General features: G+C 42.1%; 1 protein-coding gene across 1 annotated transcript; it reads right to left on the minus strand.

Annotated features, from left to right (window-relative positions):
* Positions 1–1,410: 1,410 nt before the first annotated feature.
* Positions 1,411–25,084, minus strand: NEIL3 (nei like DNA glycosylase 3). Its single transcript, XM_033160596.1, has 10 exons — positions 24,893–25,084; positions 19,374–19,492; positions 18,303–18,437; positions 17,072–17,285; positions 15,876–15,950; positions 14,577–14,743; positions 10,484–10,653; positions 6,055–6,433; positions 3,638–3,812; positions 1,411–2,145 (listed from the first exon to the last, which is right to left on the minus strand). The coding sequence occupies exons 1-10, from the start codon at positions 25,064–25,066 to the stop codon at positions 1,963–1,965; spliced, it is 1,791 nt and encodes a 596-aa protein (XP_033016487.1). The 5' UTR covers positions 25,067–25,084; the 3' UTR covers positions 1,411–1,962.
* Positions 25,085–72,089: the final 47,005 nt, after the last annotated feature.

Below are 72,089 nucleotides of genomic sequence, written 5' to 3' on the forward strand. Positions count from 1 at the left end.
AAATTCCTTCCAGTAGCACCTTAGAGACCAACTAAGTTTGTTCTTGGTATGAGCTTTCGTGTGCATGCACACTTCTTTGAATGCACATGAAAGCTCATACCAAGAACAAACTTAGTTGGTCTCTAAGGTGCTACTGGAAGGAATTTTTTATTTTATTTTGTTTTGACTATGGCAGACCAACACAGCTACCTACCTGTAACTACAATTAAGATCTGTCGCTGGCCCAGGACGGTCTTCGTAGGCGAGCTGAACAAACGAAGGTGAGGTACAATTCAATTGCCATGGGAGGTGCTCATTCTAAGAGACTTCCAAGAAAAACTGTATGCCAGGGGAGCACATCAAAGAAGCAGAAAAAGTCTGGGATAGCAGCAGCAGCAGCCATGGGGAGAGCATTTCATCTTTGAAAAATCTGTGCCAATCCACCGACAGAATCTACCACAATGGTATTTCAGCAGGGCCCCCACCGGATAAACATGCAGTATATTTTCTTCTGCTCTGCTACACCTGTTGCTCTCCTTGCTGAATACCCCCACCCATTATATTTTAGTGGACAGTACCATTTTTGAAGGGTTCAATCTGTGATGGCCACCCATCACCTTAATTTGCCCCAAATGCAATGGTCCACCATGGACCTCTATTCCTAACAAGCCTATAGATTTTGTAGATCTATAGGTTAGGGCATTGCATTTGGGTAAATTTAAAATGATAGGTGGACACTGCAGGTGGGAGCAGAGATTTGCCCCCCTCCAAAAAACAACAACAATCACCCAGGGACTTGTCAGGGAGGGCAGGGTCAGGCCAGTAAGAGGTGTTTCTGAGCTCATGGGGCTCTTGGCCAGTGCCTAACCTAGCTAATGGCTGGAGCCAGGGCTGTCTTTAAGAATTATGCCAAGAGCCCAGCCCTATGCATGTCTATTCAAACTAAATCATCCTAATTTCAATGGGACTTACTCCCAAATAGGCATGTGTCCAATCCATTTGCACAGGTCACCAATAAATGAGGACAGAGTGGCCTACTCTGCCATACTTGTTAGCCAAAGTCCATGGATCTAAAAGGACGGGTAAGCTGCTGTCCAAATTTCCACCAAATTTAAGTGTGAGTAGCCTATGCAGACTTAAGGGCACCAAACCACCCCAAATGCAACAGGCTTGCATGTGCCTGATTCTGCATAGGGGATTGGGCTGATTGCATAAACCAAGCTAAACTGACCACCTACTCAGTTCCAAAGGAGCAACATTTTTTTCTTAGGACAGGTTCTGATATGGAGAAATATAAGGTGAAGGGAAAACCATTGCAAGGTCACCTACAGACCTGCAACAAACAATAAAGCATGTTAGTTAAATGCATCCCTTCTACTTTGGCAAGAAGCTCATTCAGAGCAATCCTTAAGAACAAACAGAGGCTCGTCATTGCTAGAAACAAGTTTATTGAATATATTAATCTTTCATAACTGATTACAAAGTGTATTAAAATCTATTCATCTTAAATGCATTGAAATATAAATGTTTATGGAAGCACAGCTTAAGAATTGGGAGTGGGGGAAGCGCTGAAGGACAAACAACATGTACAAACTCCGACTAAAAATGTATGTTTTGTTGAGGGATTGTAGCACATTGTGAGAGACAACTAAATCCAGATAATTCCTGAAGATTGTATTTAAACAATTTTTTATTTTATTTTTTGGCCAGGAAACAAGACAACAAAAGAGATGACTGGGTATTGTTCAGATATGTTAACCCTTCCATATGAGAGATTCTAGTGTTAGATAGCTAAAACACATCACAGAGGCAGTTAGAAGGAGGGAACAAAAGAAAGCATGTCCAAATGTATAATCTAGATGGATTTGCAATCGCAAGATACCACTTGATCATGACCCTCCTAAAGTATCTCCCAGAGAAGAGCAGCGTTGTACACACAGTTTGAGAAGATTAACGTCAGATGGTGTATTGGAGATGAATTGCTCAGCATCCTGGGATAATCTTCATTCCTGGACCATTTTCTGCCCACTGGAAGAAGTCACACTGCTTCTCCTTCCCAAGAGGGCACACAAAGAAATTCTTTCCATTATTAGGGCCAATCTTCAACACCGTCCTCATAATGCTGCGCTTCCCGTGATTGCAGACGGGAAAATGCAGGTCTGCCCACTGTAGAGAAAAATCATTTCTCCTTTTAACATCAGATGCCTCTTTTAGACCGGTGGCAAGAAACTCGACTTTAATTCTGCCAGGTAGGTGGCAGCTGCTAATAATTAGGGTAAATGGCTCTCTTTCAAATACGCTATATGTTTCACTGCCTGAGCTCCACTGGTTTGACTTTGTGAGAGGACAGTTTTCAAGAGTCTTATCTGACTCTGGAGGCAACATGGGTTCAGTTTATCCAAGTAAAGTTCTGGTACCTCATAGCTGAATAGCAATAGATCTCACTTCCCCACACTTCCAACATGCTTCTCTCCCTTTTTCAGAATCTGAAGGTCAAAATGACATTACTGCACTCCTTTCTGCATAGCAGAGGCCAGTGTAATTGCTGTGTTAACAGAGAACAGAACCCATGTGAAAATAATCTATTGTCTATTGCATTTAGCCCATCCTTGGGAAGTTAGTTGAGAGGGCCTTTTACTCCCCTTTCAGAACTTCCCTCCATGTGTATATTAAACATGTGCAGACAGGAGGAGTGTATACACTGGCCCCACTCCCAACATATCTGTCCTCTGCTGGTCCCAGCCCCATGAGGTAGAAGGTCTGAAAAGGATGCTAAGGTCTATACAATGAGACTCTTATTTTGCAGCGACTACCGCTAATTTGCATAGGGAGCCCTTTTCAGACCTTTCAACAAGCTGCAATGACATCAGGGGTAGGTCTGAGAGAAGAAAGTTCTGCTCCTTACTCCATAAATTTACTCTGTATATGGAAGGAACAAATCTGTCTCCATCTGAGCAAGCAGGAGGTAAAACCACACATTCCACAATGAGGCAAAAACATCCCAGGAGGATGTGAAGCAGGTCTGTGGACTGGAGAGAGCGCTGAAGACCTGACCAAGAGGCCCAAGGTGAACCTCATCACTGAGGTTCCCCATCTCTGCCATAGATGGCAATTGGTTGAAGAGGCAGAGAAGTAGGGGAAGAACCCTCTCCCAAATTCCCCATTCTTCAGCTTGTCAAGGACAGCAGTGGCTACTTGAATGAAGAATAATCTCTACTTCCATCTCTGCATCAATTCGACTCTTCAAATAAATTCCCTCCTGTGCCCTCCCCACAAGAAGTCAGTTAACCCCCCCCCCTCGTGACTGACAGGAGCATCCCCCCCCCTGCTTCTGCTTTCAGAACTGGGGAAGGGATATCAGTAAGCCATAGCTTTCTATGTGTCTATTAACTCTGCCAATAAATGAAAACCTTTTAGTGTAAAATCTGAATTCAAAGTCCACTACTCAATCTACTCCACGCAGAAAACCATTCTGCGGTGGCCAAGATGTGTCTGCAAGTTATCTAGGCAAAGCTAACTTCACCAGTGACATTGTAATTCTCCTTCCAGTACACTAATCCCGAAAGTACGAACGAAACCCATGAGTAATCATAATGGGTTGGAAGAAAAGAGTTGTACCCTTCAAGGGTGCTCGGCAAGGCTACGCAATCTCACATACTTCAAAATAGTCGCACCGGGCTTCTCTGGGTAAAGGACAAGCATAAAATTGCCTGCCCTTGTTTTCGCCGTCCTTCCTCACCACGCGAAGAACGCAGAAGCGGCTGTGTTTACTGCAGCGAGGGCTGCCAGCATTTAATGTGTAAGAACCATCTGTCATATTAACTGGAGGTGCTCTGCAATGACAGGTTGCAAAATAATAATAAAAACTGCATGAAGTTAAAAGGGATTAGTTACAGCAACAGCAGCAGCAACACTCTTCCTCCCTTCCACCAAACACTGTCCAAACTCTTGCCTTTCGTACACAGCTGCCAATAATGCATTGTTATACACGTATAGTGATCAAAATAGAGAAACCGGATATTTTACCTGCCCTACTTGATTTCTCTTTAAATAAAATTGAAAGAATCTGCACTGAGCATCCAGGCAATCGAAATGAAGGACAAGTGGCAAATTTAAAGTCCCAAAATTGCATGGCCTCTTATTTTATCTCTCTCTTTTTTATAGCTATAAAACAGGACTATTCCGGTGTCGCTGGCATAATTTTTGTCCTTTCATGTTGTTTAAAAGGCATTCCGAATTGGCAGCGGCAAGACGTACTCGAGGTCCAATTCCTTCCAATTACAGTCTCCCCCTCTGGAAAGCTATTAAGAGTGTCTTAGACCAGGCCATGGGGATCTCTACCTACTTGTCCGCTTCGGAGACAATTTTCCATGCTCTTTGATCAAAGCTACTTTAATGATCCCAATCATGTTCCACAGAGGAGGAAGTCTGACTGTCGGAGCAGAAAAGTGTATTTTATGAAGGTGGCAGGGAAGCTTTACTCTCCTCTAACATTAGCGTCACCAGAAGAGTTGGAGAGCATCTTCGCTTACAAGGCACAAGGGCATCTTCCTTGATGCTTAATGTTTAAACAGGGTTAGTTCACTCCCTGTTACTTTGATTTAGCAGCAGCCAACCTTTTTTTTTTGGCTATAATTCTACAAGTCAAGGCCAAATTCCAACCAGCGGTGCTATTTTCGCACTCCTGTATACACCGTAAAGTGCTACCTGGGAACTCTGACATCCTCCTCCAACCCCCTCTCAGTCTTCACCACCTCCCCAAAGATCCAACTTTGGGTTACAGGGGGGTTTACTTGACTCCTTACTCAAATGGGTTATATACACCCCATACCTTTACAGTGGAACCTTGGTTCTCAAACTTAATACATTCTGGGAGTCCGTTTGACTCCCAAAACCATTCGAAATCCAAGGCACAGCTTCCGATTGGCTGCAGGATGTTCCTACACTCAAGCAGAAGCCACGTCGGACGTTTGGCTTCTGAAAAACGTTCGAAAACTGGAACACTTACTTCCAGGTTTTTGGCGTTCAGGAGCCAAAATGTACAAGTACCAAGGCGTTCGAGAACCAAGGTACGACTATATTCATTTATTGCCTTTACACTTTATACCCAGTCTTTTTCTCCAAGGGGCTCAAAGTGGCATACCTAAGATAAGATAAGATAAGATAAGATTTATTTATTGTCATTGTCCGTATATACACAGTATACACAACAACGAAAATCAAACACCCAAAGACCGGATTTACCATACACATTTGCACATATCTCCAACACTCTCATCCTTATTAAAACATAATCTATTAAAACATAACATAATCCAGAGTATAACATAACCTATTAAAAGCATAGCATAACCTAAGAGCCTGTCTCTCTCCATCCTCAATTTTATGTTGTGAACCGCCCTGATATCTATGGATATAGGGCAGTATAAAATTTTAATTAATAATAATAATAATTCACCCCTACAACAACCCTGTGAGGTACGCTAGACTAGCCAAAGTGCACCCAGTGGGCTTCATGGCCTAGTAAGGATTTGAACCCTGGTCTCCTAGGTCCATGGCTAACACTCTCAACTACTATGCTACACCACAATGCAGTTTTGTTTCTGGGCTACCAAGTAGGGAAGCAGGCAGCAAAGAATACATTGCTCTGGTGTGCTACAGAGAAGCCCACTGGCCCCCTTGCACCTACAAACAAATTCTGCAAAGTTCCAGGGCTTCAGCCCTGCTTCATTTCTAAGACACTCGGCAGCTAATCTCTTGGCACTGCAGCTAGCCGCTTGAGCTCGGCAAATTGCCCTTTCTCCTGATCTAACAAGTTGCCCGAGTCACAAGCGATTCTGTGACAAATAAGGGACACACAGCAGCAAGCAAACTCTGTTTCATGAGTTACCCATTATCCTTATTGGACGGAATGTATATTTATATCAAACCACTTCAAAAGCAAAACATGCAATAAACCCCAAACCAATGTTTCCCTATAAACATTGCCTTGCACCCATCAATTTCTACCTTTCAAGTCCACATTCGATGAAATATACTTTAGAGGAATCTTGTTTAGATCTGGAATTAACAAACCTGATTGCTAAATTCTCATTGATCGTCCCAACAGATGAAGATGAGGAATCAATCTTCTGTTTCTTCTGTGCCGGCTTTAAAGAATTATATTGATGGGAGAATGATACGGGTGTATTTACAGCATGGTGGTTGGCGCTGTTATAATCATTTCGTGAAGAATCACACAGAGAGTTTCCATCTGGAGTTAGACTTCTGCTTCCATTATGCTTCGGCAGAGGCAATTTGCTAGCAAAATCTGACAGCACCAATGTTGTTGTCCCAAACACAGTTTTCCTGTTGATCTTAATTTCTCCCCTTGGTTTTCCAAAGTTATTACATGGATACTTGATTAAGCTGCTGTTAAAGGCTGCCAAAGCTTCATTCTTCTGTATTTCTTGAACTTAAAATAGATATTAAGAAAAGGAAGACATCCCAGTTAGCATCCTCTTTGAACCACTTATTCCCCCCTGGAATTCCCCCCCATGCTCTTGAACTACATCTATACTGCTCTACACACTACTAATCATAGAATCATAGCATGGTAGATTTGGAAGGTATTCCAAGGGTCATCTAGTCTAACGCCCTGCAATGCAGGAATCTCAACTAGATCATACACGACACATGGCCATCCAACCTCTGCTTAAAAACCTTCAGTGAAGGAGAGTTCACAACCTCCCAAGAGCGTCTGTCCCACTGTCAAACAATTCTTACTGTCAGAATGTTCTTTAGTCGGAATTTCCTTTCTTGCAACTTGAATCCATTGGTTCAAGTCCTATCCTCCAGAGCAGGAGAAAACAAGCATGCTCCCTCCTCCATGTGACAGCCCTTAAGATATCTGAAGATGGCTATCATATCTGCCTCCTCTTTTCCAGGCTAAACATACCCAGTTCTCTCAACAGACCCTCTTAAGGCTTGGTTTCCAGACCCTTGATCATGTTGGTTGCCCTCTGCACATGTTCCAGCTTGTCAATATCCCTCCTAAATTGCAGTGCCCAGAACTGGACACAGTTTTCCAGGTGTGGTCTGACCAAGGCAGAATAGAAGGGGACTATTACTTCCCTTGACAGGGACACTATACTTCTGTTGATGCAGCCTGGAACAGTATCAGCTCTTTTTGCTGCTGCATCACACCGTTGACTCATGTTAAGCTTGTGGTCCACCAAGACCCCTAGATCCTTTTAATAGTTGTGAACATAGGAAGCTGCCCTACACCAAGTCAGACCACTAGTCCGGTCAGCTCAGCATTGTCTATCCTGAATGGAAGCAACTTTCCAGGGTTTCAGACAGGGAGACATTCCCAGCTCTCCCCGGAGACGCCAGAGATTGAATATTGGACCTTCTGCATGCAAAGCACTGAGCTACAGTTCTTCCTTAAGAAATAATTATCCATAATGACTACTAGCCTTGGATGCTGATGCACATCCCCATTTACATCAATGGGACTCAAGTCAGTTCAGGTTAGCATTGTAGAAAGACAGCAATAGTCTTATGAATGCACACTAGCAACATATGCAAGGATGGGGAATGTAGAATAACTTAAGTTTTTGAAAGGGTCTTTTCAGAAACAGTAAAATTTCATACATTCAATTAATTAAGGGAATTTTACATACATTAATTAAGTGGAGGGGGAAAAAACTGCAAGCACATTTGCAAAGCTAAGCAGGATCCAGTATGGTTTCAAATTGGGTGGGAGACCGTCCGTGCATTGAGATTCCTGCACTGCAGGCGCTTGGACTAAATGACTTTTTGGGTGCCTTCTGACTCTACAATTCTGATTCTAGGACAATAGTATTAATTATAAGCATTGAGAAAATCATTTTACTTACATCATTTTTTTATTTTAAAAAAACTCTCTAGATTTTATTTTAATGTAGATTTTTGAGATAAAGTTGCTTTATTTAAACATATGTTAAAGAAGTCTTTAGATGCCAGCATTGGACTTTGATAACAGCTCAAAGGCTTCACAACTGGAATGAAAGATGCCGAGAGAGAAAAAAAGAGCATTATCGTGATTTTCTTCTAAAGCCCTAAGCCAAGCTGCCTTTGTTGTATTGGGTCTGCTTCAGCTTCTAGGGAACCAGCTGGGTGCATAAATTCCAGGAGAGAAGTTAATTGGCAAATCTGACTTTCTGAACAGACTAAATCTTTAGGTTCCTGCGGCTGACATTTTAGTGGAAGACAATCAGCCAAGAGCAACTTTGGCAGGCAACAAAAATCCTTCCCGGCTGCAGATACAGTTGCTCGCTAACCAACCTTGCCCAGCACTCTGCTGGCTCCAGAAGGCCTACAGCAGGTCAGCACATCTTTTCTCAACCTTCCCTTACAGTCAGTCGCGGTCCGGAGTGTGAAAGGCTTCTGGGAGCTTCGACTGGAAGATCCTACCAGATGCTTGTAGCATCAGTGCTCCACTGACAGCCAAGCCCACTCCCGGCATATTTCACTAGTCTATGTCATCCTTATGGGTAAAGTCACCTTCTCAGGGACTGCAATTGGCAGACCAAGTGCAAAACAAATAGACCCGAAAGAGGAAGAGTGACAAGAATGGACAGCAGTCCGAGGGCCATGCAACCTTCTGGGACCACATGCCCACTGCTGGGCAAAGAAGAGGCAAAAGTGGGTGTTTCCCCACCCCTGATAAGGATAGCCAGCAAGGGATCGAAGTGAGACTGGACATGCAGGAAAGATTATATTAACCCAAACTTGGGGAGCCTCTTAAAAGAAACTGGCTTGTCCATTAGAGGAGGGAGCCTGATAAATTAGAGCAGTGCAGCAGAAAGCACAAAGGCAGGAGGAAGGAGAGGAAAGAGACAGCAAGGAGGAGAGAATCATGCAAGAGAAGGGAGGAAATACAATCAGGGCAGGGCAGGGCAGAGAAGTAAAGTGCCTCAGAGATTAGAACCTCAACAGTGCAGCAGAGGACAGCTCTTCCTTGTGGGAGAAATGAAAGGCATCATTGCTGAGTAACTGGGGTTTGCTCCGACTGTAAAAGGTGTCAAAAAAATACCCACGTAAAGTTTCAACACTTAGTTTTAAAATCACAATTTTTATTACAGGTTTTAAACACTTTTCATACGTGCGCGTGCGCGCACACACACACTTCTATTGTTTTTGAAATACAAACAGGGTGGAGGACAAATTTTGTCCCTTCCAGCTATAAAAGATTTTTTTTTCTCTCCTTACAAATGCATTCCCTTTCAATTTATGGAACATTTGGTCTGACAATTCAGGGAAGTTGCTGAAATCTGCAAAAAGTACCAAAGGTTTAACTGAATAATTCATGCAGCATGGGATGGGATAACAGCTGTGAAAGTATATATTTGAGTTACAAAAGGAACATGCTATTATTGCACAAACAGTTGTTCCTTGAGACAAGTTTCTGGGTTTATAATGCAGATTCTAAGAACACGGACATCTGCTCAGGGCTGTTTCATATAACCTTTCTCTATCTTAATTTTCTTGAGAGAGGATTTCCTCTGAATTCTTTCCTGGTCTGTGGAATGAAGGGCTGTCTATTCTTCCCACCCCATATAGCTATCTCATGAAAACTGCTAGGACACCTAATGGCCTTCTTATTTTTTAGTTTTTTTATTGGGACTTTGGGGTGGCTTGTATATATTGGGCCCTGTCCAACCCTCCACACCACACATTCACAACACAGCCTCATCTATGCACACATGCAAAAGGCACACCAGCAGACTGCCCCCCATCCCATTCCATAGCTGATTCATACAGATTAGATGAATAATGGTTGGCTATCGTTCTCCCCCCCCCCCTCATTATTCATTGTGTAATGACTGGGGAAGGGAATATCTGTATCCGTGTCAGGAATTTGGGCCCTGCCAACCCCAGTGCTGTGTCCTACTATTTTTTCCTTGTTGTTGTTGATGCTGTCATGAAAACTGGACAGGTCTTGGGGTCCCAGAAGAATTTGCCTGGGGAACCAGAGCAGGCCCTCAAACTAGGCTAGCCACCCCTACAGTTCATACATCAAAGTGGTCAAGTCCACAAAGAAAAGACAACAAATAAGCAGTAAACATGTGTCAGGAAGCCACATCCAATAGCGGCTTCCCAATTCCAACCACATGTTTGTCACATGTCTCTAAATGTTTGGGGACATGTCTAGCTAAATGGGAGTGGGATTTTCTGCAGAGAGAAAAAGAGAGTGAGGGGGGAGAGAGGGGGGAACAGTGCATGCACCATACCACAAAGTATAAAGCAACTCTGAAATAAAATAATATCAATGATATCCTTTGTCTTCCTCCTCATACAATATTTCAGATTTGAAGCATTAGGAGAAGTAATAGGCATTTGGGACCAGATTATTAATGAACATATTACCTGTATGTTGTGAACAGGAGTAAAAACAACACAAAGCAAAGCAAAACGGTCCCATGTTACTTGCTCTGCTGTAATACATTACAATGCCAGACAGACAACCATACAGACTTACGCTCAGGCCTGGGAGTCAGGCATGCATCACAGAGTTTGACAGACGGCTTGTTTATCAGAGTGCAGAGTGCACAGGCCCACTCCCCTTCCGATTCCTGAGCAACTTGTTCCTTACAAGACGACCCCCTGCTGTACGCCCAGCCAATTAAACCATTTCTTCCTGGCAGTTTGCTGCACAATGAAAGAAAGGGGAAAATTGATGTTAACATGTTGAGAGGTTTGTTCTGAGCGTTGTGTTCCATCAGGGGTTACGGTATATGGGATCTTCAACACTGGATTCTGATAGCTTGGCCACCAGCGAGGGGGAAAGTTGGGTTGCTGCGTCTGCTAGCTTGAAGGCTCCAGTTTCTCCTTGAGGATTTATCCACCTCAACTCTGTGAACTTGGCTATCGAGACATGGAATGGGAAGGGCACTATTCCCGCTCCTCAAAAGTGTATTTCCCAAAAACAACAATAAGAGTTTACTTATTTCAAAGTACTGGGTGATACAGCACAGTGGCATATCAACCATCTATATCAGGGATGGCTACTGTTTGGTGTAGCCATCCCCGGTATACAGTGTGGTGTAGAGGTTAAGAGCAGTAGACTCGTAATCTGGTGAAACGGGTTCGTGTTCTCCGCTCCTCCACATGCAGCTGCTGGGTGACCTTGGGCTAGTCACACTTCTTTGAAGTCTCTCAGCCCCACTCACCTCACAGAGTGTTTGTTGTGGGAGAGGAAGGGAAAGGAGAATGTTAGCCGCTTTGAGACTCCTTCAGGTAGTGATAAAGCAAGATATCAAATCCAAACTCCTCCTCCTCTTCTTCTTCTCTGGAAGCTCTTCGGTCATTACTCCAACCATTCCTGGTGTTTGGCCCTGCTGGCTTGGACTGATGAAGTCCAACAATGTCTGAAAGGTCACAGGCTGCCCATCCCTGATCTATGCAATCCAGCCCTTCTAGACTTTCCAAATAGATTCAATACACATGCTAGGCCAGGAAGTGATGGAGATTAGGTTCCTCCCTTGCCCTGTACAGTCATAACAGCTGCCACACATAGAGGGCTCTATACACATGTTCCAATGGACACATGTAGATCAGAAGAGAAGTCTGCCCGCTCTGTCCCCCGCTTGTGATTGGAACTGTTGTTTCATGCTTCTGTGTATCCTGCACCGAGATTGTTAGATATAGATGAGTTATTTTTGAGGGGGGGGGAGAGATAAAAGGGAACTTTGTGTTCCAGCCTAATTCTCAAGTTCTTCCCTGCTTTAAAACTGGATTTCAACAAAATAACCCTGATTGTTGAAACAAAATAGGAAATTCTTTCCAGTAGCACCTTAGAGACCAACTGAGTTTGTTCTTGGTATGAGCTTTCGTGTGCATGCACACTTCTTCAGATACCACTTCCATTTCATGCGGCTCAATGTGGTGCCTTCCATAGTTCCAGTTACAGGTGGGTAGCCGTGTTGGTCTGCCATAGTATCTGAAGAAGTGTGCATGCACACGAAAGCTCATACCAAGAACAAACTCAGTTGGTCTCTAAGGTGCTACTGGAAAGAATTTCCTATTTTGTTTCGACTATGGCAGACCAACACGGCTACCCACCTGTACCTGATTGTTGAATACATGAGGAACGATGCCCAATCAATCATATGAGGAGGACAGAGTGGACTTATGCTTGCTAGCTCCAACCCCACACCCTTCAACATCCATTCATTGCGGGGGCAGCCTGTAAATGGGACAGGATGCTAATGTGCAGGCTCCCCCCATGTGATTCGGAAACCAGGGAATGGAATGAATGATGGAAGCCACAATCACATGTTTCTTCTTGCTTTCCCATCTCAGCGGTTTGTTATCCTGACCAAACCATAGTTTAACGTGGCATGCTATCACTGCAGTCTTAAATGTACCTACCCAAAGAGTAAACCAAAGAGTTTTTTTTTGGGGGGGGGGAGGAGAGAAGAGGACAAACACATAATTTTCATTCTAAGAAAAAGGCAGGTGTTGCATCAGGCCAGAGAACTGCCCTCACAGCAACCGTTTGTATTCATGGATACCTCATCCAGTTAGAGAAACATGCACATATGGAACTTATCAAGGTTGTGCCTGCTCATCTTGCAACTCAACCCATATCCATCACATTACATGTCATCCTGCATTGAGTGTGAAGAGCATGGGATGAGATTAAAGCTGGGTACTCCATGTGCCAAACTCCATATAGCTCCACTCAGCCCACATTCCCAGTGTGCCAATTTTGTCATATAAACGACAGTTCTGTCCTGGTTTACAGGCAGGCAGTATCTCTCTGAACACCAAGTTACTGGGGGACATCCGTGAAAGGAGGCTGCTGCCCTCCTTCTGGGTTTTCCAGAGGTATCTCGTGGACCAAGGTGAGAAACAGGATGCTGAACTAGGCAAGTCTAGTCTTAACTAGCAGAATTCTTCTTATGTTCTTAAAACGATCCTCCCTGAAAATCTCTTCCAATTTAGCTAGAAGGTAGCAGATTTTTTCTTTTCTCCCCTTTCCTGAATCGTGGAGAAAATATTCTCAATAAAAGCTTGCCCCCCTGGTGCTCTCAGTAGACATCCTCCATCTGCAGCTTAACAAGCTGAAACCCTGCTGCCTGCATTATTTTGCATGAGAGAAACAAGGGGATGAAAATGAGATATCTGTGTGACTCCAGCAGTGAATGCGCTCCTTAACCCTACTGTTTTAGAATCAGGGAATGCGGCCCTAAAAATAACCACCTTGTCTAAGGGAGAGAAGAGGTGGGATGAATGTTTAAAGGAAGACAAAGAAAAAGTAGGTGGGCTACTTACAGCACAATTCTATGCATGCCTTCCTTGAAATAAGCCCCGCCGTGTTCAATGGGACTTGCTTACCAGGATTTAGGATTGCAGCCTTGCTGTACCCCACTTTCTGTGGAAAGTGCCTTTAGGATTGCAGCCTTGCTCACTGATTGCAGGAAATGTTCATTATATCACTAAGTTCCGTTGATGTACTGCAGGGAGACCAGCTCCCAAGAGACTGTGATAAAACTCACACTATAAAAAACTGGCAGTGATCTAACCACAATCACATGTTTCTTCTTGCTTTCCCATCTCAGCGGTTTGTTATCCTGACCAAACCATAGTTTAACGTGGCATGCTATCACTGCAGTCTTAAATGTACCTACCCAAAGAGTAAACCCGATTTTTTGGGGGGGGGGAGAGAAGAGGACAATGTTGTTAAGCTTTTGTTTTGGTTTTGGGGTTTTTTGGGGGGGTGGATCAGTCAGGATCACGCGAAAGACATGGATCAACCAGGATGGCCCTGCAATCGACCGATAGATCGCAATCTATAATAATAATAAACTTTATTACGGTCATAGACCAGCACAAATAGATCGCGATCAACCGGTTGGACATCCCTGCTATATAGCAATAATTTGGGTGGGTAGGGAGGGAGGGAGGGGAAGAAATCTGTTGCCTGATTAATCAGGACATTTTAAAAAATAAGGTGATTCAACCCTGCAGCCCTAGTACAAACATGCATTTATTTATGAGCAAAGATGGCAAGGAAGCAACTATTCTCCTGTAAATGTGGAGTACAAATATGTGATCTTACACATATTCTTATATTGCTTTGCAATGTAGTGTTAAACATGTTATACCCTGATATTTTGTGAGAGAGCAGTATATTCTTTCGGATTAACAACTTATTCATTTATTTCCAGTGTATTCAGGCATTTTGTAAACATAGATTGATAGCAATCGACCGGCTGGACATCCTTAATGTACTGCAAGGGTATACATTCAATTCTTTTCCTGTGGTAGCCTATCCATATCTACACTTGGTCCCAATAAGTTCAATAGGACTTGCTCTAAGGTTTAGTGTACAGAATTGCTGGCGTAATTCAGGTGGTTGGGCAATGGGCAGGGGTAGCCCAGAGAGAGGAGGAAGGAGTGACAGAAAAATACAGAATGTCATTTAAAACAAACAAACGCCAAAGGTTGGATTTTGACACTGGACAAGCTGGAGAGCTATTGAGCAAAAGGTTATCGTTTCTAAAACCAGCTCTTCTCAGAATGCTGAGATAATTTGGGGAAATGTTTGATAAAGGTGAACAACCTACCCAGGATCCACAAGCTGAGGCTTGTCCTTTTGGCACAGAGGACAGAAGTATGTCATTCTGTTATTCTCTCCCAAGCGGCACACAATGATCTTTGCTCTGCATTGACTACAGTTAGGGCGCTTGTACACCCTGTAATGCTTATACAATGCTGATCCCGTCTTGCGACACTAGAACAGAGAACTGAATTATTATTCATGTGATTTAGAAAGCCAGAGCTCCAGCCCATTGTCAAATCATTTTATCCTCGACTAGAAAAAAAATAATAATCCAAAAAGAGAGATTTAAATACATTCACGCTTTGGGCAGTTAAAAAAAGTTCCATGAATTTGAGAAATTCCTGTTTTTCTGTCCTGGAAATTAGCTTCCCCTTTATAGAATGATCTCCCCAGAGAGGAATAACCATGCATCAGCCTTGTTTTGGCACTGGGCAAAGAGGTTTGTTTTCCTCGGGCAGCACAAATGATACTATATTGTTAAATCTGCTTTTAACATGTTCTTATAAACTTTATCATTGCTGTTTTTAAATTGTTTGTCAATCACTGCAGGGCTATTGTTGTTGTCAGAAAAAGACGGTGCACATTTTTTGTGAACCAATAAGATCTTTAATTTTTTTTATAAAAAGATATATGTATATATTTATGTTACAAACTCATATTTCTTATTTTCAAAATAAGCAAAAGGTTATCAGCAAAAAGAGAAAAGAAACCATCAACATTTCCCCTAGCTTTCTGACTTATAGGTAAGCAAGATGTTAAGCAATGCAATTCATCTTTTAAGCACGGTGCAAAGGATGATGGGTTAGTTACCAGTTCTCTGGCAGTTGCCATCAACCAACTGGACAGAAAAAGCTGATAGTGGAGCACTCCAGGAGTGTTCACATTACATTTTTCTTATTAAAAAAATAATCAAACAGAAACCTAGCATGCTGAAGACCAAAACCACTTCCCCTGGTTGTGCTACCTTTCTACATCCAGATAATTTCTGATGGCTTGGGAACATTAAATCATGTAATTCTCTGCTGGGCTCTCTGGTGGAGTGGATCAGCTCTTTCCTACTTTTTCTAAATACATCAGTTGGCCCCAAGTCCTATGAAAATTAAAAGACTCAAGTGCTTTTCCCTTTGGATTCCACAGGCAATTTTCAATCAGCCAAGGAGAAAAAGCCTCTTCAATCAATTGGCTGGGTGAAGCAATTTTATACTAATGGTGTTAAAAACATTTTTACTATCAAGACACATGTTCAGCATTTACATTTTAATGCAGTTTTCGAAGATCTCTTGAGAAAGGGCTTTCTCCCTACCTTATAAAAGAGTAGCGTGAAATCCCGAGTCATTTTCACCAAGTGATGTACTTGCACATCCGTTAGCTGACAGGCCTGGAATTTGGAGCAGAGGTTTAAAAATGACAGCCAAGGACTCTCCAAACCACAGTGGGTCACTGCTTAAAACAAGGAAAGGCTGAGGGTGTGGAACCCCTCTCTTAAGAAGCCACATCACTGGTAACGGGACAACTAGTATCATTTTAAGGTTAGTATCCTATGGATATGTATCTGGGAATATGCCACATTGAACTCTGTGGACTTTCTTCTGAGAAGACATGTATAAAATTCTACCACAAACATGAACACCAGGTAGTGCCATTAACTTTTGTCTTGACAATCACTTAAAGGGGATCAGTGCTGGAATTTTAATCAGCTTGGTTACAACTGAACTATGGCTGTTTCCAGGTCCCCTTTCCCACCGGCCTCTCCAGATCAAATTTAGGGAGTTGATATACAGTGGACCCACCAGTTACACAAAGATTCGGTTCAGAGGGGGCACACATAAAGTCAGGAGCCCCCAAGGAGATAAATATCATCATAGTACTTTTCAGGCACCAGAAAATCATCACCAGGGACCAATTTTATCATCATATGGCTTTTTAAAAAGATACAGCAGTACCTCGGTTTACAAACTTAATCCGTTCTTGAAGTCTGTTCTTAAACCAAATCTGTTCTTAAACTGAGGCGCACTTTCCCTAATGAGGCCTCCCACCGCTGGTGCCCTTCCACCGTTCAGCTTCTGTTTGTAGACTGAGGTAAAGTTTGCAAACCAGAAGACTAATTTCAGTTTTGCGGAGTTCGTAAACCAAATAGTTTGTTAACAGGGCTGTTCGTAAACCAAGGTACCACTGTACTTGAATACTTTGTGAGTTTTTACTACTTTTTAAACTGTTCATTTTAGCCCACCTGCCCATTGTGGAAATATCAACCTGAATTATTTTCTTCTCAAGACCAGTTATTTAATTTTTAAGGAAAACCAATCTTGGTCACTTCCTTGCCACATCCCTATAGTGAGAAGATTCTTTTGAGGATCTGCTCTTTGAAACTGCCACGGCCAGGTGTCTAATACTCTGTTACCATTATGAAAATGGTACAGATTTGCATACATTTTCCTAAACTCTAGTTCTCACAATTCAAACCTGCAAGTAGGAGGAAGCCAGGAACATTTCACATACTTTAACAACTGGATGGAGACCACTGTCAAAAAGTGCTTCGTTCTTTATTATGTTTCCCACACCAGGTAGGATTGCCTGGTCGAGCAACACATCACATAACATACGTCCCTTTTGCTTCTTAATTTCACCTTCTGCTCTTAAAAAACTAAATTTTGGAGAGCATACATCCAAATTTTCAAGCATTCTGACTTTCTGTTCACATTCAGCAGCATTCCTACAAGGTTAAAAGAGGGAAAAATCTGTTGTAAGCGGACAGTAGATGAGCAATGCATTGTGCAATTAAAATATTTAAGTAATAGTTTTATCAGTAGGTAGTATCAGAGAGAAAAAACAAAACTGCCCAAAGCCAGGCTGGATTTAGCAGGAAGCAATCCATAGTTCTAAACCAGGAACGTTTTTGGACGCTCCATTCTGATTTACCACAGTTTAACATTATGCCAGAACCCTAAACTGTGGTTAACTGTAACTATGGGTTATTGAACAAAACTTCATAAGCAAAAGTTTGAAATTAGCTTGTCTAGGCAAATCAGGAGTGTGAAACCTTTTCCAGTGGATGGAACAAAATCCCATCCCATATCTCATTGGCAGGTGGGCGAGGCTACCAACCTGTCAATCACCTGATATTTGTATGCCAACATCTGGAAGACTACAGAACCCCCATTAATATATAGCAACACTTTGGGTGGGTAGTAGGGAGGGGAAGAAATCTGTTGCCTGATTAATAAGGACACATTTTTGTCAACTTTACAAAAAACCAAATGAATAAGTTGATTCAACCCTGCAGCCCTATAACAAACATGCATTTAATTATGAGCAAAGATTGCAAGGAAGCAACTATTCTCCATTAAATGTGGAGTACAAATATGTGATCTTACACACCACACACACACACAAACAGTGAGTGTGTGTGTGTGTGTGTGTGTGTTCTTATATTGCTGTCCAATATAAGTTATACCCTGATATTTTGTGAGAGGGCAGTATATTCTTTTGTCAGTTTTATGGATAACAATTTATTCATTTATTTTCAGTGTGTATCCAGGCATTTTGCAAACATCTATTCTTGTACCACCACCACCCCACTTATAAAGCAAATAAAATGAACTACTTGAATTTAAGCATACTTTTCGCTTGATTTAAGCCATCTTGCAACATTTCCAACTTGGAGCCACGGTATTTCCCCCTTCAGGAACGCTTGTAAAAACATATCACAGGAAAACATGCATGGCTTTACCTAAGCTCAACAGTTGCATCATAGAAACAAACCAAATCATTAGTAAGTTGTATTTCCAGAACTGCCAATTCTCCACTTCTGTTCTGGCTTGCATCTGCATTTATACGCAAAGAACCATTCATGCCAAAGTGGATCCTAGAAAAGAAATACATTTCTGAATATCCCTCAGTTCAGAACATTAACTATGTCCAGCTTATCCCCTATTCTGGCATAACTCCAACTACAATGGCTATGGCTGCTGAACAGATTGATGAACTGGGGTATTGTTTGGGGCTTTAGTTGGGGTTCTTCATTTGTTGTAATTGGTATTATTTTTTGTATCTTAATCTCCCCCTTCTATGATCATCAGCGGTTTAGCTATATACTGTATATATTTGTCTCAACACATTCATCTCCATGTCAGCACCAATCTGCTAATGAAGGACTTTGTCACACTGTGTGAACAAACAGCTTTTTGCTAGACTGTGCATCTCTTATAAACAGACTCTTGTCTTCCAGCTTCCTCTCTTTTCTGCAGGGCTAGACCATCACTACAACCAAATGCAGCGCTCTTCTTATATTCTTATGTCAACGGTCAAAAGGTTTGCAGTCGGTATGAGAATGTGTCCAGTGGCCTAGTAGTTCATATGCCGCACTAAGCCAAACCACGATTTATCACAAAAGCGTGTGGGTACCCAGAGAAGTAATTTCAGTCACTTTGATTCTTCCTGGTCATTGTCATGCTTTCACTTAGCTATGTCATGGCTTGGTGTGTGATTTGAACCCAGGCTCATAGTTTAGCTATCTCCAGACTCACCATGAGTTTTAACCAAAGTTTGTCCTGAACCATGGGCTTAGCTAGCTCGGCAATGGAACCACCAAGGAGGAGCAAAGCAACCATGAGCTCCTCTCTGGGAGCTGCAAACTTGAGTGTGCATGCTAAACCATGGTTTGGATTAGTGTGAGATGCAAACCATGTCAGCGTGCAGAGATGGAGAGAGCAAGCAATACCTTTTTTTAAAGCCCAGTTTTTTCAACAAAGCTTAATAAAGTTGGGCAATATTTCCTCCAAAATATGTACACTTTACTTACCTCAAGGCTTTCTGTCCAAAATACATGAACAGCTCCTTCCCCAGAGTTTCCACACTACTGTAAACACATCCATTAAGTACACTCAAGAAGTCTTGACTGGATAATTTATTCCCAATCATCTGAGTGGTGTGAAAACAATAACAACAATAAAATAAAAATAAGCAAAGGGAATTTTGTGCCAAATATAAATCTAAGAACGCATGATGCATGATGGAACTCATTCTAGCTTTTAAAAGCACCGAAGCCAAATAGGTGCACCAAAAAGAATCTGAGATCAAAATGTTGCTTTTACAAACACAAATGGCCACTTGGACAAATCTTCCAATGCTTGTACAAAAGAAAACTAATTACATTCGTGCTAAGCTCCACTTTGGCCCTTGCCAGTTTGCCCTGAGTTCTCCAGCTGAAAGACTGGTGAAACCAAATGCCCAAATATTTGTATGAAGCCAACTTGTGCAAGTCTATGGTTATCCACTAGGACCCTTCTGTCAGTACAACAGAATGTAAGAAATGATTCAAGCAAAAACTCTTGGAATACTACACGCTAAATGCTGAACACTATGCATTGACACTTAGCTATTTATTTGCCAAACTACTATAATATGCTGACACTGTTTATGAAGTATCTTCCTTGCTACTCACACAATATTAAATAATTTAAAGGCCCAAGATTGCTGTTTTCTCAATTGCCAATTTGTTTTTTGAATTTCTAGATGTCTTTGTGAAATAGAACATGTTGTAAACTGAAGGTCATGGTGTAATTTATGATTATTTCAGACAGGATAACAACTTGCTGTTGGATGCATAAAATCTGAGGGTGAATGGGAGCGAACTTAGGCTTCTTTAGAAGTGGTTTTCCATCAACCTGACCAAAGCCAGCATCGGTTTTGAATAGTTTTGTGCATTTCAATAACATGTGTCAGGGCCAATTTACTTTTGAGTGTATCCAGCAAGGCATACAGTTGATAATGACCTCGTTTTCAAGATGTTTTTTCTACACCATCCCTGCATAACTGGTTCGCTTTCAAGCCAAACTCAGCCCACTGGCCATACATCGTGGCCTGACAAATGCTTGACAACCACTTCATTTTTGCTCTCCCAGTCACACCACAAAAGCAGGAAATTCATCCAGCTTTGTGACTGTGATTCAAGTAAAAATAGGCTCACGAGGAAGGGTGGACTGAAGCTTATTCTGTTCAACATGTTACGAAAGAGTTCCCTAGTTTACAGTGTGCTATGCTGGCTGTAGGCTTGCACATACTATACCCTGCCATTGTTATGCCATGAATGTTGTTTTTTTTCCTCAAGCTAAGCAAGGCTAGGCCTATCACGGCTAAAAATTGGCTGCTGTTTCTTTAATGCTAAAAGAACTAAGTCAGCAGCCTACAATGACTCATGCAACCTTTCACCTAATTGTACCTGTATATATAGAGTGGTCAATGTTAGTATTGTGGGTGGGTTGGTTGGAGAAAGCTGGTAGTGTTGATGTGTGTACAGTTGGTCGGTCGTTTTGCAGATAACAACTTTTAAGAATAAAAGCAGAAAACACTCCACAAGGGCACTCTTCTCGTGGACTCTTTTGTGCTGACTAGGGTCCAAGGACCAGGCAAAGGAGGTCAGAACCTTTGTTTTTTTCAAACACTGACAAGGCCATCACTGGCAATCATCTGGAAGCAAATCCACCCACGGCATGGTGCCTTAATCTGTTGTTGTTGTTCAGTCGTTCAGTCATGTCCGACTCTTCGTGGCCCCATGGGCCAGAGCACGCCAGGCACGCCTATCTTTCACTGCCTCCCGCAGTTTGGCCAAACTCATGCTAGTCACTTCGAGAACACTTTCCAACCATCTCATCCTCTGTCGTCTCCTTCTCCTACCACCTCCTAAATAGCAGAGACCATGTACAACAAGCAGATGATGCCTTTTCCAAGTTGACTATGCACAAGCTGTTTGAAAACAGCTTTCAGGAAATGACTTTTCTTTTCAAAGTATATTCTCTGGAGAAAGGAGCTAGAGTCCAGTAAGCATACAGGGGAAAAGGAACTGTACTAGCACAGCCAAATGCATTGGTTCTTACCGGTAGTAGTCTATAATCACCCTGCCTCCCAGGCCAGTGGCCACCTCAGCTGGGAAGAAATCATACAACTGAACTTGACCCTGCAGGGATTTTTTTTCTATTCAGACACCTACCAGAGGAACACAAGAAGATACCACAGGGCTTCCATGTCACTAGCATTTAACATGAATGGGGACCAAGTCTCCACAAACCTTTATCACAGGATAAAAGTGTTCTTAGACACCTCAAAACGGAGGAAAGGGGATAACATGGTTTTGTGAAAGACAAGCCTCACTGAATGAAAACAACTAGAGAGAAAGATTATAACCTCGAATTCCTCCAAACACACTAGTTTTCTGTGTGTGCAAGTTTGGGAGGTGCAGTTAGTCATGTGATTCCCCTTGCCTGCCATGGAGGTGTGAAGAAATTCAAGTAAGTAAGATTGACTATTTTTCATTGCTGTGTTTAGTGGGTTTTTTTATGATACTGTGAGCTACTTTGGGTAAGGTATGCCCCCAAAGGCAGAATACAGTATAAATAATTTTATAAAACAATCTAATCCAGAATGTTTTACCACATGATCTGCTGTTTGTGCAGATCAGACAGAAGGATTGTTGCATAGGAAGCTGCCTTCCATCAAGTCACACCATAGAATTCAGGAAATCATGGAATCCTAGACTGGTCCATCTAGCTCAATACTGTCTCCCCTGACCAGCAGTGGCCTTCCAAGGTTTCAGGGAGGGTGCTCTCCCATCCCCACCTGGAGATGCCAGGGAACGAACATGGGACCTTCTGCATGCAAATCAGATGCTCTACCGCTGAGCTATGGGCATGGCCTGTTCCCAAAGGGTTGCATTAAGCGGGAACACAGGCAGCAGCCTTATATGGAATCAGACCAGTGGTCCATCTTTAGTTCAATGGCTAGACTGGCAGTGACTCTCCAAAGTTTCAGGCAGGGAGCCTTCTCAGCCCCACCTGCAGATGTCAAGAAACTGGATGTGGGGCCTTCCGTGGGAAACGCACCAGGCTCAGTGCCTAGTGCTGAGTTGTTTGGCTTTGTGTATAGCTACATAGTGCCCAGATTCTACTGAATTAAAAAAGCTACAGTATCCTAGGGAAAAGCAACACAAGTTATCCTTACAAAGGCAAAATATAAGTTACCACTTGTTATACACACACACACACACACACACACACAAAATTCTGTCAGGATTTACTATTTATGCCAAACATGTCTTTACAAACAACCTAAACAGAGACCGCTTTGTGTATTTTCAAGTTGGAATATTTACTATATATTTCCAACGAAAGACCACATAACCAGAGTACCTTTGAGGATTGTGTTGCCTCTAATAAAATTTCGTTGCTTGCACTTGAACAAAGACAGGGTGGGTGGGTGGGGAGTCTCCTCCATACCCACACCCCACCAATCAGGAATACAGCCTTGGATGTTCACAGCTCATTAACCCAAGCTGCTCATTTATATTCCAACATCTTTTCCTCTATAAAGTTCCACAAGCCCCAACAGAGTAATTTTATGCTGGCAACACAAGTGATCAAAACTTGTGGAGAAATTGCATGCTGTGTACATGGGGAAAGCAAGTGGGGAAGCGGAGGAGGAGAACCCTATCCCCTTCTCCTGTGCATTCACACCAACAGCAGGCCTCATTAGTACATTTTTAAGTAAACAAACAACTCCATCCACCTGCTTTGCTTTTTTTCCCCTGTGAGCCAATTTCAGTATGTGATCTTTCCCTGTACGTTTCTTAAAAAACAACTCAATGACAATGACTCTATAGCAGATATTGTATAACAGGCTTCCTTAAATAAATAAAAATAAAAATTTATTATAATTTTTTTTAAAAAAATAATTGTCATCTTCCTAATTAGGCAAAGTGACTCGAGGACACTTTCCTCATTATTTCTTACATGTGTTAGATGTTTGCCCAAGCTCTACCAACTCTTCAAATTAATCAGACTCGTTATGGTTGATTTATTATGTTAATGGAAAGAATATATTACAGATTGCCAGTTATTTCTTTTTAAGTGTTTTGCGCAGGGAAAAAACAAAAAAAACAAAAACCCTCACAAACAGCTGCCCGAAATCGCTGAAACAGTCAGAACTGATGATTACTGGGGACGAGACGATTGTGTCAGCTATACAAGCCTCATGTCAATCAGTCATGTCTGTTGTAATTCTGACATGCGACAAAGGAATGTTTACTGGGCAACCTTGCAGATGCTTAGTTTTAGGAACAGGACCGGCAGCCTGGATGGCATACACCGCTGTTGCAACCTATACAATGTTTGACATGACCTGCCCACTACTGTGCCACAATATTATAATATAGAGCCTAACAAAATGGAATGAAGGGGGAAAGGGCACCATACTTGCCATGCAAGTATCATTGGTAAAAACTCAGTGGTAAGATTTATTTTTAAGTATTCATGTGCCATTTTCCCCCTTTACAGTCTGCAAATCTGCTCATGGCAATAACCTTTGTAAAGGCATCACACACTGATACAGCCCTAAAATCCTATCAACACAACCAATAACCATAGCTATCAACTTTTCCCTTTTCTTGCGAGGAATCCTATTCGGAATAAGGGAATTTCCCTTAAAAGGGGGGGGGGGGAGTTGACAGCTATGCCAATAACACATTCAGTAATCCTAGCAAGTCGTTTCAATCATGGGGCTTTGGGGTTGAAGCAGGAAGTGCTGCTGTTGCAATCCCACACCCTCATTGTATGGAAGCCTAGACAAGAACAGCTTCCTCCTGGGAACACGTCTGTGCCAATGTGTAGGTGTTCAGACCCAGGGACCAGCGCTTTTCCAACACCAGGGAGCAGAGCTAGCAACCTGCCCTCTGGTGTGGAGTCCTTATCACACCCATAATATGCAAAGCGGGCTTAAAGCAAAGCTGGCGTGTGGATCCTGCTCACTGATCTTCATAGAATCAGAGATGGAAGGGACCCTGAGCATCATCGAGTCCTCCCCCTGCAATGCAGCAACATACAGCTGTACCATAAAAGGGGATCAAACCTGCAACCTTGGCGTTATCAGCAAATACTCCCATCAGCCGAAGGCCCGCAGCTAACTTGGAGGCTGCTCAGGGATTTGGGGGGCGGGGGGGGGGGGACGAGCTGCAGTCCAAAGACCTGGAAGGCCACAGGTATTCCTTGTTTTTGCTTGTGGGCTCCCCAAAGCAGATCTGGTAGTTCTAGAATCATAGAGCTGGAAGGAACCCCGAGGGTCATCTACCCCGACCCCCTGGAACGCAGGAATCTTAACTTAAAGCATCCCTGACAGGTGACCATCAACCTCTGCTCTTATGAGGGGGAGGGCGCCCTGCGAACCCCCTGCTAACGCCGCCCGACTCCTTCCCTGTAGTCATTCCTATAACCACATCGGGGGTGGAGCGGAGGTTTAGATCCGCACCGGCTGCAGAGTGCAGACGCTACTAACCGCGTTAGGGGAAGAGACTGCTGCTGCTGCTGCGGCGCCTCGTCCTGTCGCGATGGCAAACCCGGACGGGGGCCTCGACAAGGCTCTTCCCCGCACGCCCCGCACCGCCTGTCCCGGGGCCACGCGGGCCCGGATCTTCTCCCCGTTCAGCGCGCAGCCGGGACCTTCCACCATCCTCGCGCCGTGGGGGGTGGGGGGGGGGTGGGTTTGGAGAAAAAAAAAGAGGACCGGGCGGGGCGGAGAAGCCGCGGCTGCGTTCAAATTTCCCGCCTGCCTTGCCTGCCTTGCCTGCCCCGCCCCGTGCTTCCGTCTCCGGGAGTTTTGTGCGCAGGGTCCCGTCCCGGCGACTGTGAGCTCGAGAGCTCCTCCACATGTAGAAGGAATGGCTGGGATTTCAGAGTTGCTGCGAATGTGTTTTGCAGCCCCTGAACCCCTTTTCCTTTTCCTTCCTCCCTCTCTTCCATGAAAAAGAAAAAGAAAAAACTGCCTGCGTGTCTGGCGCGTATTCAAGATCACTGATATTTGAGCTGCAAACCCCATCCGCATTTATCTGGGGGGAGCACGCCCCATTGAACTCAGTGAGGCTTCTGGGTAGTTGGAAGGGAGCTCCACGGGTCATCTAGTCCAGCCCCCCTGCGATGCAGGAATCTTTTGTCCAACGTGGGACTTGAGAGGAAGAGTTTCCTGCTCCACCGACTGAGCTGCTGTTTATGCAACAGAGTATATTTACACCGAAAGTGAAGCCTTAGAGTTGTCATGGCGTGAGCATGGTTGTGTGGCAGAAGAGAGACTTATTTTTCTTAAAACTGCGAAAGCCTGCAGCAGCACAGTGTATCATAATTGTATATGCCAATGAAGTCCATTGATAATGTTTGTTCTGAGTATGACTTAGTTGGGGGGGGGGACCCCTGAAAGCAGCATGTAAGTGCCCTTGCAAAGAATTCCAGTTCATATCCATGCATTTGTCTGAGGTCCAGTTCATCCAGTGCACCAGTGTGTCTTGAGATCGTGAATGTGTGTGTGTGCATGTGCACATTCACACATGATCATGTAACCAACACTGGATAGTTTAGCTGGTTAGAGCGTGGTGCTGATAACATCAAGGTTGCAGGTTTGATCCAGCTGCATATTGCAGACTGATCCTCAGGGCCCCTTTCAACTCTACAATTCTATGTGTAATTCCTCTGCGCAAGACAAGAGGTGGAATAATTGCACAGCTAGGCTTAATGTGCAGGCACTGCTTGTTTTAAAATTGCATTCACGTCCCATCTCTCCTTTAAGGAGCCTGCGTAGTTTTCTACCTCCCATTTTGTGCTCACAACAACCCTGTGATGTATGTGACAAGCTGAGAAGGCGTGATTGGCTCAAGGTGACCCAGTGAGCCTTGCAGCCTTGTTAGGATCTGAACCTGGGTCACCCAAAATCTAGTATGCTCTAGCTCCTTTTTTTTTTCATCCAAGGATGCTATAATAAAGGGAGCCCAAAAAACTTTCTGTCTCTTTTGCTTGAGCTCTGCTGTAGGTTAGCCAGTCAGCATATTGGAAAATATTAGCATGGAAGACCTCAGCAAGTGAAGGATTCTCTGCCTTTCCTCTAAGTTTTTCTGCTGCCAAGACGTGCCTCTTCTCTTTGCCACTGCTGCTATCCAAATGCCAGGATTCCAGGTGCCTTGTTGCAAGCCTTTATCAGCTGCTTGCATATGTGCAGCACTTCATTTTAATTAGCCTCGAGATCCAAGTCTCTGATGGAATAGCAGGGGTCCCTAATTATCTTCACAAACTAGTGATCTGCCCAGAAAATGAGGAATGAATAAGGCATTAGGCAGTCAGAGGCCAGTAGTACAATCAAGGAGAAAAGCAGAAAAAAGTGGAGGATAAGGAAATCAGTTTTTCAATGACTTGTCAGATATCAAATTAGTTTTAACCATCTTTGCATTTATTTAAAAAATGGCTGATTTTAAACATTGTATGTCTGTCTTCTAAACATATTTATCTGTTGACACACATGCAGGTAGCATCAGTATCTGTAAGGTTCGTGTGATGGTGCCTCACGAGTAACGGAGCAGGAGCCCAAACAGTCTTTTGCAGTTTTATTGTGCAAACTATTTACAGTGCAGAGCTACAAAATGCATGTCTGTCTTAGTCGCTGGCAGAATCCGGGAGTGGCCCCTTCCAGCTTCTCCCCCAGCATAAGAACTTCAGCACCCCAAGTCTCCTACCCTCCTTGCGTTTCACCCCTCTGCGCAACTGGGGTGATGGAAATGGCATGCCTCCCTCCTGTCCTGACCAGCCGGGCGAGGTGAGTGCAGGGTCTCAGCAACATCCCAAAGCCCTTTCCCCGCCAGGCTCCCTGTTTGTGGCTGCTGGCTAGAAGATGCGCTGGGGCTCTCAGTGGCATCCTGAAGCCCTCTCCCCGCCAGGCTGGTTCCTTCCCTCTCCTCCCCACTGGAGGTGTGGCGGCTTTCCCCACTGGAAGAAGTACTGCTGCTCAATTGGCGTTGGGGCTCTCTGTATGCTAACGGACCCTCCATTCCCCTCAGCGGGCCAGGAGGCAGTTCCCTGACAGTATCTATGACTAGTTTAATAATTATATTCATTTAGCAATTCATATTTTCTCAAAGATAACTATATTAGCCTTGTTTTTAACAACTTGCCTAGTAGCCATAGGCAGAGAATGCAGGTAGAATACTGGGGGGGGGGAGGGGAATAGCTGTTTTGGTGAAATACCGTATTTTTTGCTCCATAAGATGCACTTTTTTCCTCCTAAAAAGTAAGGGGAAATACCTGTGCGTCTTATGGAGCGAATGGTGGTCCCTGGAGCTGAATTGCCCAGGGGCCAAAAGCAGATTGTGCTTTTTATTTTACAAAGAGAAAAGGGAGTGTTGAAAGGACCCCGCTCAGCAGCTGATCAGCAAGAGATCGGGAGAGAGATAAGAGTCCCGGCTCCCTTTCAGCCCCGCCCTCCTTTGTTGAATGTGCTGCAGAGGGAGGTTGTTTGTTTCCCCAGGACATGTGACTGGCTGATTAGATTATCTGTCTACAAACAGTAGAAATGGCTCCCTTTCCTTAAGATTTTTCAGAAATGTGAGTTAAACCCCATAAAAATGGGGCTTTTCCTCTTTGCTTTTCCCCCTTTGCAAAAGGAGCTTTGCTTTTCCCCCTTTGCAAAAAAAGCTGCAAAACCTTTAGCTGATCCTCAAAACAAAAACAAAATAAAAAACCCCTAGGGCTTTTCCCTTTGCAAAAAAAGCTGCAAAACTTTTAGCTGATTCTCAAAAAAGGCCTTTTGCCTTTGCAAAAACAGCAGCAAAACCTTTAGCTGATCCTCCAGAAAAAAACCCCCAAAACCCCAGGGCTTTTCCCTTTGCAAAAAAAGCTGCAAAACATTTAGCTGATCCTCAAAAACAAAACAAAACAGGGCTTTTAGAGGAGGAAAACCAGAAAAATATTTTTTTCCTTGTTTCCTCCTCTAAAAATGAGGTGCGCCCTATGGTCCGGAGCGTCCTATGGAGCGGAAAAATACGGTAATCCTAAAATATTTTTATTTAAAGTGATAACCGCATTGTCATCTGACAGAATCTGATGTCTCTCTTAGACACAGCAATCAGCTTGGATAAATTTGCTAAGTTAGACTGGTTTTACCCATTTAAGTCTAGCAGGCGTTAAGATGCAAGCTGTTCTGTTGATATTGAGAGATCTGTAAGTCAGATGATCAATAAGCGCTGCTCAAGAGGTCTGGTGTCCGTCGTTGTCAGAAACCATTAATATGTCCTCCTGTAAAATTATAGAGCCAGCTCTTTCCAATAATACATCTGCTACCCTTTGAAAGTAATCTGTTGTTTTTGTCTTTTTCAAACTGATTTCTTTTTCTGCTGTTAGATCCATGTGGGCCTTTGCTACTTTATTCCTGATTACCATGGGAGCACCAGGTAGCAAACAGTAAGATTATTGGCTTATTTTTAAAAAAAATCTGGACACAGTAGACATATAATCACAATCAATTGGGCCTACACCACATAGGTGTGCCTGAAGTTTCTACAAGATTGTAGGGGAGGGGGGAGATATATATAAGATAGATAGATGATAGATAGATAGATAGATAGATAGATAGATAGATAGATAGATATGGGGCAACTACTTGCAGGCTCATATTTACAGATTGTGAGATGGCCTCTTTTGCAGTGTGCAGACATTAAGGGGTAGCTAAAATGGCACAAGTAAAATAGCCACCCATTGGTGTAGTGATGCAATTTTAGATTCTGAACTTAATCATCTAATGATCCAGCATATAAAGGGTTCTTTGGGTGGCAGTGTATAATACTTCACTCACTTTAGACTCTGATCACAATGGTCTTATGCCTCCAACCCACCCTTCAAATGATAATGTGCATACTGCTCCCTTCAAAAGGTAATGCAGCCCTGCTGAAATTGGGTGCCCTCCTGCCCATCCTGCTTAAGTGGGTCTCTGGACCTCTGTCCCAAAGCCCAACCCCCTGCAGTACTGGTGGTGGGAGCAATGAACTCACCATTCCCTCTATTACATGTGTGCCATAGTGAGAGAAATCCGGCTAAGCAGCCACGGTGTTAATCATTTTAAAAGGCTTTGGGAATCTGAGCGGGGTTTTTTTTTTTTAAGCATCTCCCCATGTGATGGCTGATCATTATAAATAGAATTCATTTTAAATGAATGAAGACTCTGGAGTTTTAATTATTGGTATTCACAGGCTGGACTTGACAAAAGGGCCTGAATGATCTCAGAAGCAACTAAGAATCAAAGCCGCGTTATTGATAATGAAGCTTAAAAGGCTTAACCATTCTTTATGTAATCAAAAGTAACTGTTAGGGACATATCACAGCATAGAGGTTGTGTAAGTTTTTTTTTAGGGGGGGGGGACCAGTGTAAACTCTATCAGTAATCCCTTTAAAATGTCTGACATGCCATTGGAAGAGAAGCTGGGGAGGTAGATAATTTCCATAGGTAATTTTCAATTACCTTCATTTTTATCAGCAGACCAATGATGATACACTGTAAAAGTTAACTGCATACACTTCCTCAGTGCTGCTCAGTTGCCATTTCTTCAGCAGGTGCAAAGCAGGCATGGTGATGCTGTTTATCGGACCAGATTGGATTACTGCAGTGTGCTATATGTGGGGATGTCCTTGAAGATAACTTGGAAACTTCAATTAGCCCCAAATGCAGCAGCCAGATTACTGGCTGAGAATCCATTTAGATCTCATATAAGCTGTCACTGGCTGCCACCTTTTCTGGGCCCAATTCTGCCAAAGAATTTAAAGTCCTAAACGACTCGGGTTCCAAATACAGTATCTGACAGTCTGCCCCTTCCCTACAGAGCTTCATGAAATGCTGAGATCAGCAGAGGGGGCCCTCCTGGTCATTCCTCTGTCCTCAGAGGTTCAGGGAAGTGGCAGCCTGGGAGACAACATTCTCTGCGGTGGCCCCTAAGCTGCAGAACTCCATCCCATGGTGCATGGCCCCTGGATCATAGTCATGGCACCTTGCACAATCAGGCCTTCACACAGCCCAGTTCACAGTATTGTGGTGAAAGGGAGCAACTTGTCTCACCCATCCACCAAAGCTGTTTTGCTGCAACCTTCAGATGAATGGATGAAGCAGAGATTGCCTTTGTAATCTGATGTGCACAAGGCTGCCATTATGGCCTGGCTGTAGTAGCTGTAGGCAATTCCTTTTCCTGGAATTGGCTTCCTCTATCTGTACTCCCCCCCCCCATTTAGCCCTCTTCAGGCCTCTGCTTCCTCCTCTCCCATTCCATATTTCTTGCTACCTAGCTTCGTTCCCCTAGCCTTTGTTTCATCTACTCTTTCTTTCCAGCCTCAGCCTACTGCCTCTTTTGCCCCCTTCCTTTGATCCCTCCCTGCCTACTTCCTCCTGTCATTTCCTGGTGGGGCATCTTTTATCTGCCCTCCTGTGATAACTGAGCAGCCCAAGGAAGAGATGTTGAGTCCCAGACCTTCTGTGACAGATCGGCATTTGCCATTCAAATTCCATGCCCATTATAAAAAAAGCAATAACTTAACAATGAATGGAGAATGTCACATTCATCCCTTTACAGCCCTTTTTTTTGAAAGGGGAACTACTGTATTGGTTTTGAGCTGCATCTAATCAAGCTGAAACTGAACAAATGGATACATCAGATGGACTAACACAGTCAGACTCCTATATGGATGGTTGGTTTATGAGTTTGTTTTCTTATATCTTCGAGCCTGTATGGTTTCTGTATGACTGAATTCTATAAAGATGACAGTGTTCACACACACACACACACACACACAGAGAGAGAGAGAGAGAGAGAGAGAGAGAGAGAGCGCTCTCTGGTCGTTGGATTTATGCTTTCATTTCATTTCATTTACTTACAATATTTCTTTGGGGAAAAATTACACAAAAATGTCATTTTGGAAGACACTTTCAGAAGACACTTAAATTTTGTGTTACTTAGAGCATGTGTCCACTCAACAGATTGCTTTGTATGCTTGGCACTTTGCCTAAAAATCTGGGCTTAGCCTTTCAAGTGAATAAGATGCAAAACCTTGAGGTGATCTATCGCTCATTGTCAACAATCTGAGTATCCTGAATTGCAGCCAGAGACAAATAAGAACTTGGTGAAGTTTTAAAATAATTGGTGTAATATGCTCCCTGTAGTTAATACAACTAAGCAGGTGGGTTGGCTTGTTGTGTATCAGCTGTATCTTCCAAGTAATTTCCAAGCAAAGAGTGGTGATAAATTGAGCTGCAAAGAGATGTCTAGTGAAGTCCCAGGGGGAGCAGTGTTAGTGATGGTCTTATTTAACACCTTCATTAATGATCTAGAAGATGGATTAGGCAGCTCATTCATTAAATTGGCATATGCTTCAGAGAAGTAATAGCAAGGTAAAAGTTCCCAGACAAATTTCAAAGCATGAACATATAATAAGTAAGCTAGCAAATTCATTTTGTGTGTATATCAAGCACGTTTTAGCTATTATCATTAAATATTATGTAATTAAATATTTACTTATCATTAAATATTATCATTAAATATTTCCAGTGCCTTCCCATTTAAAAGTAGGAAATATGTATGTTTGTTATCAAGGAGGGGGGGGGAAACACCCATGTATCCCAGTCCAGTGTTGCGTATGGATGTCTATACCATGAGATGCATATGCACTTCTGTATACAAATGGCGCCGTGAGCGTTTGGGTTTCCCCATTCCTCGTAGAAGGAGTGGCTTCATATGTGCTCCGAGAACTGCTTCTATGGTTGATCTGAAGAGGAGAAACTCTCAAGACAGGGAAGATCTATCTAGGCATGCAGAAGCTCCATATTGCAGTACATGAGACTATATAAGCTGCTGCAACTCTCTACCCACTCACCCCCCCACCCCCCCCAAAATTTATTGCACTTGAACCAAGCATGAATTGTAACAGTTGTACTATTTCAATCTCATTCTCTCTCTCTCTCTCTCTCTCTCTCTCTCTCTCTCTCTCTCTCTCTCTCTCTTTCTTTCTTTCTTTCTTTCTCTGGTTTGAATTGTCTTATTCCTTGCAAATCTTTTAAGAAAGAAAACATCAAACAAGATCAGAAGAGTTTGCTCCTTTTTATCCCTACAGCCCCATCCTTTGTGTGTTTACTTGGAAACAAGTTCAAACAAGCTCAGACTTACTCCCTGCTAAGTGTGCATAGTTACAAGCTTCTTAATATAATTTCACAAAAGCAGGGTGGTTGTTTTTTTAAAAAAGCTGGGTTTTTGTTTGTTTGTTTGTTTATTAAGTATAAACTGTGTTGTGATTTTTGCATTAGGAATAAGTCCAGCCTGCCCCCTGAAGTGTGTTTGGGTTTTTATTTCCTTCACTCCCGCCATTCTCATTTGTCTCGACTGGAGTAGTACGTATTTGGCAGCTCTGAAATGCAGACCCATGCAGTCTTCAAGATAGGATGCAAAGCTTCCTGACTGCTTCCTGCTCATGAATATATGGAAGATGTGACTCTCATCATGTACACACTGACTGATAATGTGAGGGGCTTAATACTGAAAAGAACAGGAAGAAGTACATTCTCTGCAGGGGGAGAAAAATGTATCACCTTAGATACAGGGCTCTCTGGTATATTGCCGTTTTAATGTGTAGTGTCTATATTTTTGCTCGGAGTAACAAATGGTCTCTGTGAATAAAAGTACAAAATCCACATCCTCCAGAGTGAGCTAACGTTCAAGTCTCTCTCTCTCTCTCTCTCTCTCTCTCTCTCTCTCTGTGTGTGTGTGTGTGTGCAGCAAGCAGTTTTTATGCTGGGCCCTGATGCTTACTGTGGCTTTGGTTATGAGCAGAAGCTCAAGACGATGCAGCAGCGCCCTCGGGAGGAGGCTGGCATTATAGCACGAGCAAAGCTATGGAAAATAGGGAGAGAGGGGTGGGAAGGAATGCAGCCGAGGTTTCCTTAAGAGTGCATCTGTCAAGGAGGAGGCTAGAAAAAGCAAGAGAGGTGACAAGCTGGGCAGCAAGAAGAATGGCATAATATAAAGTGTGTTAATGATGCCAGCAATTTGAGCAGGTGAGGCGCATGAAGACAAGGTGGCATCTAGTGATTTATAGGAACAGTGGAGGCAAAGCAATCTTTATAATGTGTAGGTTTCAGTCCACAGGGAGAAGCCCATGCATTAAGGGTTGTTGTTGATGTTTTTTTGCCTAGGTGCTGCCCATTATTGTAATATTTCCCAAGATGCTACAGTGATTTGCTTGGGCCTCTTTTAAAAAATAAAAAATAAAAAATTGGGTGCCATTCACAATGTCATAAACTTACACTGTGGCCACATTCACACCCTGCGTTTAAAGCGCTATCATGCCACTTTGAATAATTGTGGCTTCCCCCAAAGATTGCTGGGAGCTGTAGTTTGCTAAGGGCGCTGAGCGTTGTCAGGGAACCCCTCTGCTATTCCCCCCACAGGGCTACACTTTCCATATTTCCCTGGGGACTGGTTGTTAAACCGTTCTGAGAAGAGTAGCTCGGGGTGGGGTGGGGGGAATAGGGGGTCTCCAAAGAACTCTCAACACACTTAAGAAACCACAGCTCCCGGAAATTATTTGAGAGAAGCCATGACTAAAGTGGTACCATAGGGCTTTAAATGCATGCCATTTAAATGTAGCCATATGGAATGTGATAAGAATATCAGTACACTTCAATCAGTGTAACATATCTCATTCTCCTATAATACAGTGTTCTGGCAATACTTCTTTCGCTATGGCATTTTAAAGTCCAACAAGTGTAGAAAAGGTAAATAATAATAATAATTGTTGTTGTTGTTTATATGCTGCCCATCTGACTGAAGCCCCAAGTTCCTATTGCTCCAGTTACTTAATAATATTCATGGTTTGTTTCCTAATAATCAGACCAGTCAATATGACTCCCCCAGGACTCTCCCACCCAGCCATAGCATACCCTCCTACATTTCTCCGATGAAAATAGGGGAGGGGAGGTAATTATGAAGGCAATTTAATCTCATCACCCAGTATGCTATGGGGCAGAATAGATAGCTCCACTCTGGAAAATGGGTTGCTTTGCTCATTTCTGGCCTAACCCTCACAGTCTGAAAATCTCCCCTATCACTGGAAACAAGGGTAGGAACAAGGTTGAGAGAGGTTTTGACATGCTCAAAAGCATGTCTGAATTTTCTGTTGGGACTTGCATGGCTCTAGGATCCTCCAGATCCCAGTTCCTTCCCAGCTGTCATGAACTGGCAGGACAACAGGCAGGAGGAAGAGGATCCTGGCTAGGGGGCGTAGCCGGGACTGGGACGCAGCAGGGCAAGCTGGGGATAGGGAAGGAGCGGTTGGTGTAGGAAGTACTCATGGGGTGACAGAGGATGACGAGGAGATGGCGATCAGTGCACAGGAACCAGATCAGCAGGACCAAGACCCATAGGGACCCCTGTCTCTATGAACACAATAAAAAAATTAAAAAATTCATTCCACTAGCACCTTAGAGACCAACTAAGTTTGTTCTTGGTATGAGCTTTCATGTGCATGCACACTTCTTCAGATACACTGAAACAGAAGTCACCAGACCCTTATATATAGTGAGAGAGCGAGGAGGGGTATTACTCAGAAGGGTGGTGGGAATGGGTGATTGGCTGATAGGTGTGGAAAACCTGTTGATGACTGTTAACGACTGCAATTGGAACTTACAGGAAAAGGCAAGGGGTGAGATGGGTAAAGATACCTTTGTCATGTATAATGAGATAAGAATCCAATGTCTTTGTTTAGACCAGGTCAGCACTCTAGGAGGCTGAGGTAGGCAAAGGCCCACAGCCCAGTTGATTAGCTGGCCAGGTGGTACTTGTTAGCTTTGGGAGGAGGTGTGTGATTCCTCAGCTGGAGTAGGCTCAGAACAGGTGAGGGTCACCTGCCTCATCAAGCCCAGGTGCTGCAATCAGCATGCAGAAGAGCTGAGGTGCTGTGTCTGCTCAACTGCCCCTGTTGCTGGACCTTGACTTGGGTGCTCCTAGACCACAACAGACTGTGCTTCGGGTTTGACTCAGTGTCCCAAATGCTGGACTTCAGACTTGGCTATTTAGATTGACCCTGAACCTCCTTTCCTGACCTCAGACTTGGGATTTTGGACCCTGAACTTTGCTTGTGTGGATTGACCCTCAGACTTTGCTGCAAGGTAGGCCAGGGGTTCAGGACACCAGCATATATTGAGGACACTCTGTTCGGGTTAATGTCTAGAAGCACTGTTACATTGCTACAGAGAGATCCATCTGGCAAGAGAAAAATATCTCATTTTTCAGTATTCAGAAGCAGTAATGAATGGTTTGCGAACCTCTTTTCAGGTAAGAAGTGCAAAAGCCATTTATCATACAGCATAGCAAGTGAGAATGTGAGAAATGATTTATTGCGGTCACCAGTCACTTCAGCAAAAGTGGTTTTCACAATGACCAAAAAAATGTGGCTTGCATTCAGCAGGCAGTTACAGAGAAACTGGCATCATATTTAATTATAGTTCAGTTGTGTGAACATAAGGATACTGCTTCATAGTAAGGGAGTGTGAGCTCACCTCAACTGTTTGTGAGGAAAAACTCAAAGCTCATATTTTGCAGGAGGATTTTTTTAATGAGACTGTTGAAGAATTGTTAAGTGTCAAATCAAATCAAGAATTCTCAAGATCAGTGTAATCAGACGAGGCAAAGTATATATTTGCTCAGAGAAACATCTGTTGAATTTCTCCTGAGTGTCATCAGCAAGATGGCAAGCTTTATTGCTCTAACGGTGTTTTCTTTCCTGATAGGTCTTTGAAAGTATACAGTGTATTACACGGCTTCACTTTGATTCTCATTTTCCAAAAAGTGTAACTGCCTGCTTGTATTATGATAGCACACTCTTAAGTACCATTTATCTCTACGTATTCATAAGTGTGTAATCTATCAATCTATAATGGAAAAGGCATTCTAATAACATGATCAGGTCCTATCAGACTGGGACCCGAAAGAGCCATTAGGCCTGAGGGCTTTATGCTCAAATGGCACCTCAGATTTCTGCACTTCTTAATTATTTGGTGTTCAATAAACTTCACAATATGTTTTTATGCACCTTCTACCGAAATGTGACACTCTCCCAGCTTAGAACTACAAATTTAAGGAAATAAGAAATGTGCTTTGATAACTTACAAATTTTTGTTAAGTCATATGGATTTAGTCATATTAAAGAGCTTAAAATATTAACGATTCTGTATAAGGCCTCAAGGCCTTCAAGGTTTCATTGTGCAGGACTAGGTGAAATGTAACACTTGTGCCAGCCCTTCCCTTAAACAGTGAAGGCTAGCCAAATGCAGTTTGCAATTGTACTGAAATGCAACTTGCATATCCACCCCACTTACGTCTTTGCTGCAAATATTGCTCATTGTGGTCAACCGTACCCCGTGAAACGATCATGACATAAGAGCAAGAAAAGCCTTTAATTGAACCTCCTTTACAAATGCAAGTAAATAGACAAATCCCACAAGGAACTCCTCCTCAGAGTTCATTGGGCTTGCATGAGGGATCACTTTGGCCCATGCTTCCTGTGCTCAGCGCCAACCTACGCTTGCTGATTCCTTTATTAAGTTAATTGTCTGGGTCATCAATCTGTGTCAAAGAAGCTTTCGGAGGGCTTGATGAGATTTCAGGCACCAAGCTGGGAGGCATTAAAAAATGATAAATTTACATCCAGGTAAAAACGATGCCCTTCAGCTTCAATAATGAATCACCATTTTGTTTACAAACGAGGATTCCGTTTGAGACGCGGCGAGCAGAGACAGTTTTAGAGGGGAAATGGCACCGCCATTGGAAATCAAGCAAAATGCGGCAAGGAGAGAGTGAGAGAGATTGGGTACAATTATGTTTTTATGCAGGGGATTATGGATGCACATTTGAATTGATACTGCCTGGCCCATATTTAAACACTAATAATGAGGGAACTTGCGCATAAAATGCCTTCAGTGGAAATACTTTATCTGTGCTATTTTCCTTTTATAAGTGTTCATTATTACTTTGGACCTAATGAAAAGAACCTTTACAACCTGTAGTTAAATACTTGTCCTGTTCTTTATTTCCGCCTTCAGTGGCCCAACGGAGATCGTTCTGTCACTGTAATAATGCCTCGGTCCAAGGCAGGATTCCAAAACTAAAAGTTTTCAAACTGAGTAAGCTGTTTTAAACTTTTCCTTTGCTGTTATATCATTGCTGGTCAGTGCTATTTTTCTAGAAAAAGAAATGCCGGAACTTACCACGTTCTCTTATAATGGCAATGGTGCCCATCTGACCATTAGGTCCAGACACGGACGACTCTGGGGTTGCGGCACTCATCTCGCTCTATAGGCCAAGGGAGCTGGCATTTGTCTGCAGACAGCTTCTGGGTCATGTGGCCAGCATGACTAAGCCGCTTCTGGCGAACCAGAGCAGCACACGGAAACACCGTTTACCTTCCTGCCAGAGCGGTACCTATTTATCTACTTGCACTTTGATGTGCTTTCAAACTGCTAGGTGGGCAGGAGCTGGTACCGAACAACGGGAGCTCACCCCGTCACAGGGATTCGAACCGCCAACCTTCTGATCGGCAAGCCCTAGGCTCTGTGGTTTAGACCACAGCGTCACCCGCGTCTTTAATATAGTACAGAAGGCTGAACTGAAAAGTGGATTCAGTTTAGCAATTTTTGAGAATTGTAATTCTTGCCACTGTTTTTTGTATGATAACTGGACAAAGAGGATCCAATGTAAGTGTTTCTATGGATATAACTGAGCTTCTCCACAACAGCTGCAGCACCATTTGAAACATGCCATCTTTTATTGTGTTTCCTTCAAAATCTTTTTTTTTTTTTTGTAAAATATTTGCATTACTTGGTGTGATATCAAATAAAATATTTAAATGGGTAATTAAGCAAAAAAAGAAAATCTCGCTGTGAAGAAGCCTTAATCAGTCATTACAAGTCTAGTGGTCCATTGAAGCAATAAATGGTATAATATATAGTGACATTTATTGGATGAGAGAAACTGGGTAACGGCATTTACTGCTGCGTTGTCAGGAATTCTTTAATTTAGCAAACAACTCTGTTGGCAGAAAATTTCCTGGTAGAGATGTGCATGGGAAGATTCCCCCACCCGCCTCTGCTCATTTTATTAAAAGACCACAAGGCAGGCTTTGATGTACTCTATATAATTCCTACATTATATAGTATATCAAAGAAATTACTCAGACAGGACCGATGCATAAATTAGTTACCCAGTCACAAAAAGTTTTTTAAAAAAACAAAAACGTTGCTCATGGTTTGCTACAACTGACCATACTTAGTAAAACATAGTGTTGCCATAATGTCCAACTTTTCTCCTTAGTTTATCAGTTCATAAATACTATGAAAGAAGAACCGTTGCTTGAGAACATACTGTGAGATGGTCGGTACAAGTAACACCCCTGGATCTCTGCTATTTTTACTCCTATGACTTATGCTTATCTTGAAGCAGGGACAGGATGCAGAACTGGAGATTTTCTGGCTTGTGGAGATGCATTTCTGCTCAGCACTGTCATTTGTAGGGTGGCACAGGGTGTGTTTTTCAGCCAGAACTCGCAGGAACTCAGTTACAGCACCTCTCAGGTGCACATGCCATTGCCATTATAAGAGAACAAGGGAAACGTTTGTGGTGAGTTCCAGCACCTCTTTTTCTGGAAAAATAACACTGATCTACACTGTACACACACACACAAACACACACACACAAGTTCCACACCCTTTGAGTGTCATGGTTTCCACAAAAGAATACTGGGAACTGTAGTTTAAGAGGGCTGAGAATTGTTATGAAATTTTACAATCCCCAGTTCCCCGAGATTGATCAGCTGATTGGTAAACCAGTTTATGTCTGTGGTGTGGATGTGTTGTAGTAATAACAGGTTTGAAGCAACAGAGCTATAGTCAGCTGTAGGCTTGCTGCCTGTTGTTGTTCAGTCGTTCAGTTGTGTCCGACTCTTCGTGACCCCATGGACCAGACCACGCCAGGCACGCCTATCCTTCACTGCCTCTCGCAGTTTGGCCAAACACATGTTAGTAGCTTCGAGAACACTGTCCAACCATCTCATCCTCTGTCGCCCCCTTCTCCTTGTGCCCTCCATCTTTCCCAACATCAGGGTCTTTTCTAGGGAGTCTTCTCTTCTCATGAGGTAGCCAAAGTACTGGAGCCTCAACTTCAGGATCTGTCCTTCTAGTGAGCAGTCAGGCCTGATTTCTTTAAGAATGGATAGGTTTGATCTTCTTGCAGTCCATGGGACTCTCAAGAGTCTCCTCCAGCACCATAATTCAAAAGCATCAATTCTTCGGTGATCAGCCTTCTTTATGGTTCAGCTCTCACTTCCATACATGGATCACTGCCTTGTCATGGCAAAGGGGCTTGAATTACTCAGGGAAGCTATGGACAGGTCAAGATGGACAGGTCATAGTGGAGAGTTTGGACCAAACGTGATCCACCTGGAGGAGGAACTGGCAAGCCACTCCAGTATCCCTGCCAAGAAAACTCCATGGGCAAAGACAACAGGCTCGCTGCCTAGAATGTGGTAAGTAGGTGTGGCAGACTCCTTTCTAGAGCCAACCAGTCATTAAGAAAACCCTGGAACCAAAACATTGTTATTTTTATTACTTATTCTTCAGGGGATTTGTTGCCTGGCTTTTAGGGTTTATACCAGTAGTGGGTAACCTTTTTAAGACTGAGCACCACATTTCCATTCAGGCAACCTTCTGGAGGCCACATGGCAACACTAGTGGGTGAGGCCAGAGGCAACAGTCATACCCCCCAACACACTGTGATGAAAAACACACGCCATCACATGTGATGACCTGGAACAGAACCCTTGCTCAAACCACAGGATTGCCTGTATTTTAATTTATTGGTTCATTTTGTAATAAACTAAGTTGTTGTCTTCAAATGTATTTTGACAAGTTAAAGTTGACTGCTATGAGGGTCATTTATTGTGGGAAAGTGGCATATATATTGATAAAACAAACCACCTGGTGTCAGCAGCACATGGGGGTAAGGCTATATACATATTTTAATTAAGAAATAAATATGTTTCTGTGTGGAAGGACTACAAGTTCAGTTCAGTATTCACAGAACAAATTCCTAGGCTAATAATTCCTTAATTCCAAGTGTATGTACCCTGTGCTAAGCTTGCTTGGCAGATCTCAGGGTTCAACTAAAAATGAAAACAAAAATAGATCTGGGCAGATACTAGATGAGTTATAGTACAATGGGATTTGCTCTCAGGTAAGTCTTAATATGTCTGCCATGCTAGCCTCATTATGATTCGGTTACATACAGGGTATACAAAATCTCAGTTGAAAGAATACCAGCCCGCAGCTGCAGTTGTCATCATAAAAGAAATAGGGGGGGGGGAGGGACCCAAGTAATACAGTAAAGGCTACACAGAGGGAGCTCCTGCTTCATATTTGAAAATTCTATCTAAAGGAAGTTTCCCAGTAACTGTACAGCAGCCCTAAACAGGGAACAATAGTAATGTGGAAAACTGTATACAAAGCTACTATTGCTGTTGTCTTTCCCATAATTTAAAACCAACATGATTAATTTATATATGTAGCTTGCAAGTAAGAATGAAAAAGGTGAGTATTCATGTAATATTGTATTGCATTGAACTTCCTAAAGGACTGGGTAAGTAACATCACTTCACTTTTGCGCACACCTAGCCTCGTCCTTGGGAGTAGAAATCTGGCTTTACCCTCAGTTATCTGGAAAGCATCAGAGGACACATGAAGAGAAAAGGAGGGCAAAAGTTTTTCAGACAAAGCATGTCCTCCATAACAGAGGGCACGTGTTGTGGTGCGACCTGGCCACCTGACCTGGTGTTGTGGGGGGTAATCTGGAAGCAGCCACAACCCCCAATAGGTTGGTCCCGTGTTGCTGGGGTGCAATCTGACCAATGGGGTGTCGCAAAAGGCAGCAACGTGGGACCTATTTAAGCCCATGCGAGGCTACTGAGCTTCCTCTTTGGGGCTTTCACATCGGAATACCCGCCCACCTCTCCCTAGATTTAGGGCTTGCGCTTGACCTTGCTATGCCATTGTGTGTCGTCTGCCGTTGGGGCAGGGGCACGGCAGGAATTTTCCCCACTTGGCTGATTGGCTGGTGCCATTTGGGTTTCGCCTGCCACGTAGCAAAGAGTCACAATTTGTAAGTTGCGGATAGGCTCTGGTTCAGGTGATAGGTGTGGCACATGATGTGGCCACGCCTATGCAAATGTAGGATATTCCGGTAGAGGAATCCAGGGACTCATTGGTTTGGTGTTCCCCGAACAAGGTTCTGGCCCAGCAGCTGTCCCTGGTGTTCATCCTTGGCTGTCCTACGAACGTGGCTCTGGGACAGCACTGCCTGCAAGGGTGCAGTGAGTTAGTCGAACCAGAACCTATGCAACCACTCACTTGGTTGTAATCAATAAAGTTGTGGCCTAAATTTCTGCCAAAAACCAAACCAAGTATCTGACTGGTGTGAATTTATTTGGGGAAAGATAAAAGGTCTAAGCACGCAAAAGTCTACAGCCCTTCTAGGATGATACTCAGAACTTATATGGAATCATAGAGTTGGAAGGGGCATAAAGTGTCACTGAGTCTAACTTCCTGACAATGCATCCCTGATAGGTGACCATCCAGCTTCTGCTTTAAAATGTAAGAAAGAAGGTTCCACCAGGTTCCTGCCAGTTTCTTCCACTGTAAAAGTAACATGTATTATTGTCTGTGTGACAGCATTCAAATATTTGAAGATGACTATCATATAGCTTCTGAAGCATCTCTTATCTAGGTTATTTACCCAGCACCTTCAACCTGTCCTCATAGGTCTTTGGACCTTTCACTATATTGGCCACATTCCCATGTTCCAGTTTGTCAGTATCCATCCTGAATGATAGTGCCCAAAACTAAAAACAACTTTAGGTGTGAAGTATTATTACTACTAATGATCTGAGCACAATACTTCTATTGATGCAACCTAGATTTTCCATGGTCCTTTTGTTGCTGCTCCACAGTGCTGACATGGTCAACTAGTCTACTAAAACTCCTAGATCATCTTCAGATGGCAAGCCACTTGCCACCCATCCTAAGAACAGCAGAAGAGCCATGCTGATCTGTCTATTTGCACCTAATCCAGCATCCTATTCTCACAGTGGCTAACCAGATACCTAGGGGAATCTTGCAAACTGGACCTGAGTGCAACAGTTGGGATTCCTAGCAACTGGTATTCAGAGGCCTACTGTCTCCAACAGTGGAGGTAGAACATAGCTATTGTGGCTAGTAGCTAGCCTGTATTTGATTCCCCCCCTACTTAAATACAGAACTTTAGGGCTGTTGAAATGAATGTTGGCCCAATTCTCCATCCTATTAACATCAACTTGAATCCTGCTCCTACCTTTTAAGGAATAAGCTAACCCACTTGGTTTTGTTTCAGATGCAAATTTGATGACCATCCAGGCAGAAACTGTTTGCATTCCACTTGAAACCCCCCAGATTGATGAGGAACCATTGATTTGCACTTTCGGTACAGTCCTTCAACCAGTTACAACTCTCACTGAGAGCAAGAAGCTGGTTGTAACACCAGTGATATTCCACTAGCAAGGGTGGCATGTCCTGTTTCACTGCTTGAGGTGAAATGGGAAGTTCTGCCCCTACCATGCCACCACATCCCCTACCTAGGTTGTGTGGTGGCAGCACAAAGTGATGATGACATTGGCAGGTTCTGGTGAAATCTCACAGGAAATCAGCACCAAACCTGGTGCTATTTCTCTGCTGGTGGCAGAGACGATGAGTCACCATGGGTGGCTGCTTCACCCCATCTCATGGGGGTGTGGCAGGCTCTGCCATCAGGGTTCTTTTTCTGCAAAACTTTCAGTGATGAGGGATAAAGCTGACATGTTGAGTGAATTTTCCTCATCTGCAAAATTATATCCCATGCCTGCCTGAAACTGGGTGGGATATTCCTGCTGCTGAGTGTAAGAGTTGCCACTGTTGCGTTTGTAGTAGGGCAGGGTATGGTCCCTGATGCAATCCATGTTTGGGAACAAATTTTCAAACATCATACACAAACAGAAGCCACTTGTTTTAATTTTCATACTTGGTACATAGGTAAATGTAAAGGGACCCCTGACCATTAGGTCCAGTCGCAGACGACTCTGGGGTTGCAACGCTCATCTCGCTTTACTGGCCGAGGGAGCCGGCATACAGCTTCCAGGTCATGTGGCCAGCATGACTAAGCCGCTTCTGCTGAACCAGAGCAGCACACAGAAACACTGTTTACCTTCCTGCCGGAGCAGTACCTATTTATCTACTTGCACTTTGACGTGCTTTCGAACTGTTAGGTTGGCAGGAGCAGGGACTGAGCAACGGGAGCTCACCCCGTCATGGGGATTCAAATCGCCGACCTTCTGATCGGCAAGCCCTAGGCTCAGTGGTTTAACCCACAGTGCCACCTGCGTCCCTTGGTACATACTTGGTACATACTTAGTGCAAAATATTCACATGGCCCTCCATGTGTCAAATTAGACTTCTTTAAGAAATTTGGAAGAGCTGGGCTTGGCAGCGGCTTCTGAGTTTTTAGCTAATTCCACTTCAACCCGAGTATAAAAAGTAAAGTGAAAATTAGATCTTAAGGCCACTCCACATAAGGAATTTGTGAATCCGTACTTCTCTGTTCCACATGTAGCCCATTCCTCCCTTCTTTGTCTCATCCCATATGAAAAGTTATGATTTTTCTATCTCTCCTTCCCTTCCTTCCCAGAAAATTAGACATTGTTTTTGTGCTGTTCATCAACTTTCATTTATGTGTCTTCATTACCTGTTACATAAGGAATCATGTTCATCATCCAGTTTCTTTTGTTTCATAAATAGCCTTTTGTTAAATAGATAACCAGTTTATTTTGCTGAGTAGATAGCCTGACACATTCTGTTGAGAAAATTGGGTTTTGCATAACTAAAGAACTGGCCAAATATAGGTTATTTGTTGCCATAATAGGTAATGGTCAGAGATTTCATTTGGAAGCAATAATATCAGCATATGGCATGTTAATGAATTAAAAAAAAATCCCCTTTCTTGCAGAGCCAAAAATCATTCAGTAATGCTCCATAAATATAATGGAGCATAGCAGATAAGGGGTTTCACTTCAAGGTGCCAGAGCACACCTATTTGTGCATAAATGCAAATTTCAGTAATTGTCCAACATCCCTGCTTCATGAATAATGCTTTAATTGCAGCAGTTCGGGGGGGGGGGGGGCGGCGGCAAGCATTTACACCATTTCATGAAACTGTATGCATCTGTAGTCACATATACACACCATAATAAAACACTACCAATTAAGGCTTTCCAGGGTTTGTAAAATAGATATGTGTGTTTTAGATTTATACTAGACAGAACAACTACTCGTCCTATGCTTGAACAAAAGGAAGGATTCCCAAGGAAAAGAGGAGGTCCTCTTAAAATCTAAATAAGAGACTGGGGCAGCATAGCCATTAGGCAAGGTAAGGCCCCATTCTCAGGCAGCAGAAGCCTGTGAGGGGGCATCCCTGAGGGCTCCCTGGCTGTCCTACTGCTTCCACTGATTTAACCTGAAATTGGAACTGATGCTTGTACAGCTTTTCTACCAGTGGTGGAGGTGGCAGAGTGGGTTGTTCAGGTGGCAGCAGCAGGGCAGGGTGGTATTTCCCATTTTGCCTCAAACGGGATGTAGCTCCCCTGTAAGAGACACTACTGTTTATTTCTATTTGTTTCTTATGGAAGTTGTTTTGGTTAGCTGTTGAATTCTTTATTACTGCATAGTTTATTGATTAATTTTTAGATGCGTAATACATTTGCATTCAATCATAACTTCAGAAGGCTAGGATCATTCTCACATTGATCTATTGTTGTTCTTGGGGAAGAGAATCCACCATGATCCCAGTGCCACAGCGCTTAACTTATTCAGAAAAGAACAATGACTGGCACACACCCAAACTCAAACATGTTCCTAGTGGAGGCATGTTGTCAGCATGAAACGTTGCAAGAATACCACATTCCCAAGGGACTGGTGACCCCACTCTCCCATAGCACATGGCTGCTTTCTCATGTGAAGATGGAGAAAGGAATGCTTTAGTAGATTTAGTTACACATCAAAAGTTATACATGATTTTGTAATCCTCTTTCTCAAGTGAGATGCTCATCCATAAATCTTCAAGAGTACTTGTCTTGTTGGCTGTAAGCATTTGTCTTCTGCCATTCTGGCAGCTTTTCTTAGTGCACCTCCTTCCTTTCAGTCCATTTTTTTAAAAAATCTCACATTCCCTTTTTTCCAGTCAATGAGTCTATTAATTATGTTTGTTCTGAACTTGCCATCTGAAGCTGAACAATGAATGAAATAGTTGGAAAGAAATATCTTCTCCCTCACTTTAACCAAACCAGAAAATCTAACATACTGATTATGAAGGAGCCATTTATTTTACAGTGTCATCAGCATAGTACCCTCTTCTAATGGATAAAATTAACATGATGGGTGGGATTTGGGTGTATTATTCAGATCTTTCTAAGGTGATCTTACTGAATACAGTAAGAAGCACCTGCATCCGAGTATGGATGCAGGAGTAATTCAATTGAGTTTGCATTTAAGGGCAAACCAACCTAAACTGCCCTTTCTGAAAAAATAGAGGAACTGAAACATTCTTGGAAATTCGCAGTTCTCTTGAGTTTTTCAATGCAATCTGCCAGCCCAGTAATGTATAAAAAATGCATGCACTATGGTAAACTGTACATATATATATATGCATATTAGTGGAAACAGCACAAAAATATGCATTAAATTAGGGGAAATTGCTTTGCAACATTGTATATATTGGGCAAAACAAAATTCCATAGAAACATTGAAAAATCTGAAGGAGAAAATGTTTACAGTATTGACCCAAAGGAACATTTTGGACAGGTTAAGAGAGATTTGCTGCTGAATTTTCATGAGGGCTTTTTATTTTTTAAGTAAACCGGTATGAAAATGTGGAGAATTGAATTTAAGATTGGAAAAATGAGAAACCAAAATTGATAGACATGCCCATCCCTACACCTGTGCTACCATCCTGGAGGTTCTCCCACCATAGAAAACTAGTAGGAATTGAATTTCTAGACATTTATGAATATTAACATTTGAATATAATGTCACACACTTGCAGAAAATCCAAGTCCTCTGTTAGCTGACATGTAGTTTGATCCTGTGCAGACTTAGGTGCACCTAAGCCTGGTAGAATCTGTGGGATTAAGCATGCCAAAGTCCGCACAGGATTGCAGCCTTAGTCAGCTCTGTGAGAAGTCAGTATCAGACTGTCTTCATCAATATCTCTTACTTATACACTCTTTCTTTACAAAGAAATATCTCTGAATAAACAGTGTGTATCTTAATAGTGATAAACATGCAATGAGGATGAGACAACATAACAAGCTGCTAATTCATTATTTCTGGGACTTGGAGAATCTGAGAGAGGGAATGTTTATCCTACTGCCCATAAGGAACAGTTTGGACATGTCAGTTATATTAGCAGAGTTAATAGGTGGATATGACCCAGGGTCCCTTCAGTTTAATTACACCAGCCTCTGAATTCTGTGAAAGAACAGCATTCACACAGTACACAGCTGGGAGGAGGAAGGCATTTCACAAGCAGCTGACTTGCCCACTTTAACAGAGGATTAAAAACCTGTTACTTAAAAAAAAAAAAAAAATCATGATGAGCAGAACCCCACCACCAATGTAAACTATAGGGATGTTCTGCTTACTCTCTCCTCTCTCAAGAGTGTTTAGAGATAATGAAAACATGTAAATCTTAATCTTCAAAAGGCGATGTGAGAGAGGCTCTAGCTCATTATTGGGGATAATGACTTTGAGTCTGAGTCTACTATCAGTTACAGGAGACATTGTCCCTGAGGCTGCTCCTACTTTACTCAAACCATGAAATCGTTAGAATAATTCCTTTAAACTAATGTTTGCATCTCTGGTTTTCCCACTAATTAAGTCAGTTCTGGGAAAGGAAAAATCCATGAGCACATTTTCATCTAGCATGAGCCATTCATCCGGTGACACTGCTATACAGAAAGACAATCATCAAATGGGGGGATTTATTCCAGCTGTGCTGCACTGCTCCCAACTCCGCCTTCTTTCCTGATTTCTGTATGAAGCTTGTAAATTTATATTTTCTTGCAAACAATGACTTGTAAACTGAAGATTAACGTAAAGTCCTGGTATATCAGACCATTGGCCCTTCTAATCCAGTATCCTGTTTTCACAATAGCCAACCGGATGCCCATGAGAAGCATACAAGAAGGGTTTGGGTGAAACTGCACTATCCCTTCCAATAGTTTCCAATAACTGGTCTTCAGACTGTGGAGGCAAAGTATAGCCATCCTAGCTAATAGCCATTGATAGCCTTATCCTCTGTAAAATTCTCTAATCCCCTCTTACAGCCATCCAAGTTTATGACCACCACTGCCTTTGGTGGGAAAGAATTCCATAGTTTAACTGTGCTGTGAGAAAGTGTTTTCTCTCATATATATATATATATATATATATATATATATATATATGGAAAATAACTTTCTCCACTTTCTCCATGCCATGCATAATTCTATACCCTTATGTCATGTCATGTCATTGCTTGCTTCCTCCTCTCTAAACTGAAAAATTTGCATTTAACATAAAACCAGAGTTTAGTGTTATGTACACAAGTTTTGGGCTCATGTGCTCCTTCCTCCTCTCTTCCCCTCCGGTGAGGCTAAGAGGAGGAGACCAAAAGTGTTTTCTTCCACTTTCAACTAAATCATGGGAAACCTGCTTGGAGAAACCATAGTTGTTTTTTTAAAAAAATAATCACTGTTTGTCCCAGTTTGCATAATGGCAAACTGGGTATAGTTGCAAACAGAAGCAAATACTATCAATATCCTCTTCACAATCACACCAGAGGAGGAGAAGGGTAGGGAAACACAGGAGTCCAAGGCTCTTCCATGTAATGTTAAACTTTAGCATTGCATGTGAACATAGTCAATATTACCTCAAACAGACTCTTGGACCCATTGCTAATTGCACACATGGGCAGTAGAATCTTAAGGTCAAGCTATGATTAGCAGACTAAACTGAAGTGCACTGTACTATTGATACACATTATTAGGACTAGTTTACACACATGTTTTGGATGTGAAAATATCTCCTTGTGGTGACAGCTCCCCACCATTCTGCAGTAATTAAAACTTCTTCTGAATAAACTCCTCCTGGAGGAATAACTGCTAAGCCATATCTTGGAAAATGTTTGCTATTATTGTTCACAAAAATAGCTTGAAGTTGATTTCATCATGCTGAAATGTGTTCATAAGAAATCCCAACCGCAAAATGACAGAAAGCTTAACTTCACAGCATGGCTTCCCTGCCTAAAATTGTTTGTATAAAATCACCCTTAAATGTTCCTTAAACTAAGTGTACTAATGTTTTTCTCGTTTTCTGGTGCTCTCTAAATAACTTTATTTGAACTTACAGACTTTTTCTTCACTGACAAAACATAAAACTTTTATTATTTTCCATTTTTAAAAAATGAATACCTTAAATAATGAAACAAATGAAGCAAATCATTATAAGCAAATTATTATAATGCTAATATGTCTTATCTTCTGTGATTTACACTTGGTCTAGAAGTTATCTGCTTGACCTAATGGGCAACAATAACATTGTTTTTGTGCTGTTGGGATTTTGGAGCAGTATTTTGTATCTAGTGGATACCATCCCCTTGCCGCGTCCCTCTGTGTTTTCAGGCCTTTGAGCAAAACCCCCCACTTCCTATAAAACTGAACATTTTGCTGTAAGCAAAGTGAAGGGGAAATGCACTGGAAACAATTGCTTGAGACAGTGTCATATAAACCTGTCACACAGACAAAGCAGAATGAATGCTCAATAAACAGCCAATGTTGTTGATACTCCTGCAAACTTTTTAAATGTTCTGCTGGAAGCCGCCCAGAGTGGCTGGGAAAACCCAGCCAGATGGGCGGAGTATAAATAATAAATTGTTGTTGTTGTTGTTGTTATTTATTGTTCAAACAGATCGGGATAAATGTTCAATAAACAGATCACCTGGAAGTGACCTATGACTCCCAAGTGCTGAAGCATTACTTATAGCTTTTGGCAACAATAATGAAACATTAATATGAACGGTAGTGCTGTATTGACACAAACTATACTACTCTCTCTCACACACACATTTGAACCAGACACACATGGCACTGACCAGTTCCTTAAATCATAGCATTGGTATTTTGATGTACGAATAGAAGAAGCTGAGATGAATAATTTTGACAAATGTTCAAGCACCCAGAGAGTATTGCTTACCAAAGAAAAATACTAATTATAAAATATCCATCTTTCTCCAGGATAGACAAATGACTTAAGAAACTTTAGATATTCCTATCAGAAGAAACTTGAGCAACTAGAAGCCACATGTATGTAAGCTTGCTAATGTGGACAAGCAGATAAAATTTCATAGTATTATAAGATGGACATCCTCAATCTTAACTTGGAGCTCTGTGGGATTCTAAAATGACCCTTTGGGAATTGCTAGGCATACTATGAACCTTGAAACATTATGGCTGCAGGAAAGGTATGAAATAATGGTGGAAAATGAATACATGGGAAGCAAGGTGACTTGATATTGGTTCATCTGATGGATTGTGATATTTTAGGACGGGGAAGGTAAAAGCTAGGGTGCCAATGGAAGCAAAAAATAAAATGCCAGAAAAATCAATTGACACTTTTGGGTGTAGTAACCCATTGGTGGAGTGCCATCCCGAGTTTTATTATGATCTTTTCAGCACAAATATTCTACGCTGAGACTATTTGTTTTTTATACTCCTTGCGTCAGCTACTTAGGTTTTTCTATTGAAAAAGACAAGACTTCTCCAAGAATGCAGGTACACAGGGATGAATTAGGGCAAAGCCCTTGTTACCTTTAATTCTTTCATGCACTGGCAGAAAGATTTCTATAACCCTATTGAAGAGGGAAGATGTGTTTTGAATGATTTTCCTCCATGATGTTTGCAATAGATTCCCCTACAATTTGTTATATGTACATAAATATAATTACCAGGAATGTATAGAAAACCTCAGAATATCTCTTGAAAAACTATAGTGGATCATTTACAGGTGAAGAATTATCCTGCTGCCTTACTTAGGTCTTTATTAGGACAAGAGGTTTGCCTAAAAGAGAAACTGGTGTGATACTGTAGCTTTGTTAATAAAATAGTTAAATGCCTTGTTACAGTCACATCTTTTTATTAAACCAATGCAGATGGTGATAATTGACTACATGTGAGTCATCTTGCATTGATGAAACAATTGATTCAACTGAATGGGGGCAGACAGCAGGTTACAGTCAGTAGGATTTCTTCATTGGAAAGGTAGGCTGCAATAAGACTTGCTTATTATGCCTTTTGTGGTAAAATGTTTTGATAATTATTTTTGGTTTGGAAGTAGGACAAGATAAAAGAATATGGAAGCTGCCTTTCTTTATCAGCCCTAAATGTTAAAGGTTGATGTGCAAAGGTGGTTGTCTCTGTTTTTAAAGATTATAGTAATTTTTAAATACTTAGGGGAAAATATTTGATTTGTAACATACAATATAACAACTATGAATAAGATATAAGTTTCAAATTTGTTTTGGGATGTATTGTATATATTTCTATAAGTTATATGATTGTTTTTGAAGTCTGTCTCTATAAAAAGAGTTCTGCAGCCCAGTCACTGAGTTCAACAGGCCTTACTTCCAGTTCCGTGTAAGTTAGTGTAGTATTGCAGCCATGGATTCTTGAAATATTATTGTACTTGGAATTCTGTGCCTTTCTTTTGGCTATGTATTTTGCTTGGCACAGATCGCCATGCTTGTGATGACATGGTTTGTCAACAGTGACAAACAAATACTGTGGTCCCAAAGGCATCCACACACATGGCCATGTTTTCTTAACTTGCATTGAGTATCCTCTTTCAAACTGATCATGGCTGCATGTTATAATAAAGAAATATGGTAAATGGGACCTGTGGCATCAGACAGGAGCTGCAACTGGGAGGCTGGGCCTTCTGCAGAATTGTCACATAACTGAGTAACAAGGGCTTATAGTTAACAGGGTTGGCTAACCTCTTTGGCCAAAGAGCCACATTCATTCTTGACTAAAGTTCCAAGGGCTGCATCATAGAAGTAGGCATGGCCATCCTATACACTCTAATGCGCACAAGAGACATATAAGCCCACAATGTTCTCCCCCTCCACACCCAGCTCCTCTGTGTAGATCAGTTGAGAAAAGAAGATTATCTTTCACACTCATAAAATGCTCAATGTGATGTGTGCGGAGAGGACAATTTGTGCCCCCATCAGAGCCCTGTGTTCTGCCTGCCCCAGTATTGGGTCTACTTTAAATTTGTTTTCTTTTTACTGCTGCCACCAAAATCAGTGAGCTCTTGGGAGGCCGGAAGCATTTGCTTGTGGAGTCTGAGAGGACACCTGAGCTGGGGATGAACTGAGCACCCTGATACAGTGGTGCCCCGCTAGACGAATGCCTCGCTAGACGAAAAACTCGCTAGACGAAAGGCATTTGCTAGCGGAAGGCTGCCTCGCAAGACGAAATTGTCAATGGGGCTGCCTTGCAAGACGAAAAAAAAAATATTTCCGTCGCGTGAAAACCACTATTTGCATTGGTGCTTCGCTAGACGAAGATACTCGCAGAACGAATCTAGCGAGGCTAGATTGACCCGCCTTTATTTAGTCTTATAGTGCAACCCTATACATGTCTACTTGAGAGTCCTCTTCATTTAAATGTGACTTCCTCCTAAGAAAGGGAGTAAAGGATTGCAGTCTTAGTCAAGGATAAACAAGCATACTATGACCCTGGAAGTTAGGTCTGTAACAGGATGCTGCTATATTTTATAGCATTCAGGAGTACTAATATTGTTGAAAAGACTGAAACACTAGGTAGTATCTCAAAGATTATAGAGATTAGCTGAACAGAAAATCTCTTGGGACTTCAACATGACTAAAACATTCTAAAAGTTCTCTTCTTTGTAGTATACCATAGATAAGTTTGGTTGGTGTACATTTATAATATTCTGGGGGTATTAAAGCAAATGTTTTAATGGAGGAGTTAATTGGCTTTGAATTGACTAATCTTGTACTGATGGATTTTCATCTTGCTCCAGAGCTGGCAAAAAGTCAGAATGTGTATAGTCTGCAAAGTGCACAGTATAACACAATTCTTTTCATAATGCCATTTATGTGTACGTATTCATTCACAATGGAATTTCTGGCATTTTTGGAGTCTGGTTTAGTAGTTCTTGAATTATGACTTTGTCAAAAGAGGTGTTAAGATGTCACAAGCCAAGCCATCCAGGGGAAATGGTATAATAGAGTCTAATACAGGTTGCAAGTGGGACACGGGTGGCCTTGTGGGTTAAATTGCTGATCGGAACGTCGGCGCTTCGAATCCCCATGATGAGGTGAGCTCCCGGTGCTCAGTCCCTGCTCCTGCCAACCTAGCAGTTCGAAAGCACATCAAAGTGCAAGTAGATAAATAGGTACCACTCCGGCGGGAAGGTAAACGGCGTTTCCGTGTGCTGCTCTGGTTCACCAGAAGCGGCTTAGTCATGCTGGCCACATGACCCGGAAGCTGTATGCCGGCTTCCTCGGCCAGTAACGCGAGATGAGCGCCGCAACCCCAGAGTCGGACACGACTGGACCTAATGGTCAGGAGTCCCTTTACCTTTACCTTTACAGGTTGCAAGTGGCTTGACTGCATGTTGAAAGTTGGCCTAGAATCAGCAAAGTAGCCTCCCCCATGCTGTATTGCTTTTGTGGTGTTGGATGAAGGCTTGCATTTTAAAAGATGCTTCTGTGAGGCATGCAGTTTGCCTCCTACAAAAACCTCCAAAATGACCTTTTCTCGTCAAATTTGAACTGAAATAACCGGCATACGCTGGGGTTCTAGGGGAAATTAGTGGCTAGGGAACAAAGATTATTATTTTTTTACAGGAAATGTAATATATTTTTTCCACTTATCCTTCAGACTTTTGAAACTTTGACTTTAGTGGTTAACATTAATCAAGTATGGAAATAGGATCAAATGCTGTAAGTCATAACTTTTATCCAATCTGTGACAGACATGTTATCTTAGCTGGGAGATGCATATTCCTCTGCCACACCAAATTTGCAAAATAACATTGGAATAGTACATCTCATTCATTTGAATGAAATGTCAATAGCTTTCTGAGGTCAACGTGTTTCAATCTGGTAATTTAAGTGAGTCGTTTTACCGCTTGCTTTGGTTTTTTTCTTCTTCATTAGGAATGTCCCATGAAATCCAATATGGATTATAGCATCTATCCCATCTTGCAATTCATGGCCTAAAAAGCTGCCAGATCTACCGGTATCTTTGGAAAGCTCTGCAAGGCAATTGGGATCTTTTCCCTCCATAACAGTCTTTCTTTAATGATAGAGCTTTCCCCAGTGATAATAAGGCTTTTATAAGGAGCTTTCCCTGCCCCCCCATCCTTACCTTCAGTTGCCCTACTGTCATTCTTGGATTTCAGACCTGCCAGAATGTTTCAGCTAGGATTCTGTTACATTGACCGTAGTAAATGGATGAATGTTAACTAAGACCAAACTGCACAGTAAACTCACATTGCATCCGATTGATTTAAAGAGAGAGGGGAACAAATGAAGAACTGTAAGACAGGAAAGTACAAATGTGGCTTCCTGTTAGAGCTAAGGACTCGACTGGGCGTGATGGGGGGTAGGCATGTGCTACTTTTCACATGTCATGGAAAAAGGTCTTACTTTAACGGCAAAAAGAGCAGGCAAGAGATGAGCACTGCTCCCTCCCACCCCAACATCTGACCACTCTGCCAGTTGCTTCAGTCACTTCCTCCCAATCAGGGGTGCCAACTTGAATAAAATATGGTGTGTGTGTGTGTGTGTGTGTGTGTGTGTGTGTGTGTGTGTGTCTGTCTGTCTGTCTGTCAGGTAAGCCCTGCCCTGCATAATTGATCACAAGGTGTGGTGCATGCACGCCATTTGAATGGCAATGCCCATCAACTCTGGGGGGCATGGCCTCCTCCAATATTTAATTGGGGGGACCTCAGGCCCTAGGAGTTGGTTCCTATGCCCCACTCCCAGCTCACTTCTGGTATCAGAGCCAAGAAAGGTGGGCAAAAGCAAGCACAGAAGGAAGGGTTCAACACCCTTCTCTTCCCATGACCCTCTTTTCACTTTAAAAACAAGACTCCCTCATCCCCTGCTTAATATGGGAATGAGGGTACACTTGGATAATGGCACCCCTCCCACACAGTCTGACCCACATGGGGAGGAGGAGGAGAACCATGTACACCAAGATTTGGTCCTTGGAGGAAAGGAAATACCTGTACTGCATTTTCTAGGATTTTAAACATTAGGAATGCTAATACAAAGTCTCCAAGCTGTACCTCAAAGTACCTTGTAGTACATTTTTGGCCGCTAAGCCACACCCCCAATTTTATAACAAAATGGTGATAGACATGCCTGATTTCCTCTATGTGGAGGATGCTCCCACCTGAAAACATTCCAGTATGTTATTAGAATACTGATGAACAACTTTTTTTCTTAAGGCAGTGCCTGACTCCAAATCCATATTTCTGCAGCATTAGGAAAATGTCCTCATTTGCTGAAATTAAACAAAGACAGATACTTGTTTAGAATCCCTTGTAAGAGCAGCCAATAAATATATGTCGTCACTATGGTTGCGAAAACAAATACCCGCTATTGGAATGTGGTTAACAAGCATAACAAGCATTAAGTTACATGGAAAGACTTACTGTCTGTATTATCTTAACAACGGGGCCCTTGGATAAAGGGTGGAGTAAGTAGAATGAATTGATTAAAAACAAATCACTGATACAAAGTTGTAACTATTGGCTAAATCGTCAAAGCACTGGAGCCAATAAGTACAACTGGCTTGCTTCAGCCCCACCATATGCCTTAAGGACCAAATTCCCTTCCCCACACAGAGGCCAAGTCATAAGCCAAAGTCTGAAGGTCATATTGCATATCTTTGGACCTGAGCCTAAATTCTGGGGTTGTTTGTTTGTTGTTTGGCAGTAAAAGGGCCCTAAATAATCCAGTTGATTGATGGATTTACCCTACCCTCCCCCCGCTTAAAGTTCTGTTAAGTATTCTGTTTGATGTTTTGGTTGCCAAAACCATTTTGAAATACTCTGCTTGTTCTAAAAGAACCACTTTTGTTATATAATATTTTGGATAGCAAAATGTGCAGAGTGTGCATAAAACAATGTGTTGCGAAACCAATGTAATGTCAAAATTTGAAAACCATCATAAATGTTGCATTTTGACTATCTCTAATTTGCTGAGATAATTTACTAAAATAGCCTCTGATGCTCATATATTGCAGCAGTAGCAAAGCAATGGGCTAAGCTGTTGGGAGAGTGTGGGATCCCTGCCATGGAACTTCCTGTCTTTTGGTAACATTCTGCCATAGGAATTAACGTAGCCAATTTTGTTACATAGCAAGAAGAGAATTATTATTTGAGGTATTTCCTGGGGGCATTGTTAGGGCAAGGGCAAAACCTACTCTCTGCCCTAATGCTGGAATTACTATTTTCATGGCCTTACAGCTGATTATGCTTCCACCAGTGGCATTTCAGAGATAATGACTTGCTGCACTCAGGGACATTGCTGGGGTCATCTCAAAATTGTATAGCCTAGTTTCCACTGATATGGTGGTGGCATAAGAGATAGAATGCCACTCCGCAAAAAGACCATATGGATGCATTATGTAATACTTACACACATCAACACTCTCACACCAGGGCCTGGTGACTGCAATATATTTGGCCCTTAATGGTGGTAAGCATTTTGTGAAAATCATGTATCATATGACAACAGCCGTTGGTAACACCATTAAAGGAAGGAAATTGCTTTAAAACTGCTCATGGCATGTTAAAATAGAAGGCTCACTATGTACATAATTTTGCTTCACGGTAATATTTATCACAAATTTTGTTCTGTATGACATTTTCTGCCTTCATAGCCTTGATTGATTTAAACAATCAACCAGCTTGCCAGGACTTCCCCTCCCCCACAGCAATATTTCTAAAATGCTGTTGCATTTTTAAAAAAATGTATATATAAAAAAACACATGTAAGGAACATGAATAAATTTCTCCAACTCTAGCTTTGTAGACTTGTTTCAGGTGCTGTTCATACATTTCATTACACAGTCCTGTAACAGTCTGGCAGTAACCAAGCAACAAGTTAAAACATTGTCTTCAACTGGAAAGTTAGTGGTAGGACTTCCCAAAGGCATGAGTTCCAAATCTGCAAATAGCACATTGGCTGCTGCGTCCTGCTTTATTTGTGTATATAAATACAATCATACTAAATTGCAAAAAAAAACACAACCCAACAACAATCGTTCTTAACTGCTCTTTAGCTACAAAGCTTATGTGTTAGCTTCTCTTCCAGTGCCAAAATCCAGTCTTTAGTTGTACCATATTCAGATGTTTCCAAAACATTGTAAAAGTCTTTCTTGCAATTGTCAGCAGAACTCAAACTGATTTCTTACTGCTAAGATCCATATTTTGACAAACCAAAGTGTTTAGCAGCACTGAGGTGTTCTTTTTAAATGGATTTTTACAACTAATATTTTCCCCCCAAGGTCTGAATCCTCATCAACATGATTTCTTCACATCATATTGTTAAATGTAACGTCTCTTGCTTTCAAAAAGGGTAGAGCTATCCTGTGGGGGTGGCTGAGGTGAGAGTCCATGATGGAGGAACCACACTTCCTAAGCCCCACTGGATTTTTGCCAGTCAGAAAACGAGTGGGTTCTTCCTTTACTCCCTCCCCCCACTTTCCCCTCAACATTCCCCTTTCCATTGGTTCCAATGGGAGGAAAAATAACTACATCAGCTTCAGGTTTGCTAGAATACTTTCCCCATTCTAGGTGGGGGGTGTCCAGGGAATCTCTGACACACACCTGTAGTGCGCTTTCAGCAGGGCCCTCTTACCCATAGGCGCTAGGAGTGCAGGGCACCCAGGCACCGGGCTCTCATGGGGACCAGGCCTAGAGTCCAGGGCCCAAGAGTTGAGTCCAGGGAAGAGCCCGCTTGTTAGTTGGAGTGCCGCGGCGGGCTCTTCTGCTGCAGGTGGCTCTGCGCCACGAGTTCAGTGGCGACCAAACCAGCAAGACGCTGAGGTGGCTGGCCAGCTCCGCCCTCCTGCGTGCTTGGGACTGGGCAACCTGGGGAGGGGGTGGATCTTTGCACAACAGCACCGCATATGCTTAAGACAGCCCTGGCTTTCAGTGATACAACTCCAATGATTGAGTCTTCTGCTTTCAGTTACAACAGGATCTCTAAAGCAGACTTACCTATCTATTGGTGGATCTCCTTCAATTCATTATTCATTTATTATTAATTAAATTTCTATACTGTCCTTCAGTCAAAGATTGCAGAGCAGCTTACAATATAAAAACACAAAAATATATAGCATAATAACAAACAATAACAACAACACCCCACCACAACACAGTTATTTTTATTTATTTAATTTCATCAAGAGTATCCTATAGCTCCAGGAACCATAGGATTACAGCCTTAAAAATGTGATGGTTAAAATGTTGAGGGAATTTCTAGAATAGCATTTTTTCTTTGAAAACTGAAATTGTCTTCCATCCAAAACACTTAATAGAGCATTTGTTCCTATAAGATGCAGTTGTGTGTACACACACCAGTGTGGGAGACAAAACCTAAATAATTTAGCCAATGTCTTTGAAAGCAGCAAACATCTGACCAGTGATGACTACATTTCTGGGGAAATTTGAGTCATGTTTCCTATCCTTTGTGCCTTATAAGGACAGTTGTTAAACACTGGCTATGAATATAATCCTCAAGATCTTTATCACAGCAAATTAAATCCAGTCATCTATTTGCATTTTGTTTATGAAGTTTTGTTTAGCAACACACCCACACTTAAAAGATTTAGGCTGTTTACTCCAAGATGTTTCCTGAAAGCAGGCTGGCATGAATGTCTTACTTTGTTGAAACAGATCCAGCTGCATAAGAAATTGCATTTATAAAGGAGGGGATAAAAACAAATGGTGAAATGTGCATGGGTCAGGTACAGGGAGTGGTTGCTGTGCTTACCATACTTTTGAGGTGGCAAAGGAGTGTTTCTGAATGTCCTTTACTTCATTCTGCAAATCATTTCACTCAGTGGTCTGCACTCTGGAGCCTTCCTAGGTGCCCCTACTTCAATTAAAGCCCAGGGGAAGACCTAATGAGAACTGCTCCTATGGGGCTTTCTCAAATTGGGAAGCATGGACACCTGGGAAGACTACAGCATGCTGGAGAAATGTTTACTGGAAAAAGAAACACACATACCTTGCAACAACCAGGTAAGCACAAGCTCCCTCTCTCTTCCACTACCACCCTTTATAAATTTTAAAGTACTCTGAGAAAGTGACAGAAAAAAACATCATTTGCAGGGGAAGAAAATTTATGAGAAATTAAAGACAGATTTTGGCACATCGCTACCTGGTGCACACCTCTGAGACCCTAGGCACATGATAGCACCCAAAGGCCTCTGCAAAAGCCTAATGATGCCTAAAGGCAATGCAGGACTCTGACACTGAGCAGAACAGACTTTTAGTAGGAACCATTAAACATCTGCAGCTTCTTTTCACCTATAATGAACAGCATAATATGGCTTGAATTCCACCTGTACTGAAATTCCCTAGCAATTACAGCATCCAGCATGTTCGGTTACTGTAACACTTCCTTTATTTGCTGAACACACTTGGAATCTACATGCCACGAAAGGAGACCCCAGTCATGCATCATACATGATCATAGGCAGAATTCTAAGCAAGTTAAGCCAAATGTGAAAAGACTCTCCCTTCACACTTTCGGACTTGACAAAAAAGTTTGTGTGTGTGTGTGTGTGTGTGTGTGTGTGTAAGTAAGTAAGTGTAACTGTAGATTTACCCCTTAAGTTGAAGACTTCCTGTGGTAGCTTGATCTTACAGCACTTACTAGAGCATGAGACTCTTAACCTCAGGGTCATGGGTTTGAGCCCCATATTAGGCAGAAGATTCCTGCATGGCAGGGGTTGGACTAGATGGCCCTTGTGGTCCCTTTCAACACTACAATTCTATGATTCTACTCATATTTGATTTCCTTGGTGATAGGGGCATGGACTTAGCCCCCTTCAGTGGTGCCCTCCAAGGATTTTGGACTCCAATGTCTATGCTGGGTGAAGCTGAGAGGGGATGTAGTACAAAACCTCTTGAGCTCACCATGTTGGAAAAGGCTACACAACCCACCATGTATATAGGTTGGTTGACTAATGGAGTTTTATGTCCCTTCCTGTCTTTCTGCTATTTGCCAGTCATAAAAGGCTGAGTCTATAAAGGCAAATCACAGCACCAGTTCCATGTGGCAGGACTCGAAGCATTTGCAAAAATTATTTTAGAAAAAGGAAAATGTCTATGGGGAGGGGGTTCTTGAATCATTACCGAGTTAGTCCAAAGTTACTGAGAGAGAGAGAGCTTGCCCATCTTTGCCATTTTTGCCTTTTGGTGATGCCATGCTTAAATTTAATTAGCTTGTCATCCTTTGTGGCTCAGCTCTCAATCCTAGGTATCTAGAAAGTAAACCTCTACATGAGGAACGCATGCACCATCTTTTCTAATGGTACATATGCATGACCATGGTCAGCAAAACATGTAGTGCATAGGAACACAGGAATCAGGTCAATGGTTCTGTCTATAAGGTGCTGTCCTAATGACTAGCAATGGCTCTCCTGAATTCAGATCCCTAATTTCAGTTTTTCCTAACCCTACTGGATATACCAGGGATTGAGGCTGAGACTGTCTGCACACAAAGCAGTTGCTCTACATGTGAACCACAGACCTTCCTGTTGGAGTTTTAAGCTTACAAATTTATTAATTTAAAGGTTCAGGGTTGTCTGAGTATTATAAGGTTGCTTATAGCAAGGAAGGATTGTAAATGGATTTAGCTGAATAGGGCAGAAATAGGTAACAGGGAATAAGATGACAATGGGAGATTATGTGGATTGTTAAAGGCTGACAGCTCTAATATTATTTTGGCATAACAGATGTTCAGTGAGGGACCCTGAGGACACCCCCCCCCAAAAAATTATTCATTGAAATCATTCGAATGCCGGAGTCTTGTATCTTACAGTTAAATTGAACATTAGTCATTGCTGCTGGTAGAAACAGGGGTGTCCAGATGCTGAAGGATACAAACATTGTCCATGGTTGAATGAACCTAATTAAATTGAAAAGGAGATCATTAGCAAGACTACTTGATAATTTCCCCAAAGCTAATATAGGGGCATGAACAGCTGTGGTTATGAGAATGTTCTAGTACATTTGGGCACACGTGTTAAGCAGAACAGGATGGAAACACAGATGATCAAGTCAGAATGGAGAATAGAAATCACCATGCCAAGAGGAATGTTAGAACATGAGAGGATGAGTCAGGATATTAGTTGATGTGTCAGGCAGATAGAAAATGAAGAAGAGTCCGTTTTGAGGGTCCCTTAAAAAAAAACCTGTATTCAACCCTCTGGATATCTTTGAAAGGTCTCTGATCAGATACTGAAGGTTAGTGTAAACCAAGCAGGAGTTGACAAGAATCTTGGGGAATAAGAGTGGGAAGAGTAGTACACGTACCTTGTCTTCAGCCCCACAAGCTACCTGCTGTGAGGTTGAATTCCCATCCCCAGAGGGGTAACGTGTCTTCTTCTGCTTGTGTTTAAGCTCTGGTTGCGTGAGAAGGATGTTTGTCAGTTCCAAAAAAAATGCCTTTATCTATATTTGTTTGCCTTGTGGTCCAGTTGATGTTTCTACTGTTCCTCCCACACCTACATGTTTGAGGAGTTGCTGGTTTTGCAGCCTATTTGCAGCTCTTGAATAATCAGTAGAACGAACCCTCAACATTCTGTGGCAGTCTGCCATTTTGGTATAATGTGGAGATCGGACTAGCCAATTTATGGAACTGAAATATACCAACCTGAGCATTGGTGTCTTTCATTGTGCAATCAAGAACCAACAGATAATATTTGATTGTAGTCAACTTTCAGCCCCATTCTTAACAGAACTTGCACCAGGACAAAGCATCATGGCTCAAATATTTCAATAGTTGTATAAAAGGGCAAGACAAGGTGTAGAACACACAATATGAATCCCATCTCCCCTTGTTTGGCCCATAACAGACCCGTATCAGTTTACTCTCCCCTGCCCTTCAGCATGCTCAGATTTGGTTAATGACTCTTCATTGGTTAATAAATTTCCAGAGACACAACCTCCTTCAATATTAAGTTGATATTTGGACTCATTAATAGTATGGGGAGGGCATTAGAACATTTGGACAATACTCTATTACCTTGATGTATATGGATTTAATAAACCTGCAGTGACTGCAAATGGAAAAAGGAAACACAGCATTCTGTGAAATGAGTATCAAATGTGTATTCAATAATGTCAGATTAATTCAAGGCAGGCAGGAGGTGGAGACTGGATAATGCATCTGGCGCGTGTAAAGAGGAATATCCAAACTCTGTAAAAGGTGAAGATCTCAGCTTTCCTGTATGGTTTACATTAAGTAAATGTCTTGCCCCTGTCTAATTGCTTGACACTTATTTAGAAAATAAACAGTGCAATATTCATTCCATGTTCAAGTGAAGCCTGATTGAATTCAGCATAGAAGCTGAAGTGTAGGACAAAACCTGTACACAGATAATAGTTTTTGTAGAACAATGGGAGTGAATTTTCTGTTATTGCTGTTGTGGCCCTGATTCATAACTTGAAAACAGAACAAATATAATGGGCAGGGGAAACCTCACAAAAGCAGAATTTCTGTCCTTTATTGCAACTGTTTCTTCCTTGAGCTTTGCAGGCCAGTATAGCGGCAAATAGATCAGACTGCAAGCAGCTTGTGGCTTAGTTGATTCAATGAGCGAGAAGTTCTGTGCATGTGATCATACGTACGAACAGGTGAAAGTAATGGCAGATCATTTTCTCTGGCCCCATCACCCAGTCTTTACGCATTCGTCAAAATATTATATAACTGCAGCATCCAATTCATGTGAATGGTAAAAGTGTGAAATGACAGAACTAAATTAAATAGAAAGGGGTAAGAAACAACTTAACACAAACTCGGGTGAAAGGTACAATGTACAACATTTCAGAAAATGCTCCCCAAAATGTGTGAACTGTTGGATACAACAGTTTATCCTAGGAACTGCAATGGAATTGATGGAGTGCTTTGCATTTGTATCCAACACAATGTATTATTATCCATTAAAATGTTCTCCACTGTCCTGATTATACTGAAGGTTCAAGCAGAGCAAGGCATTTTGCTGCAACATGGTGGGGAGCTCATGCTACTTATCGTTCTAAGCAGGAAGCTTTTTTTAAAAAAATGGGAATAAAGAATCCACTTGACTGTTTTGAGTTGAAAAAATAATTAACCTCTGGGAATGCTTTTGCTCTTTTGTAATTGTGACTGCTGCTGTGAGACGTTCATTTGGGAAAAGAACAACCTGGCCGCCAGTTAAGGACAAAGCCTGTGATGGGATGTGAATAACCCAAGCAAACATTTATAAACTGTGTTCACTTGCAGAGCGGCCTTTAGAAAAATCAGACCCCCTCAGTGTCTAATTAAAACTGCCCATGAAAGCTCCTTTCTTAAAAGTACAAGGAATTTGTGGAAAAACTCCAAACTGGTTATCAAACTGTTCAGCAATTTCAAGACACTAGCCACACATCATTAACAACACCCTCGGATAATGCCCAAGGGTGGGGGGAATCTCTCTCACATACTCTCTTTGTAATAACCTTACCAGCATAAAAATGGGAAAGGGGTTTGGACTCTCTGGTCATGGACTCTAAAACCAGGATGGGCGACAGCTATCTAAAAGAGGGACATATGAGGATTGAGCAAAATGCCTTGTGCATGGAAAGCATGCACTCTTACCACTGAGCTATAGACGGTCCTTGTGTCTTTTCTTCTACCTGGTGTGGAAATGCTCCATGAGATATGGAATAATGAAGTACTGCATCACATTACACATTATGGCAGTGGCATAGAGTCCTAGAGTCCCACCTCTAGGCTGTGGCTGACCATTGGCTGTGTTGGCTGGGGCTGATGGGACTTGAAGTTCAGCAACATCTAGAGGGCCCCAGAGTCCTCACCTCTGCTCTAAGAGGCCATCACCTTTCACAGGGATGCCATTTAGGACACAGACGCTAAGGAACTGAAAGGAAGCCCAACTGACTCCACTTCACCCCACTCCCTCTCAGTAGCTACCTAGCAGCTTTCTGTATTAAGCATTTTAGCTACTTCCAAATGAGTCAGCCTTGTGCCAGCAACCCTGACATGAAATGTGTTCCTTCATATTACTAATTTCCTGAACATGCTGTCTCTCTCAAACCACCACTTCAGTCAGACGTGACTAAGCTAAGCCTTCTATTCCTGATGTATAAGCATTGTCTGAGGACATTGAGGAAAACGGGGTGATAGTTCATCATTAGGGCATTGAGTTTGCAGGCTCAGATTTTCAGGGTAGGGTGGTAATAAGCCACATTTCACTGTGTCCTGGAATTTTTGTACACAAGAATGTTTACTCCCCAGTGGACACCAGCAAATTATCAGCAGAATGTGACAGTACTGTGTTATTGCATAAATTTCATTCCTGGATACACTTTAAAGCCTAGATTTCGCCACTGCATGATTGTGACATTCTGTTTCTGCAGAAATATTAAGCAACTGTGAATGTCAGCAACATTAGTGAAGTTTGCAGAAAAATTATAATTTGAAGGAAATGTGTTTTGTTTTTTTTAACTGCTTAATTTTAAAGCTTATATCTTCCTTCATCTGAAGACGCCAGGGCAAGTTACAGGAACAGATGCATAAAACCGTCAATAATAAAAGATTTAAGAACAGCAATATAAAGATTAAAACATCTATCATTTTTCCTGCTTTCCAGGCATTACTCTTCATGGAAAAGCCTGATAGTAAAGGCAGGCTTTCAGTTGTTGACTAAAATTTAACAGCAATAGCATCAGCCAAATCTCCAGAGGGAGTTTGGTCTGCAATAACATACATGTCGTGCCCCCGCCAGATGATGATACTTTGAGAACATCTACAAAAGGATGATCTGGAGCTCTCGTGAGCATGACTCTCTGCAGAAACCTCTAAAAGGCTGCAGATGGGCCTAGGTTAGAGTCCGGCAGCTGTGACTTAAACACCTCAATGTGATGGTGGCAGAACTTCTGGAACAACATCTTGCTACCCATACTGAGTCTTGTACTCAATCGTGACTGGCTCCTTGTCTGGGCCCGGAATCTGGAGTGCCCCTTGTCAAAGCCCTTGTTGGAACTGCTGCTTGATTGGAATTGGACAATGGATGTTATTGCTGCTGCCTATGCCCACAATAGATAGCCTTGGTTATTTGGAAGATCCTCTGCAACCTGGGACCCAGCTAGGACAGGACAATTTCATTAAGATCTTAGATGTTGCATTTAAATGGAAGCTGTATCCCCGTTTTCTACTATTAGATGTAACATATTGGAATGCTCCCCTTAGGACAGTCAAGGAGACACACTGCCTTTAAAATAATATTGGGCACATTTATGAAAGATATTTTGCTTTGTTTTACTTTTAAACCACATCTCATACATCATTTATGATGCACCTGGATACAACGTAATAAGAATAGTAATTTTATTGCTTAAACCCCACCCATCTGGCTGGGTTTCCCCAGCCACTCTGGGCAGCTTCCAGCAATATATATATATATAATGTCAGACATAAAAAACTTCACTGAACAGGGCTGCCTTCAGATATTTTCTAAAGGTTGTGTACCGTAATTCTTTATCTCTTGACCTCTGATGGGAGGGCATTCCACAGGGAGGGCGCAATTGCCAAGAAGGCCTTCTGCCTGGTTCCCTGCAACTTCTCGCAGTGAGGGAACCTCCTGAAGATCCTTGGAAGTGGACCTCAGTGTACAGGCTGAATGATGGAGGTGGAGACGCTCCTTCAGGTACACTGAGCCGAGGCTTCTGCTTACCTGAATTATGTCTATAACAGTTCTTCTAGTTGTGAATAATGTTGCTTGTAGACATAATTACATGTTGATGAACTGTTTTCATGTCCTTCCCATCTCAATTTACTAGGCTTTATTTATTATGAACACTTTCCTATCTTCAAAGCAAAGGAGGCACACACAGAGTTCCTAGGCAAAAAAATCTGCTTACCTTTAAGAAAATTGCTATATGGCCTTCAGACCATACCCTGAACATCTCTGTTCACTATCATAAAGCGTCAGCTCCTACAGTCCCAGCTACTCCTAGCTGTCTTAGAGTCATTATTTCTTTTAACTATATGTCAAGTTTGTACACTCCCTTATTTTGCTGCTTGCAAAAGGTCAATGAAAGAATGAAAGAGCTTAAATTAATAGAGCCATTTCAGCTTTCTACTAAAATCAATGCAACTCTGAATTGATAACAAATGCCTAGAATATTCCCTATAAATTACTGAATGCACTCTGACAAATTATTGCAATCAGAGAGAGATCATTAAAGGGATAACATTGCTTCATTTTGTTCAGCCAAATATTTGTGTCCTGGAGTGCAACATTTTTGGACACTGTCTGTCTGTAAGTAACCACAACATACTTTGAAAGGCCTTCTGAAGTAAACGCTGAAGGAAACTTCTTGTGTTCTGTGCTCCCATTTGTTACTTAGAAAAGAACAATGTTTCTACAATGAATATTTATGAGACTACAGCATAGGGCAAAATGCTATCTTTACACAAACTTTTCCAACGTTAAAAAGAAAGTTCCATCTGTTTGTTTATACTTTGGGAAACCAAGTATAGAAGCTATTCTTTTGCCTATTTTTAAATTATTATCTCCATGGAATTTTTATTTATGATATATAATAGTTTTCCTACATGCCTTAAAGATTTGAGGCCAGTTTTAATAAAAATCCATTTGCAGATTATACATGTAAAGATAAGAATCATTGGGCGGAGCATGATATGAATGTTGCAGCTGACTTCTATAACCGTATTTTAGTGCTTTCAACTTGTGTGAATTAGTTATTCTATACATGTGCTGCTTTACAGCCAGTACTGATCTAACATATTGTAAGATATGAAAGTTGTCTATGAAAGGCAATTTTACATAGGTTGTGCTACCTCTCTCCTTCCATACTCCTCAAGAAAAAAAATCTAAACCTCCTCATCTCACTGCAATAATGTGTGTGTGTGTGTGTGTGTGTGTGTGTGTGTGTGTGTGTGTGTGTGTATATATATATATATATATATATATATATATATATATCTATCTATCTATCTTACGGAGAAAACCTTCCTTGGCTATTACACTGATAGCAATGTCTAAATCTAAAAAAAATCCCCAAGGAGCGGTTGATTCCGTTATGGTGGTCTAGCCTCCAAGATGAAAGGAATAAATGTTGTTCAGTCAATCTGCACTGTAGGAAAGGGCTGCAGCTTTCTCAGAAAATAGAGTTAAAGAAGAACACTTCTACCCATCACCATAATATGAAGGACCATAAACATGGATAGAGATGCACATGACTGTGAAATAGGAGGAGGAATCAGAGATCAAGGCAGGAAACTGATTTGGGTGAGTAGAGTCCTTTCCTGACTCTATCCTGCTTTAAGTGGGGAGTTTCTATCATTTGTCATAACCCTTGTTGTTACACCTTTTGGCAAGTCTTGTGCCAGCCCATTCCATATTGAAATTATAAGACTTTCAAATTCAAGCTGAAGAATGAGCTGTTAGTAGATTTCAGGAAAAAAATAACATAGAATTTATATTTATGCATTGCTCTTGAAAGCTTCATTAGCAAACAATATGTCATTCCTTATTTCACTACACTTGATCTTAGCCAAAAGGCCAAGAAGCATTGTGTAAAATGTTTTTTGATATCTCAAGCACTGTCAGCTCCTATAGAGCCTATACTTTGCAAAGGCTTCATTTCACTATCAGAAAGAAGAAAAGGAGCATTTGAGATTTGGGAAATCTAATTAACTACCATCCAGTTTCTAATCTTCCCTTCTTGGGCAAGGTTCTTAAGTAAGTGGTCGCAGACCAGATCCAGGCACTCTTGGAGGAAACTGATTTTCTAGATGCATTTCAATCAGGGTTTAGGCTAGGTTTCAGCGCAGTAACTGCTTTGGTCACCTGAGTTATGACCTCTGTTGGGAGAGAAAGACAGGGGAAATATGTCCCTGATAATTTTCCAGATTTCAATGCCATTAATCATGGCATCCCTCTCAAGCAGCTGCCCAAGTTAGGGATGGGTGGCAATACTTGGATGAATGTTTCCAGAGGGTCATGCTGGGGGAGTGTTCTTCAGCCCTGTGAAGCCTCCAATGTGAGGTTCCTCATGGTTCAATTTTATTCCCTTCTGCTGTTTATCATCTGCATGAAACTTTTGAGGGGGGGGTTATCCAGCGCATTGGAGTACATTGTCAGTAATATGCTGATGACATACAGCTCTACTTCTCCTCCAAAACTGCAAGTGTGGCAGTGGATGTGCTGGATCATTATCTTGCTCTCTGGATGAGAGCCAACAAACTGAAGCTTAATCCAGATAGGACTGAGGCACTGTTGGTGGGTGGTTCCCTAGACCAGATAGACAGGCGGCCACCTGCTCTTAAGAGGGTTATACTTCCTCTGAAGGAGCAAGTATGTAGCTTGTGGGTACTTCTGGATCATTTGCTCTCGTTTGAGGCTCAGGTGGCCTCAGTGGCATGGAGTGCCTTCCACTACCTTTGGCTGGTGGCTCAGCTGCGCCCCTATCTGGACAGGGATAGCCTAACTACTGTGGTCTATGATCTGGTAACCTCTAGGTTAGATTACTGCAATGTGTTATATGTGGGGCTGCCTCTGAAGATGGTTATGAAACTTCAGCTGGTAGAGAATTCAGCAGTCAGGTTGGTCACCAGGACAAGATACTTTGAGCATATTACACCAATCCTGGCCCAACTGTACTGATGGCCGATTAGTTTCTCGGCTCAATTCAAAGTTCTGGTTTTGACCTATAAAGCCTTAAATGGCTCAGGACTGCAATACCTCAAGGCCTGCCTCTCTCCATATGAACCTATTTAGACCCTGCTATCATAACCTAAGGCCCTTATTTGTATGCCTTGTCCACGAGAGGTCTAGAGGGTGGCAACATGAGAACGGGCCTTTTCTGCAGTGGCTCTCTGTTTGTGGAATGCTCTCCCTAGAGAGGTTTGTTTGCTGCCTTCATTATACACCTTTAGGCACAAGGTGAAAACATTCTTCAACCAGGTCTTGGGCTGATTAACATCCTATACCATTTTAATTGTGTTTGTGGGAGGGGGTGAGGGAGGAGGGTTTATTGGTTTGTGGGGGGGGTTGCTCTTGTTTTTTTCTGTATTTTATGTTTCATTATGTATTTCTATGTTGTGAACCACCCTGAGATTTACAGATGAAGAGCAGTATACAAATTATAACAACAACAGCAGCAACAACAAAAGGTAGCATTAGTTGCCGAAGTATTCTGCGTTGTGCAAACTTCATGAAAGTTTTCTAATGAGGAGCAGGCTATGAAAAATAAAGGACTCTTATAGTAGTATTCTTGATGGTATCGCTCTAAAGATTTGACAGTAGGAATGTTCTTTGGTTGTACAATCCTTCTATAAATGGAAGTATCTATAGTAGTAGAATAGGGTTGCCAAGAATGCTGAGTTATTCTTATTTGCAGCTAATATGATGATAGTTCCCAGCAGTAAAATGGACAGCTTGAAATTTCAGGCTGTAGAACTATTTGATGCTGTAAGCAAGGATCCCACTCCCTCGAGAAACAAATGCTTTAATAAAGGAAATATACCACAATACACAGGTGGCGCTGTAGTCTTAACCACTGAGCCTAGGGCTTGCTGATCAGAAGGTTGGTGGTTCAAATCCCTGTGACGGGGCGAGCTCCCATTGCTCGATCCCTGCTCCTGCCAACCTAGCAGTTCGAAAGCATGTTAAAGTGCAAGTGGATAAATAGGTACCGCTCCGGTGGGAAGGTAAACGGCATTTTCGTGCGCTGCTCTGGTTTTGCCAGAAGCGGCTTAGTCATGCTGGCCACATGACCCGGAAAAACTGTCTGTGGACAAACGTAGGCTCCCTTGGCCAGTAAAGCGAGATGAGCGCCACAACCACAGAGTCATTTGCAACTGGACTTAACTGTCAGGGGTCCTTTACCTTTTTTATACCACAATACAGTAAAAGTATAGATCCAAATGGTGGAAGCGTGGGCATCATTTAAGCCATCTATATTGTCAAGTGCCATGGGATTTTAGGGTATGTGAAGCCTCTTCCAGCCATTGCTTCAGCTGCTATGATGTCATGGAATGCTTGTGAATGTTCTAACTCTTGATGAGTAAACAAGCAAACCTGTTTTTTTTTTTTTAAACAGACCAGCTTCTGTTATGAAAGCATAGTTTTCCGGGTTCCACAAATACTTCATAGCAGAAAATAAGGTCTCACGTGCCACACCACTATTCTCATAATCACTTTGGATCACTGCAAACACCCTGCCCCTACTATCACACACTGTAGAAAGGTCTGCTCCATCATTCCCCATTAGTATCCTTCAGATATTTTGGACTACAACTTGAGCATCCCTGAGCAGTGACTGTAGTAGCTAGCACTACTGGCAGTTCTGTGACACCAGGTTGGGAATGTCTGCTCTATTCTAAATGCTGCATTCATTTACACTGTCCTGCAAATTTAAAAGCAAAGAAGGATGTTGCCTAAATGTATATTTTGAAAATCACACCTGCCCTACAATATGTTTTCAAGGATCCAAAATACATCCCAGCAGCTGCAATGTGTAAAGTGAAACAAACAACATGTAAATGAAACAAAAAATCCTGTTGAAGGGGAAAGCAGAGGAAGAAGGGGTTTTAATTTGGATGGGAAATGACAACCATATAAAATCTTTGCAAGGAAGTACTAAAAGAATAGGCCCAAGACAAGGCCGCTTGGATGGGTGGTCTAGTCAGTTGGGTCAGCTCACAGTAATCATCAAGAGTTTCACTGAGAATTATGGCTTCACATTAAGGATTTCAGTACATATGCCAAAGCAGCTGGCAGGGGCATTGATGTCTCCTTAAGACTCAGATTCTTAAAATATGAAATAAAAAAGACTCATAAAATTTGCATATGGTAAAATATAGATGTAAGGATGCACATTCTGGCTGCCTTTCAGAGGGAATGCTGCCATATAAGCAAAACAAATAATATTTTTTTTATGGGGGAGGGAAAGACAGAAGATCTAAGGTCTTGTGCAAGAGGTTTGGTGCTCAGCCCACTTCCTAATTATGCTCCTCCTCCGCCTCCTCCCCCTCTGTATATAAATTGCAGACTTGCACACATACTACATAAAAATTAATGTACCCAGTAGAGCTTTAAAAGAAATATATATCACCTTTAACATTCAAAATATTAGCAGCTTGACAGATTCATTTACTGAACTGGATAATTACAAACTTTCTGTGGCAGCTTTATCCCAAGACTCAACATCCATTTTTCAACATAATCAGCTATGTAGGAGCATGAAGGGTAAAAGAACAGAGCCTTCTTAAATCACAGCTATAGTCAGTGCTCTGTCCTCTGTGATGTGTTGTTTTTTTTTAATCAAAATGCTGAGTCAAAGTAACCAGAGGAGGTAGAGGAGGAGAATGCAAATCAAACCAATTTGCCCAAGTGTGCATATGTGGAATTCTTTCTTTTTCTAGCCATGTGGACTAGACTGCGATCTGAGGCTGTAACTACTGGAATCTTGCTCAGACCACTCACCTAGGCTTCTGAGATACCAACGCTGTTTGAGCACTATCTTTGCATCACTACAAGCTTGAAATTTATTTTCTTAACAAACATGAAAGCTGAGGTTTATTAGGGTGCTAAATATGCACTTCGTACCAGGTTTTGCAGTTGCATAGACCAAATACAAATTCTGACTATACAGTAGAACGGAAACTTACTCAATCTGATTGGCTTTCACAGCAATCCTGGCTAAGGACTGGCTGTTCAAAGAAGAAATATAATGGGCTGATCTCTTGTTGGCTGTGTGTGTTGAACATTAACTTGCACAGTAAACCTGTTCCTCAGGGTCCCATGGACAGTATTCATACTATGCTACTCCTCCTGAACTTCAACCTTGGGTATCAATCCTTCTTGTGCTCCTTCCTTCCCTGAGTTATTTTACTCTTTATCGCCTATTGATATGATGTGGAGTTTTCATAGTCTGTCTGGAAGGATAAGGAAATAGATAAGCAGCTACTTCTCTACCTCAGATAGATGTGCTGTGTTGATAAATTAAAATGAACCGTGGCATTCAGAGACTCTTCTAATTAAGATGGAAAGAACTACAAGTTTCAGTTTATTATTTTTAAGAAGTCACCACAGTGTGAATGCACTATGAGATCATTTGAGCTTTTAGTCTGTAGATGGGATTTTGTGTGGAAAATATTTTCATTTCTAGTCATAAAGTTAAAAATGGCTCTCTTAATTGA

The sequence above is a fragment of the Lacerta agilis genome, chromosome 9, assembly GCF_009819535.1.
Source record: "Lacerta agilis isolate rLacAgi1 chromosome 9, rLacAgi1.pri, whole genome shotgun sequence".
NCBI lineage: Eukaryota > Metazoa > Chordata > Lepidosauria > Squamata > Lacertidae > Lacerta > Lacerta agilis.

Coding starts and splice junctions, on each gene's coding strand:
- NEIL3 (XM_033160596.1), bottom strand. CDS start 25,066: ATGGTGGAAGGTCCCGGCTGCGCGCTGAACGGGGAGAAGATCCGGGCC. Junction 18,438..19,373: donor TTTGGACAGAAAGCCTTGAG/GTAAGTAAAGTG, acceptor TTTCTTTTCTAG/GATCCACTTTGGCATGAATG. Junction 6,434..10,483: donor CCTGACTCCCAGGCCTGAGC/GTAAGTCTGTAT, acceptor ATCTATTTTAAG/TTCAAGAAATACAGAAGAAT.